Source organism: Lactuca saligna, chromosome 5 (assembly GCF_052625555.1).
Source record: "Lactuca saligna cultivar CGN05327 chromosome 5, ASM5262555v1, whole genome shotgun sequence".
Lineage (NCBI taxonomy): Eukaryota > Viridiplantae > Streptophyta > Magnoliopsida > Asterales > Asteraceae > Lactuca > Lactuca saligna.
In genome coordinates, this window is record NC_136421.1 from 147,855,604 (window position 1) to 147,927,692 (window position 72,089).

General features: G+C 35.4%; 3 protein-coding genes and 1 pseudogene across 4 annotated transcripts; 2 read left to right on the plus strand and 2 right to left on the minus strand.

The window, feature by feature from the left end:
- Positions 1 to 13,699: 13,699 nt before the first annotated feature.
- Positions 13,700 to 19,702, minus strand: APC7 (tetratricopeptide repeat (TPR)-containing protein). The gene is made up of 19 exons (XM_078958192.1): positions 19,470 to 19,702; positions 19,288 to 19,356; positions 18,917 to 18,967; positions 18,617 to 18,751; positions 18,447 to 18,509; positions 17,865 to 17,980; positions 17,591 to 17,675; positions 17,336 to 17,395; positions 17,141 to 17,186; positions 16,773 to 16,846; positions 16,619 to 16,669; positions 16,347 to 16,547; positions 16,225 to 16,269; positions 15,667 to 15,760; positions 15,433 to 15,578; positions 15,119 to 15,348; positions 14,912 to 14,972; positions 14,714 to 14,810; positions 13,700 to 13,971 (listed from the first exon to the last, which is right to left on the minus strand). The coding sequence occupies exons 1-18, from the start codon at positions 19,536 to 19,538 to the stop codon at positions 14,724 to 14,726; spliced, it is 1,683 nt and encodes a 560-aa protein (XP_078814318.1). The 5' UTR covers positions 19,539 to 19,702; the 3' UTR covers positions 13,700 to 13,971; positions 14,714 to 14,723.
- Positions 19,703 to 29,321: 9,619 nt separating this feature from the next.
- LOC144997011 (lysine-specific demethylase JMJ26-like) lies at positions 29,322 to 45,290 on the plus strand. Its single transcript, XM_078956823.1, has 14 exons — positions 29,322 to 30,045; positions 30,138 to 30,259; positions 30,343 to 30,439; positions 30,538 to 30,679; positions 31,105 to 31,168; positions 31,254 to 31,992; positions 32,432 to 32,761; positions 41,131 to 41,305; positions 41,972 to 42,120; positions 42,226 to 42,298; positions 42,367 to 42,452; positions 43,152 to 43,271; positions 43,686 to 43,750; positions 44,099 to 45,290. Exons 1-14 carry the CDS (start codon positions 29,482 to 29,484, stop codon positions 45,129 to 45,131), a joined length of 3,759 nt encoding a protein of 1,252 aa, XP_078812949.1. The 5' UTR covers positions 29,322 to 29,481; the 3' UTR covers positions 45,132 to 45,290.
- Positions 45,291 to 46,343: 1,053 nt separating this feature from the next.
- Positions 46,344 to 49,828, minus strand: LOC145045817 (cationic amino acid transporter 2, vacuolar-like; annotated as a pseudogene). Its single transcript, XR_013681894.1, has 13 exons — positions 49,733 to 49,828; positions 49,557 to 49,645; positions 49,412 to 49,460; positions 49,103 to 49,177; positions 48,930 to 49,002; positions 48,769 to 48,831; positions 48,554 to 48,665; positions 47,907 to 47,995; positions 47,409 to 47,601; positions 47,234 to 47,318; positions 46,824 to 47,146; positions 46,648 to 46,744; positions 46,344 to 46,577 (listed from the first exon to the last, which is right to left on the minus strand). The product of XR_013681894.1 is annotated as a cationic amino acid transporter 2, vacuolar-like (transcript).
- Positions 49,829 to 64,185: 14,357 nt separating this feature from the next.
- LOC145045820 (uncharacterized) lies at positions 64,186 to 65,308 on the plus strand. The gene is made up of 3 exons (XM_078994129.1): positions 64,186 to 64,620; positions 64,715 to 64,771; positions 64,829 to 65,308. Exons 1-3 carry the CDS (start codon positions 64,186 to 64,188, stop codon positions 65,306 to 65,308), a joined length of 972 nt encoding a protein of 323 aa, XP_078850255.1.
- Positions 65,309 to 72,089: the final 6,781 nt, after the last annotated feature.

The following is a 72,089-nucleotide window of genomic DNA, read 5'->3' on the forward strand; positions in this document are numbered from 1 at the left end:
AAAAGTTCTTGACTGCCATAAACCTTCTGATTCATCCCTCCATCAAGATCTTCACACAATCTTTATCTGACATCACCACCGCACTCTATCAGATGGGTTATCAGAAACCGATCCGAGGGATTGGTGAGTTCAAGAATAACCAACTGCCTGCGATTTAGCAGTTCGTATGCCACTTTGTCATCCACTGTCTGTCTGGCAAGACCGGGGGCATCGACAATATGGGTTTAAAGCTGCTAGAATTGGTATGGAGCATCTTCACTGGCCACGATGTCATATACGGCCGGATTCATTGGGATGACTACCTCCAATACATTCCCAAAGAGCACCCCAGAGAGAGCCCAGCCGAGCTCACCTTTGCTCGATTTTGGTCTCTATGTATTTCTGATCTACATGCGGATGCTGGTCTCAACTTGGGCAGTGACATCAACTTTTTTGTCACCAAGGATCTCAAAAGGTATACTCCTTCCTCTGATCAAACTCTATTTGGACCTATCCGCAGGCTTCCCACACACATCCTTACCTTGCTTGGTCTTGAGACTACTGATGTCTCGGGTCATATAGAGGTCACGGAGGGTAGTATCCCATACCCTTCTACCCCACCTCTTCCTTATAAAACCATTCTCCCTGAGGGTACCGCAGTACCCTCTGCCACTACACTTTCTAACATTTCTCAACGAAGAAAATCTGTGTCGTCCAAAAAGAAAGCTACCACACCCAAGAAGAAAGCCCCAAAACAAACTGCACCTTCTAAGAAACAAAAAACCATAACCACCACTGTATCGAGCAGTGATTCTGATGAAGATAGACAACCTATAGTTATCGTCAAGAAAAGAAAGACAACCGAAACCACTAGTCCAATGTGTGATCGAGCTGATACTACAGGCTCCGGTAGTCCTTGGGATGGTCGCACATCCATTCGATACCACAATCGAATACCACTCAACCTCATCATGTGAGATTGTTTCATCTTCTTCTTCATCCGAACGTGGAGACAACCCCCCAGTTTTATCTAAAGTAGATAAATCTAGAAATCTCCCTAAGGTCTCCAGGGCTTCCAGACTGCATATTTTTTCTTCTGAGGAGTTAAACTCCATCCTTTTGCAAGTATCCCAAACACTTCAAACACCACTCCATCCGCAGGGCATCTCTTTCGCCCATGCCAAAACTGGGCCAAGGCCAGACTTGACCATGGGTCAAGGAGACCAAGGAAGCCCAGGAAATCCTACTCTGCTTACATCCTTATCATGTGGTTTAGGCATGGTGAGCACTAATGTGCAAGGATCCATGAACCCAAGGGACACCTTGGTGCGAACACAAGGAATTGACGGCGAAGATTCTAGTGATTCTTGGAGTCGGTATCGGCCAACTGCTGATGCTGAAATCAAGAAATATGTTGCTTTCAAAAGAGAATTCCAAGCCCGCAAGGAGCAACAGGTCAAAAAACAACAACAGAAGGAACAAGAACTCCTGTCTGTGGCCAAGTACTGGGCAAATGCCATCAGCAATGCCCGAACTCCTGCCACAATCCAAAAGGTTCAAACCTGGATGGATCAAATGGCCGAAACTGTACTGAAAGCTCAAAACTCAACCGCAGCCGCAGGTACATCCAATGTTCCTCCCACTTCAACTCCTCTTCCACCTACCGCAGTCAACCCATCTCAAGACGAAGAGCCATCTATTGAACTCAGCTCAGCCCCAACCTTTGGTTTTGATGATGAAGACATCCAAGAGGTCAACAAACCAAATCCTTCAGATGACGACCTAATGATGTTCGAAGAAGAAGAAGAATCCAGCGGTTCTTGGCATTCAACTTCTAAGCCTAAGGAAAAGAAAAAGAAGAAGAAGAAAGATGTTGTCACCAGAAAAGAATTCCTCAATCTCCAAGCAAAAGTTGATCAAATTTTGGCTGCAGTAAAGCCTACCCAACCTCCACCTGAAGATACTCCAGGACCGCAGTCCCTCATTGAAAGCATTAAACGACTTGAGACAAGAGAGCGTATGGCTGGTGAGCGCATCTCTCTCAAAGTCGAAATGGGGAATCGATCTCTTGACAACAACCGCATAGCCGATCATCAAGACTTTATGGCCGCAGCGGAACGCCTTATTACTAAGGTCACCGCATGTAACAGCCACAATCCAGGTATTCTTCTATTTTGGGTTATGTTGTTTTTAGGGTTTCATGTTAGGTGAGTACGCTAGGCGTACAAGGCGTACGCCGTGCGTACTCACGCGCCTCATTTTGGACGCGTTCACCCTCAGGTACGCGGGGCGTACCCAAGGTTACGCCCAGCGTAACTTATACAGATCTAAAACCCTAATTTCCTTTGGAGGGCTATAAAAGGAATGTGTGGCTGGACTTCTCAGCCACCATCCCTCAGAGTGAAACCCTAAAAAGTGTGTGCATTTGTTCTTTAGCCATTGTGTGTGTATTCTAAGCTTGGTGGTGCCATTCCAAGGTTGCAAGGGAGAAGAAGAGCTTATTGGAAAGGCTAGAAGTGGTGCTCAAGTGTAGATCTGAGCTTTGCAAGGGTTAAAGCTTCATTATCAGGTAAAAAGTTCGGATCTTGTCACTTGGTTCATGTTATATGCTTAAGGTATCATTTTCTAGGGTTTAAGTCCCAAAGGTGGAGACTTTTTGTGCAAATGGCCTCCATAATCTTAGATACTTCATATTTCTGATCTATTGGAGTTGTAGACTCATAAAAATGGCATCTTGGACGTGGATATTGCACCATGCATGAGATCTAGGTCCTTGAGTTGGAATAGAATGTTGTTATGTGATGTTGGAGCCTTTACAGCCATGCCAAGGCTTAAAGGTCTCGACTTTATGGGTTTAGACACACTAAAAGAGTCGGATCTAGAAGTTGGAGTAATGGCTTAACCGATTAAGACCATAAATGAAGAGTGTTGGATTCTGATGGTTACGCTGGGCGTAACTTCCAGTACGCGCAGCGTACTGGGTGGAGACCCCGATCCAGGGGATTAGCGATGTACGCCCCACGTACATCTAGCAGTACGCCCCGCGTACTCTCAGGGTTGACTTTTGTTGACTTTTAGGGTTTTGGTCAACATGAGGACTTTAGGTCAAGGAAGGGTAAAATGGTCTTTTACCCTCTGAGGAATGATGATAAGGGGTAAAGTTTTAGTGGTGGAAGTCTTTGTGTATTAAATGATATTTTTATGTTTAGGCGAGGTAGAGTCGTCATTGGGATTCGGTGATAGCAAGGACGCGAGATCTTAGACTTTCCACGAGGTGAGTCTTCTCACTATACTGTACCCGGAAGGGTTTGACTGTGTGACCAGAAGGTCGGATATGATATGAGATATATGTATTATGTGTGATAAGTTAATCGTTATATGTGTCATGTATGATATGCTTGATATGGGCCGGAAGGCGTTGTGATGTGGACCGTAAGGTTGACGTGGGTAGGACCGGAAGGTTTACCTAGTCGGGATGGAAGTCCCCTGAGACACATGGACCGGAAGGTCAGGGCCTGGAAAGGCATATGTGCGTAAGTTGTATTTTGGGGAACTCACTAAGCATTTATGCTTACAGTTGTTGTGTTATGTGTTTCAGGTACTAGCGAGGACCATGGGAAGGCGTCGGCGTGATCGTACACATTGTCGGGAAAAACTATTTTATGATCATTGGGATGTATTTTGTTGTGACAATATTGTTCACGTTTGAATTTGAAATATTAATCGATGTTTTTGATGTTTACAAAAATGAAAATTTGGTTTTAAAATTTACGTCGTTACAAGTTGGTATCAGAGCATTGGTTTGAGGGATTCGGATACACCTTCGGGCGTAACTGAACTCAAACTGGGGATTTTAGAAATTTTTAATTAAAAAAATCAATAAAAATTTGATAAGAGATTTTGAAACAACCAAAGAAGAAGAAGTGTGTACGGTCAGCTAGCGCCCAAACGGTAAAATCCCCAAAATACTCTTACAATATGTGTTATGAGATACGATATGATATGATATGCATGCTAGTAGACTAGGTATTCATATTAGGACTAGAGTGGCCTGATTTGTGATGCCTTAGTCTAGGGAAATCTGCTACTATGAGGTGCTTTGAGAGCGAGTGGGTAGCTAGTGCATGGCAAGAATAGAGTACTCATGATCCGGGGTTTGGGGAGGAGGACTTGGGGTGAATGTTGATGCGGTGTAGTTGGTAGTATTGGGCCCGTACTACTGAAGACACCGGGTTAGTGGGCAACCCAAGTAAGAATCCCTGGGTATCGGAGACTAAGTAGGGTTGTGTTATCGAGTGCGATTATGCTCGATAGAGTCTCTGATATTTCTATGTTGTATTTCAGAGGCATCATGGTTGGACCACGCCACAGACCTGGTACGAGTAGTGTGAGTGACGAGGAGCTTCGTCAGATGATTCACGAGGAGGTGGTTGCAGTGATTCGGGCTGAGATTCCGGAGATGTTTGGGTCTATTAAGACCACACTGATGGAGACTTTTGATGAGCGGTACGCCGTGGTGACTGAGGCCGCAGCCGCTGTAGCTACTGCAGCTGTGGCCGCTGCCAGACCACAGGGAGGTGATTCGTTGTTGTTCCGGGAGTTCAGCAACACGAAGCCACCCGAGTTTGACGGGATGCAGGATCCGATCGCTGCGATGAGATAGATTGCTGATATCGAGGGATGCTTCTACACTTGTTCATGTCCGGAGCATCTGAGGGTACGGTTCGCTTTGAACCAGCTCCGCCTGGGAGCAAAGGATTGGTGGAAGTTCGTGACGGTGAACTTCACTCTGGCGTAGGTTTCAGCCGTGACTTGGGAGAAGTTTACTGCTATGTTCAGAGACGAGTATGTTCCCCCGGTGGAGAGGGAACGGTTGGTTCAGGAGTTCTTGACCCTGCTTGAGGACCCTCAAGCAGGGTAATGATTCTGTCACGGTGATCACTCGGAAGTTTCATGAGAGGGCGATGTTTTGCCCTGAGCAGGTGTCCACGGAGCAGGCTCGAATGAGCCAGTATTTGGGTGTGCTGAGGAGGGATATCCGGGAGTTCGTATCGAACTCGTCATACCAGACTTTTGCTGAGCTCCAGGCGAATGCTAGGAAGCGAAAGATCGAGTTGGAGACCCAGTCCAGGGAGGAGGCCGAGTCAACGGGAGGATCGGCGGCTGGCTCAGTCCCAGCCGGCAGCCAAGCGGACCAAGTCTGCCGATTCGAGGGTCACGAGGGGGCATGTCGATCGGGTGCTTGCTACAAGTGTGGCAAGGAGGGGCACATTGCTAAGGATTGCCCCAAGGGATTCATGGTTTGCTTTCATTGCAACCAGACCGGCCATCGGAAGGCCTAGTGCCCCCAGCTTCGCTAGGGATCTGCGCCTGCTGCCAGGGTTACCGAGACTCGGCCGGTGAAAGCCGAGGCTCCGAAGGCTCGTGGGAGAGCTTTTCAGTTGACTGCGGAGGAGGTCCGCGCGGCGCCTGATGTCGTAGCTGGTATGTATTCTTTCATGTATTTACTTTTATGCTAAGATATTGTGCTTATATTATGATATGCGTAGGTACTTTTCTTGTGAATTCTGTACCTGCTTTGGTATTATTTGACTCGGGTGCGATTCGGTCTTTTGTATCGTTGGCTTTTAGCCAGCACATCGGTATTGATCGGGAGGTGATGAGTCGACCCCTGCGAGTTTCTATAGCGTATGAGAAAGCGGTATACGCCACTGACGTGATTCAAGGATGTGTGCTCGATATTTTTGGGGTCAACTTCCCTATAGACTTGGTTACTATAGCGATGGGGGATGTCTGCGTCATCGTGGGCATGGACTGGTTAAGTAAGTTTGGGGCAGTCATTGACTGCAAGAGACAGCTGGTGACTATTCGAGAACCTAGTGGGGGAGTGCTTACGGTGTATGGCGAGGGGACCCGGTGTGGGTCGGCGTTTTGTTCGGTTGCCAGGGCAAGGCAGAGTTTGCAGCAGGGCTGCAATGGATTCATATCCTATGTGATGGATACTCGACTGGCCGCGGGGAGGCCCAATTCGGTTGACGACGTTCCTGTAGTATGCGAGTTTTCGGATGTGTTCCCCGAAGAGTTACCAAGTGTGCCTCCGGAAAGGCAAGTGGAGTTCCGTATCGATTTGGTTCCGGGGGCGGCGCCCATCGCCAAGGCGCCTTATCGTCTCGCTCCACCGTAAATGCAGGAGTTATCCTCGTAGCTTCAGGAGCTTTTGGAGAAGGGGTTTATTCGACCGAGTAGCTCACCTTGGGGAGCGCCGATTTTGTTTGTCAAGAAAAAGGATGGTTCACACCGGATGTGTATCGATTACCGGGAGTTGAAAAAGTTGACGGTTAAGAACCGGTATCCGTTACCTAGGATCGACGATATGTTCGATCAGTTACAGGGGGCATCTTGGTTCTCCAAGATAGACTTGAGGTCGGGTTATCATCAGATGAGGGTTCGGGATGAAGATATTCAGAATACTGCATTCAGAACTCGTTATGGACATTATGAGTTTGTGGTGATGCCTTTTGGGCTCACCAATGCCCCGGATGCGTTCATGGATCTTATGAACCGGGTGTGCAGGCCGATGCTGGATCGGTCAGTGATCATATTCATTGATGATATTTTGGTTTATTAAAGGTCTAGGGAGCAGCATGAGGAACATTTGAGGGAAATTCTAGGGGTATTGAGATCGGAGAGGCTGTATGCCAAATTCTCCAAGTGTGATTTCTGGTTACGAGAGGTCCAGTTCCTCGGGCACCTTGTTAACCAAAAAGGGATATTGGTCGACCCGGCCAAGATTGAGGCGGTGTTGAGATGGGAGGTGCCGAGATCGCCCACTGAGATCAGGAGTTTTCTGGGATTGGTCGGATATTATCGAAGGTTTATCAAGGATTTCTCCAAGATCGTCGTGCCACTTACTAGGATGACCCGGAAGGGTGTTGCATTTTCGTGTGGACCGGAGCAGCAGTCCTCATTCGAGACCCTTCGTCAGAAATTGTGCGAGGCCCCGGTGCTTGCACTCCCGGAAGGGATGGAGGATTTTTTGGTGTACTGTGATGCATCTATATCAGGTTTAGGGGCGGTGCTTATGCAGAGGGGACATGTGATAGCGTATGCTTTGAGGCAGTTGAAGCCTCATGAGTCGAGATATCCCACCCACGGCCTGGAATTGGGGGCGGTGGTGTTTGCCCTCAAGATCTGGCGGCATTATCTTTATGGGGTTCGGTGTACCATCTACACGGACCACAAGAGTCTGAAGTACTTGATGGATCAGCCAAATCCGAATATGCGACAAAGGAGATGGTTGGACGTGGTGAAGGATTACGATTGTGAGATCCTGTACCACCCAGGCAAGGCTAATGTGGTGGCCGATGCGTTGAGCCGTAGAGCGGAAAGCGCCCCGATCCGAGATATTTGTATGAGGTTGACGGTGATGACCCCGATTTTGGATACCATTCGAGGAGCTCAGGCTGAGGCTGGGAAACCAGAAAACCAGAAGAGGGGGCGAGTTGTAGGTCAGGTATCAGGATTCGTTACGGATGGTCGAGGGCTTATGACTTTTCAGGGTCGGATTTGGGTACCATTTGTGGGCGGTACGCGTACTATTTTGATGGAGGAAGCGCATCGATCGAGATTCTCGATTCATCCCGAGGCTACGAAATGTATTTGGACCTAAGGAAGGAGTATTGGTGGCCCTGTATGAAAAGGGATGTTGCATGGTTTGTTGAGAGATGCCTGACTTGTCGACAGGTTAAGGCCGAGCACCAGCGTCCGCACGGTAAATTGCAGCCGCTAGAGATTCCCGAATGGAAATGGGAACAGATTAACATGGATTTTATCACCAAATTGCCGCGGACTGCGAGGGGAGTCGATGCGATTTGGGTGATCATGGATAGATTGACGAAGAGCGCTCATTTTCTAGCCATCAGCGAGAGCTCTTCTGCGGAGAAGTTGGCGGAATTATACGCGAGGGGGGTGGTATCGCGGCATGGGGTTCCGATGTCGATTGTTTCAGATCGGGATGTGCGTTTTACTTCCAGGTTTTGGAAGAAGTTTCATGAGGAGTTGGGTACGAGACTGCATTTCAGTACCGCATACCACCCGCAGACGGACGGACAGAGCGAGCGGACGATTCAGACGCTTGAGGATATGCTCCGAGCATGTTTTTTGGATTTTGGAGGGAGCTGGGACACCTATCTACCTTTAGCAGAGTTTTCATACAACAACAGCTATCATTCGAGCATTGGTATGCCACCCTTTGAGCTGTTGTATGGGCGGAGGTGTCGCACCCCCATCTGCTGGGGAGAGGTGGGGCAGTGGGTGATGGGTAGCACGGAGATTGTACTCCAGACGACCGAGCAGATTCAGCAGGTCAGGCAGAGATTGTTGACCGTGTAGAATCGCCAGAAGAGTTATACGGACAGGCGGCGGTCCGAGCTCGAGTTTCAGGTTGGTGACCTTGTGCTCCTAAAGGTCTCTCCTTGGAAAGGTGATATGATTCAGGATGAGGGGCAAGTTGGGACCCTGGTATATTGGACCCTTCAGGGTAATTGCTAGGGTAGGCCGGGTAGCCTACCGGTTGGATCTACCTGCTGAGTTGGGGCAGATCCATGATACCTTTCATGTCTCACAATTGAGGAAATGTATTGCCGACGAGTCGGTAGTGGTGCCATTAGATGATATTCAGGTGGATGCAGGCCTGAACTATGTGGAGAGACCAGTAGCGATCAGGGATCGGAAAGTTAAGGTTCTGAGGAACAAGGAAGTACCCCTGGTACAAGTGCAGTGGCAACATCGGAAGGGGTCCGAGCTGACATGGGAGTCTGAGTCTGAGATGCGGGATCAGTATCCAGAGTTGTTTTCAGTATGAGACTTCAGGGGCGAAGTCTGGTTCTAGTGGGGGAGAATTGTAACAGCCTGAATCCACGTATTCTTCTATTTTGGGTTACGTTGTTAATTTAGGGTTTCATGTTAGGTGAGTACGCTGGGCGTACAAGGCGTACGTCGCGCGTACTCACGCGCCTCATTTTGGACGCGTTCACCCTCAGGTATGCGGGGCGTACCCAAGGTTACGCCCGGTGTAACTTATACAGATCTAAAACCCTAATTTCCTTTGGAGGGCTATAAAAGGAATGTGTGGCTGGACTTCTCAGCCACCATCCCTCAGAGTGAAACCCTAAAAAGTGTGTGCATTCGTTCTTTAGCCATTGTGTGTGTATTCTAAGCTTGGTGGTGCCATTCCAAGGTTGCAAAGGAGAAGAAGAGCTTATTGGAAAGGCTAGAAGTTGTGCTCAAGTGTAGATCTAAGCTTTGCAAGGGTTAAAGCTTCATTATCAGGTAAAAAGTTCGGATCTTGTCACTTGGTTCATGTTATATGCTTAAGGTATCATTTTCTAGGGTTTAAGTCCCAAAGGTGGAGACTTTTTGTGCAAATGGCCTCCATAATCTTAGATACTTCATATTTCTGATCTATTGGAGTTGTAGACTCATAAAAATGGCATCTTGGACGTGGATATTGCACCATGCATGAGATCTAGGTCCTTGAGTTGGAATAGAATGTTGTTATGTGATGTTGGAGCCTTTACAGCCATGCCAAGGCTTAAAGGTCTCGACTTTATGGGTTTAGACACACTAAAAGAGTCGGATCTAGAAGTTGGAGTAATGGCTTAACCGATTAAGACCATAAATGAAGAGTGTTGGATTCTGATGGTTACGCTGGGCGTAACTTCCAGTACGCGCAGCGTACTGGGTGGAGACCCCGATCCAGGGGATTAGCGATGTACGCCCCACGTACATCTAGCAGTACGCCCCGCGTACTCTCAGGGTTGACTTTTGTTGACTTTTAGGGTTTTGGTCAACATGAGGACTTTAGGTCAAGGAAGGGTAAAATGGTCTTTTACCCTCTGAGGAATGATGATAAGGGGTAAAGTTTTAGTGGTGGAAGTCTTTGTGTATTAAATGATATTTTTATGTTTAGGCGAGGTAGAGTCGTCATTGGGATTCGGTGATAGCAAGGACGCGAGATCTTAGACTTTCCACGAGGTGAGTCTTCTCACTATACTGTACCCGAAAGGGTTTGACTGTGTGACCAGAAGGTCGGATATGATATGAGATATATGTATTATGTGTGATAAGTTAATCGTTATATGTGTCATGTATGATATGCTTGATATGGGCCGGAAGGCGTTGTGATGTGGACCGTAAGGTTGACGTGGGTAGGACCGGAAGGTTTACCTAGTCGGGACGGAAGTCCCCTGAGACACATGGACCGGAAGGTCAGGGCCTGGAAAGGCATATGTGCGTAAGTTGTATTTTGGGGAACTCACTAAGCATTTATGCTTACAGTTGTTGTGTTATGTGTTTCAGGTACTAGCGAGGACCATGGGAAGGCGTCGGCGTGATCGTACACATTGTCGGGAAAAACTATTTTATGATCATTGGGATGTATTTTGTTGTGACAATATTGTTCACGTTTGAATTTGAAATATTAATCGATGTTTTTGATGTTTACAAAAATGAAAATTTGGTTTTAAAATTTACGTCGTTACACCGCAATCAAACAAGGCTTCAAAACAGCCATTGCGGATCAAGCTGCACAATCTCAAAGGGTGATAGATGAGACTCATACTGCCTATGAGTCCACTATCTCTGTTCTTCATGCAACAATCAATCGGATGCAGAAATCCCTTACCTCCAATTATCATGGCCCTGAGATACTTCAGCTTACCAAAGACATACACAAGCTGCTCTCAACTCTGCCATTCCGAATAACTCACAACTGGCCGAACAGATGAAAATTCACTTTGCAGAGGTCTATGCCAAAGTGGATGGCCTCAAACAATGGCTTGAGGAAGCACCGGGGTTGCGTTCCTCAAGAGGGGGAAGTGATGAAGAAGGCCGTCGCTCAGATACATCCATTCGTCAGAGCCCTCCAATCACCACAAAGAAAATTCCCACACCGCAGCCCTCACCGCAACCATCTCAACATACTCTAACTCCCCCCTTTTCACCTCCTAAAGACACATCCAAAAGACTTGAGACTGCTACTCATTTCAAAAACCTTGTGGAACATATTTCATCAGAAAGCTCCACAGACTCCCCTGCTACAGCTCAAAGAAAACAAGACTGGAAAGCAACCAAGTTAGCTGAACTCATATGGAGAGAGTGCGGATTTGACACTATGATCGATGAATCGCTGATCAACTCATGGATCAATCTGCACCGCAGGCTGCTAGATGAAGACTACATTCCCCATCTCACGTATGCTGAACCACCACCCGATGGTTATTGGGATATTCCAATTTCTCCCAATGCCAAGTATTTTGTTGTCTTCGAATCCTTTGATCGCAGTCTTCCTAATCACAAGAGTCTGCCGATGGAATTTGAAAGACTCACTCGCTTCTATGCGAAGCATGGCTCTTCAGTAGAAAACATATGGTCTAACGATAGACCATCCGTAGTGAAAAACTACAAGATGCGGAAGTTCATGAAAGTAGACTTTGCTCAATTCACTCTTACCAGAAGAGAGCATGACTACATACACACCCAGACGGACTTTCCCTGCATGAATCCTGAAGAAATATTTCTCATTGCCAGAGTTTTTCAAAACAAGACAGAGAAGCATCTGAAGATGCAGGTAGCTCTTGACAAAGCCAAATCCTTTCTAAAGGACATTGTTTGTGACTTTGCCAAAATCGACGCGGACATCCACCCCACCATCTTCAAGAAATTTGACCTTCCACCACTTGAACCTGTGTCAATGCTTATCGAAGGCTATGAAGAAAGATCTTTAGGTGCAACCAACTTCCCGGAACTTGGCATCATATTCAAACGGAAGACAGACAGTGTCAAATACTTCATTCCGTTGAATGCCATGCACCGCCTGCCCAAGAAGCAACTTGACATCTGCAAGACCGCGGTAGAGAGATCAAAGCACACTACTGCTGAAGTCAAGTTTGAGATCACAAGAAGAATCACTTGGCTGAAAAATGTTAGAAAATTTTGGTGGATTTTGATCAAGTTCCTCAAACTTGATAACTGAACCGGAGTTAAAGAGGTCACTTAGGGGGAAATTGTTGAATCATAAAAGTGACCCTCTTGAACTCAACTACCGCAACCTTCTCTTTACTACCGCAACGGTTCAGCTCCCGTAACCAATCTCAGCATCCGGAGTCATCAAGTCTTCAGCATCCGCAGTCTTAGTTATTTCTTTTACTTATTTTATGTAATGTACTCTATTATCCAACATGCCTTGCACGGCTGCTTATAGAGTAGTTTATTTCTGAATCTCTATAAATAGAGACTCATTCTCTTGTATCAAAACTACTTCTTTCTACGACTTCTCACTGTTAACTTATGAATATATCTTTCTAAGTTATCTTCTTCATTTCTCTATCTTATTACTCTTCATACTCAAACTGCTACTGGAATATAACCTCTCTTCGGAGCAAGTCTTTTAGACTTAATCACTAAACTTGATCTCGCTTACTAACTCGGAGTGAATGCATTCCTTGTTATGAATCAGTTTAAGTGTATTCTTTGATATAACAACTGTTGTCATTTATATTTCTTTACTTTCCGCAACTAACTATCTAACTATCTAACTATATTATTGTTGAGCTTTTAGATCCTTTGAGATTAACTCCATTCCACAATATACTTGTTCTAACGTTTGTTCAAGTGTGTCTCCAAGTTTTTCTCTCAACATTATGAATGTTCAAATATTTTAAATAGCATAATTTGGAGCTAAAAAGTATGAATTACTTATAGCTAAGTTTAGAATGATATGTTTGTGTATAACCATTGTTACAAAGAAAACAATGAAAAATATCAACCCAAACAAAGTTCATATGACAAAGTTATGAAACTTCAAAGTTGACTAAAATTTGATATTTTCAAAGGTTGGCCTCAATAAAAATATTTGGGTCATTTTTCTACTTTTTGACTAAATCTTAGAAAATGGTTGTCAGGATTCGTTTGATTTATCTTTTTTTTTCTTAATAAATTTTGTATGTAAATAATAAGTACATATATAATATATTAATAGTCATTGAGACCTTTAAAATAAGTCCAATCTCTATAGTTTTTATCAGGAAGGTTTATACTTAATTAATTTTATTTCATATTAATGAGTAATTAAGATCATAAAATGAGCCAACGTCGAACTCTTTTTGACCAAATCTTCTTTGTTTATTCGAGAGATGAAATAAAAATTAATTAATTATAAAACTTCTTGATAAGAACTATAGATATTGATCTTATTTTAAAGGTTTCGATGAGTGTTCTGTATACTTATTATATACTTATTATTTGCATACAAGCTTAATTAATTATAAAACTTCCTAATAAAAATAGATATTGCACTAATTTTAAAGGCCTGAATGAGTGTTATGTATGTATGTAATTATTTACATAGAAGATTAATTAATTAATCCAGCACCGAAACTATTTTTACCATGCTTCATATATATATTTCATTAAAACTTTGACTTTTTGCCAAATACATTTTGATCACTACTTTTTTTTGTAATAGTTTGAAATTTATTTATGAAAAGATGATGAAATTAGTATTGCTTAACCCATCTTCTTTTATACCAAAAAAATAAAAAAAAAAAAGGTATAAACCCCACCAATCTAAAATAGAATAAACGTTTGATAAAGCTGAATAAATGAATGTTACATGATTAAGAGTTATATATGATTAAGATCACTAAGAAGTAAATAAATCTATAAAAGAATTGAAGTTTTAAAGGAAAAATAACACATGTCTGAATAATAGACGATTGAATCATTTCTTTTGCTCATTAGCTTGTCAAACAACTTGAAGCTATGAGCGCATTACCTTACAAGTTTTTTATACAACATTTTTTTGACCAAATTTAAATTGGTCAAAACATTTTTCAGACGCTTTTAGGTTCTCTTAATCTCCATCTGAAGGTGGACTATATAAGATCTTGATGATATACATGTAGATGAACAAAAAGATGACCAATTTCAAACCTGGAAATATGTCATATATATGTTTATAAAAAGACAACATACAAAAAAAGTCTTTTTTTAACCCTTTAAAAGAAACACTTTTCCGCTTACCCGGTATTACTCTTAATGATTAGTATCAATAATCATTCATTGGCTAAATCGATTAAAAAAAATAGTTGAGTGGCTAAATTGATAAAAATAGTGGACTAATGTTATGTTTTTCTGTAGATTGTACTTTTAAGAACCAGGTAATAGAGAAAATGCTCTTTTGAATGATTGAAAAATAATGGTTAAATCACGATGGATAAATATGTAAGTGGCAAAATCCCCATTGATATATGCAAAGGAACCAAAAAGATAAGAGATGCAACTATTTTTTTAAATGAAAGAACCTATGTATCCATATGTTTAAAAAAAACAAAAATAAAAATAAAAAGAACACTTCTACTTTCATCAATTTATAGAATTAGCCACATAACAATTTTTTGTAGTAATTAAATCATCATAGTTTTCTTGACCATTTAAAAAATTCCTACTTTAACTAGTTGGGTGGTTTTTTTATTAAAAATAATTAAAAGTACAATGCTATAATTGGGTAGTTTTCTCAAAGCAAAACATTTTAATATGAAGAAAAAATGGAAGTAAAGTGCTGCAAATAAAAGTAAGATGTTATAAAATAAAAAAATAAAAAAAAAAAACAAATAAATGAAAGTATGTTGCTATTTCTTGTAATTAACCAAACATAAGATGTACAAAAAATTACCTTTGATCCATCATAAAAGCTCCGCCTCTTCAGCATCACCATCACCATCATCACCATCGTTCTCCTCCTCTTCTTCAGGAGCATCAGGATCAACTCCCTTACCAAACAAAACAATCCATATTTTCTAACTATTTTCTTTTAAAAAAAAAAAATTAAGAGCATAGTTATTATCTTGGACATATAAACAACAAAACACACCTTCATTAGCTTCTCCAATCGTTCCAACCCTTTTTTTGCCGATTCATTTTGAGGATTAATCCTTAACAAAGAAAAAAAAAAACATATTAAGCCTTTTCTCTTCTTTCTTTCTTTTTGCCATGTTTTTTCACACCAGACAAAACAGGTTGTATTGTGTTTGGAATTGAAATTTGATGAAAAAAAAAAAAAAACAACAGATTTTATTACCTCAAAGCAGCGTGATAATGTGAGAGGGAATCCTGCAGCATATTAGTAGCAGCAAGAATCTGAGCAAGCTTAACATGTAGTGAGTCATCAGTCCAATCTTTAAGGTATCTTTCAAGAAGAGTTACAGCTTCATAGTTGCGACCTTCCATCACATGTAAATCCACCAATGCTAATGCAGCTCCAAGGTAACCGGGTTCTAATCTAAGGGCAGACTCGTAAAATTTCTTAGCCTGTTTCAAAATTCAAACCTCACTTTAGTTTGTTTGTTTGACTTTTTAAAGTCAAACTGATTACTTTTTTATTATATTATATACCTTTTCTCTTCCACTAGAACTACTAGCATATACATCACCAACAAGTTTTAGAGCTTTTGCAGATTGAGGCATGGCCTTCATTGCCTCTCTTGCAGCATATAATGCTTCTTTGGTTTTCGAAACTGCCAGATAAGATCGAACTAACCCTGAACAAAAAACATCATACGATTACAATTCTTTTATTTTTTATATATAAATATATTTTGAGTTTTTTTTTTTTAATTGCAAATGCACCTTGATAGGAACGCAGATCAGGTCTTAATTCCTGAGCAGATCTGAAGGCAACCACAGCTGCTTCTGGTTGATTCATTGATAGAAACAAGTTGCCCTAAAAGCTAAAAGATGTCAGTTTATGACATTTTATTGGCATGAATATTAAGCAATAAAAACAATCAAACTTGTTATTCCAGGATAAAATACAGAAAATAAATATAACGATTGTGTTTGGTAATGATGGAATTGGGGAAGGAATGGAATGGTCCGTTCCATTGGAATGAAAAAAGTAGGCTTGTTTTGTTAGATGGAATGGAATATAGATCATTTTTTGGATTCATCAATAATGTATAAGTTGACTAAAAGCTATACATATTATTTACTTATAATGTAAAAAGAAATTACAAAAATCCATTCCATTCCTACCAACCAATGACCAAACACTATCAAGGAATGTAATGACTCATTCCATTACCTTCCTGATTCCATTACTTTTTCCATTCTATCTCATCAAACACACCTTAAATATTTAGATTTTATGCAAACAATTCCACTCTAAAGTGACAATTTAGGCAATACCTTCACTATGTGTCCAGTTATATGTCTCTCATCAATTCGTATGCTCTGGTAACAATAACAAATATAAAAACAATTAGCATTTAAAAAAATTAAACTAACTAACTAATTAACAAAAATATTACTTTCTCAGCATTAGTTAAGGCAGCTCTGTCATCTTTCCCTTCACACAAAACAGATAAAGCCACAAACACTTCAGGCCTAGCTGGATCAATGTTTAGCAAATCATGCACCAATTTGTTCAACTTTAATGGATCTGATTTTAGCTTCAAAAGCATAGCATATTCATCCATATATGTCACCACATAAGGGTCAATTGACCGAATCTATAAAGTCAAACAAAAAATGAGTACAGGTTTCAAGATGTTGAATACGAATTAGAAGGAGTGTTTTTTACCTTCTCAAAATTCATAATGGCTTCATCAGTTTTCCCAATGATAGCTTCCACCTATAAATGAAAATTACTTTCAGATTATATGAAGATATATGAAAATCAACATTTTGGTATAATAATGAAAGATAAATTTAGGAAATGTATTTTGGATTTGGACCTTTGCTATTTCAAGTAATATGTGCACATTGTTGGGAAACCGTTGAAGAAGTTCTGAGAAAAGTTCTAGACCACCTGAGTAAATATGAATTATGTCAATAATAATTAATAATAATAATAAACGTACACATCAATTAAAAAAATTCAAAAAAGCTCTACTTAGTATGTAATAAACAGAATAAGGACTATTTACTTCAATGAAAGGAATCTCTATTTTTCATTGTGATTGACTAACAACTAAATTGTTCATTATGGAGTCATTAATTCTCAAGTCATTTTGCCCCTAAACATGTTTTGATGATAATTTGCTGTACTGAATTACAATTATCCCAAAAAAAAAAAGTCTAATATTGACAAAAGTTGACAAACCTTTATAATCATTTGATGCAATACAACATTGAGCCTCAACATAACGCTGCATAAAAAAGAACATAAACATTATAATATTTCTGGACGACAAAAAGAACATCTTATAGAGCAACATGTATTAATAACTAGAGAATTGAAAGACTTAAATATGACAAAATATAAACAAATATAGAGCAACATGTGTTAGTAACTCACTTGCAACCAACGGTTGGATTCAAACTGATCAAAAGGAGGCCTTCCACTTCTGTTAGGTGTCTTCAACATCAAATTTGAAACACAAAAATGATTACAATTTTCTAAAACAAATAATAAAGACTCAAAATATTAACCAATTAGCTCAAGCCAATAATTATTATGCCACACAAATGGGAAGACCATTAATAGGAAAAAGAACTACACATTATACATTGTTCATGAATAATAAACCAAATGGAGGTGACTTCAACACACCTGTGGAAGCAATGAAAAAATATCTTTTGCTTGAACACCTAACTCAGCCAATGATGTAATAGCCTCAATGATATATGGGCAATGTCTGCAAAATGGAGACCATGTTGTAACATAAGTCATGTTACAAATACCTCAAATAAGGGACCAAAACGTTACAAAAACCTCAAATAAGACCAAAATTGCAACAGAAAACTTTTGGGGGCCAATATTGGAAAAAGCAGCGATACTCACTACTCAAGGACCATTTTTGTAATTTAGTCTACAAGCAACAGACCTTAGGCACTCTTTGTAACAAGCAATGGCAGGACGAATGTGTTTAGAATATTGATAAAGCTTTCCCAACAATAGATTCATTTGCAAGTTCCTTGATTTACTTGGAATAGCCTCCATCTGTAAAATTGTGTAGTTAAACTCAAAGGGTTAAGTCCAATAAATAGCAATGTATTTTCATATATTTGTGTATTAGAGCATCCTACTTTCCTTTCTTTCTATTATTGGAATTCTATCCAATAATTATGGTGTTGTACTTTCATATTTTTCATTTTAAAGCACCAGAAATTGCTTTGTATTTAAATGACATTGCTATTATTGGGTATAGTTTTCAAAGTACAATGTTGCAACTTGTAATAGGAAGAAATGAAAGTAGGATGATATATCAAACAAACCAATGAAAGTACATTGACATTCATGCATAAGCCTCATATCAGTTACTTAAACATTAGATTATGCGCAAAATAGGAATCATCTTGTGTGCATAGACATGAAAACCATTTTACTTCATCAATTGCCTTTGAATTTTCAGGATTTACAAAAGTAACTAACAATAACTTGTAGGATGAGAGTAATAGTCTGAAACCTCAGCAAGAGCTGCTCTATTCTCGTTAATGGCACAATGACAAGACGCGATTTTGAACTTCACCTGATATTCAAAAAGGAAAACAAATTGCAATAGTTTGATTAATTGATCTCAACAAAAGTAAAACAAAGGGTAAACAGACATAAATGAAAAGAGAATATGTCCATTACCTCGTTTTCATTTATTGCTGATACATTAAAAGAATTTGGGGAAGAAGACCTGTTTGATGTGGACAACGAACTTCTAGTTGTTGCATTTATTTTTGGAATGATTTTGTGGTATTGCAATGCTTGTTTGTACACATGCTAGAGATAAGAGAGGGGGAGAGTAATTAGATGAAAATTGGTTTTTGTTGGGAATTGTAACATCTTTTAAAGCATTCAACTCATCAATATTGTTTACTATCTTCAGAAGAAAACAGACAGTGATGCAAGAAGTTATAAAATATATATCCATTTGAAAAACCTTACAATAGCTCTTTTGTACTCCTTATCTCGAAACAAAGCATCACCATGGAGAGCCTGAAACAGAATAAACATTTACAAAGAAAATATAAATGCAGGGACAAAAGATGTCAAATTGGTACAAAAAACAGGTGTTATGTACATTAAGTAGTAACATCGGTTATTGGAAGTTAAATTAGCACTTCTATGATGGAATATGATATGAATGTTGTTGCTAGGTAGACACTAAATTAAACCCTTTATATAAGATGATAGTATGTCGCAATTTATCTTGGAAAATTGTAAATACATACAGAATTTTTGAAGTTAGAAAGTGACTAGTGCAGCTCAGGGAGTACCATTAAAGAAATTGGTTAAATTACACGATAAATACCCACCAGATTTTCAGCCTTGAGATGTGGGCTGGAGTCATTATTCACAGAAGATGAAGAAACAAGGAAACAACCCTATCTCCGGTCAAATCAAAAGAATCGAATTAGGTCTACTGCAATGAAATCATCAGTAAAACTACTTTCGAATCGGACTGGATGGTGGCAATCATAGAGGGAAAGAGATTTACGAGCATTTGAGCAGAGTTATAAAGACCGCAATCGAGAAGAGTAGACATCTGATCTTTGGGGACATCCATTTTCGACTCCGACTGGATGGTGTCAGTGATACACTCGAAAGTTGAAGCCCGCCTTCGATTCAAACACAAAAACCCTTTTGCAGATTCAAACCTTTGCGTTGGGGGTTTCTCACGGGTTTTATAGCATTTTTTTTTGTTGGAAACTTGGAATTGATTCGGACAACAATGACTAGAAAAACTGCATAAAAAATATATATTCGTATTGATAAAAATATATATTCAAAAATTAAACTACAATCAACGAATAATTCGTAATGACAGTTTACCGATTTTAATTTTGACGTGATGATTTAAAAAAAATAATGATTATACTTTTTGAAATGTACATATTTAATCTTTATTTTATTTTTTTCTAAACGAACCCTTAAATACTTTATTAATATGTACACATTAGATCTTTTTCACCGGATTCTACAGGTTTTGCTGATGTGGAAGAGTTTATTTTACAAAAAATAATAATAATAAGGACTAAATGTGTACATTTCAAAAAGTATGTTATCCTATCAAGTCATTTTCCCTTTCTTTTATTTTGTTGAAATGAAATACTCAGGTGGCATCCACATATCAACAACGAGATTTTTCCAACTTTTATTCATCATGAAAATAGGGAGAACCCCGATCTCCAGTGACTCCTTTGTGTGTTCCTACACATCACTGATAGCAAGGAGGAATGATGGCAAAAACAACAAGGTCGAAGGGGGAGGCATGAGGAAGTATAGACGGTAGTTGGCGGCGAGGAGCTGCTCTAGTAGCCCCCTCGTCGATTCTTTCTTCCTTTTCTGACAACATATTTCAAAGATGGAGGCAAAGAGAGACCGATCGGAGAAACGCAACGGGTAAAGGGTGTTTGGTTGTTGTTGTTCGACCGGAATGAAGATAGACGAGAAAGAGAAGGGTCGCCGCTCTTTTCTTGTTGCTGGATGATCACCCACCTCTGGTGACTAAGCTAATTAATTGTTATTTAGTGTCACATGTGCTTCCACATCAGCAAAATCTGTACAATCCGGTGAAAATGACATAATGTGTACATGTTAATAAAGTATAAGAGTTTATTTTACAAAATAATAATAATAATAATAATAATAATAATAATAATAATAATAATAAATAAAAAAAAATATCGACTAAATGTGTACAATTTAAAAAGTATCTTACCCTATCAAGTCATTTTCCCTAAAAAAAATTGTATATGACCGGTATATCAGGTATAGCTAGTCACAGGAATTGCATTGTTACAAAAAATAAAGTATAAGGATTTATTTTACAAAAATAAAAATAAAAATAATAATAATAATAAAAAAATAAGAACTAAATGTGTACATTTCAAAAAGTATCTTACTATATCAAGTCATTTTCCCTTTAAAAAAAATACATACACTACAAAAAATCAATTTCAAAAATATATATTGGTGTGTTGCTTTTTGTTGCCTTTGTACGTTTTCGCCCGCGCTGCTTTTTGTTGCATTTGCAGTTGGTTATATATGGTCTACGGAAACGACTTTGTGGTCATGTTGGGCCCTCAGCTGTTGCTGGCGATGGTGAGTAATCATCAGCTGTTCTGGTTGCTCCTGTTGCTCGTCGTGGTCGACCGCCAGGGCAGATGAGGGTCAGGTTGTTCTTCCTCAATATCTTGACATGGGGGATAGTGATTGTATTTGCGAGTATTGTGGCACATATTTTTGGCTTTCTGAAAGGAGCATGAAGCTATCTACACCTCATCATCATAAATATAGTCGTTGTTGCAAGTCTGGTGATGTTATTATGCCCTATCCTTCTGATGTGCACAAAAGTACCCACTGATTTTAATATTTATAACCTAACAAACTTAGACTATCTATGCACTTATAGGCAGTGTACCTAGTCAGATTACAGTATAGCTTAGGTAAGTCGGTATCGATCACAGGGAATGGTGTTACTAATTAATCTACTTACTATTAAATTAACCTAATTTATTAACAAATTTAATAAGGGGTTTTATCTGATATTGCAAGATCAGATGAACTTAAATCAAATTCAATAAAAACACACTCTTGCTTAGTTGAATCCACTTCTCCCTTACGGCTAGCTAATGATCATGGGTTATTAAGTTGGTTTTTAGTTATATTAGTAATTTAGTTCTATCTTACCAATAAGTAACTAATTCATGTCAAACCATGTATGTTCACACATAATTAAACACATAACTAATTATGAATGTAAATATGTTATGTAAGATTTGTTGTATAAACGCAATTATGGTCACAATTCACGTTCTCTAGCACAGCTAAGATTTATTCAGTCTAATTACTAACTAAGATTGGTCAATCATAGCTCTAACAATTCAATGTTCACTAAATTATTAGGTAAACAAGTTCATGCAGTTTCATGGTCACTAAGCTACACAGAACATGCAATCAAGCAATTAGATAAACAAATAATAACATGCTAGGTTATACAAATCAAACACAAGCAAATTTTACCAACTCAAATTAATCCATAAACATATAACTATTCATAAGTTTAAAGCTTCATCTAGCTAAGCAAGAGTAGCTAGATTCAGCTGCTCATCATAGTAATTAAACTAACACAGCTAAAACTAATGAAAGACATGTTCATAATTAACTAAAATATAAAACTTTACTTCTTTTGGTGTTGAAATCCCTCTTCCAGGACCTTTCTTTTGCTCTGAAACGTCTCCTGGAACTCCTTTTCTTCTGCCCAAAAGTCCCTCCATTCGTCAAGGTCAAGGATCTATATAATTGCTGTTATCCATAGATTCACGTCGTGAATAATCATAAATTCACGTCGTGAGTCATAGATAACCGTGCCCGTCAAGGATTTCTTCACCCGCGTACATATCTTCTAGAACCATCGATTCACGTCGTGAATCCTTTAATTCTCACGTCGTGAATAACCTTTTTCTCCAGATTTACTTCACTTTTACTCTTCTAATTCCCAAAGTTTCTTTCTTTAACATTTTCAGTCCCCTTTTCTTCAAAATGTCTTCTTTTTTTACTGTAAACAACATTTAAGCTCATAAGTACCATTATTCTAAACAAATTACTGACTTTTAATAAAAATGTACTTAAATATTGCCTAAAAATAAGTATAAATATGGCAATATCACCTTCTAAGTTTCCACCTGAATGTATGTCGCTTTTCCGTAATGACATATTTTTTTAGGGACATTAGAGCTTATAATAGTATGTTCTCTATGACTTCTTTTGGAGCTAATGTGGATGATGAAGTAAATGATAGTCGTGGTTCTTATGTTTTCAAGATTTCAGGACAGATTAGTCATAAGATCGGTTCGCTCTGCCCTGATGCTGTAAAGGGGCCTAGATTTCTCCATTTGTATCTTTTTGATACCGATAATGAAGTTCATAACAGGTTAAGATCGTTTCAAAATCCTCAGACAAATGTTATGGACGAGAGATTTGTTATGTTTCTGGTGTCCTTTTTAAGAAACAATAATGCATATGTGCGGATGTTTAAGACTGCGAAACAGTTTGCTGATGAGATGAATGTGCCATCATATTCAGTTCGGTTGTTTAATGATATTGTTAATTGTAGGTATGATTTACTGGATCTTTAGGTTGCATTGTTATTGGTGATGATACTGTCGGTGCGCGTTATGACATTGTGATTCATTCCAATACTGGTCGTCCTTAACGTATTAGTAAACTGCACCCTACTTATATGTCTCTACATTATCCGCTTTTGTTTCCATATGGTGAGCCTGGATGGTCTCCCAAATATGAAGTTGGTAAACCGGATTGGTGTCGGGGCAAAAAAATCTGACTGTAAATATGTACTATGCATACCATGTTCATTGTCGTCGACACATATGGTCCACTATTCTTAATTCTTCTCGGCTGTTTCAACAGTGCTTAGTAGATGTGTTTACATGTATTTGTTGGATTAGTGTATAAGTCCATAACTATTTTGGTATGTACTTGACCTGATGGTGCATGGTCCTTTTGGGTTGCCTTCACCAAAGCAACTTGATAGGATGAAATATGGAGAGAAAGGATTAATTATGATTTATTGATATATTATGAGAATAATATATTAAAGGAGAAATCATATTGTTTAATTAATATTAGTCAGGAATTAATAAGAATTAAGTTTGTGGCTAAAAGATATTAATTAAACTTAATGGACTAGAACTGTCAATTGTGTGATAGTTGAATATTGGGCTAATGGACTCCGTATTAGAGGGGTGGACGAATTCTATGGGGAAACCCATTAGAAATCGTCCTAGGCCTCTAAGGAGGGAGTCTGTGGGTTGCTTAGGGCTTAAGCATCCAAATTAGGGTTTCCTTGTTAGATAACCCTAATAGTCTCACTATTTAAAGGTGTTGGATTAGTGTCTAAGTCCATAACTATTTTGGTATGTACTTCACCCGATGGTGCATGGTCCTTTTGGGTTGCCTTCACCAAAGCAACTTGATAGGATGAATTATGGAGAGAAATGATTAAATATGATTTATTAATATTCTAGGGTTTCACACGGTTTTGGGCAGCCTCCATCCTCTCTCCTCTTCATCCTCTTGCTTATGGTGTTTGTGAACTATTAGAGGAGTGACATTTGTGACTCTAAGCTTTCTAAAGTCAATACAAGGAGGAATTGGATTATTATTGCTACATAACAATCAAGGTAATGTCTTAAACCCATTCTTATGTTAATATGATTACTTGTATGCTAAAATTAGGGTTTATAGTCTTGGATAACTTGCATGTACAATAGAGAAACCTAGATCCAAGCATTAGGGTTTATATGAGCACATAGGATGTTCTTATGACCAAAACCCATCAGTGGTATCAGAGCCTAGATAGATTTCTATTGTATTGATGCCTTGTATGTTGAAAAATTTTGATTTTTGTGGTTCTGCATGATGGACTCGGCGAGTCCCACTGTGGACTCGGCGAGTTGCCCCCTACTCGGCGAGTCCATGGGGGTACTCGGCGAGTTCAAGCGTCAGATGGAGCTATTTTCGGGATTTCTTGCTATTTATCTTTGAGATACTTGCCTTTATCATATTAGATCAATATAAATCCGATTTTATGATATATATATATATATATATATATATATATATATATATATATATATATATGAGTATATTCTTGATCTAATTGAATATATTTATCAATTAATAAAATATTTGTTTCCTCATGTGATAATTGATTAATTATTTTGATTAAATTGGTAAATTGTTTTGCAAGAAATCATTAAATAAATCAAATATGGATAATTATGTGATTAAATGTTAATTTAGATTATTTTTTATTTGATCCTTGTTGTTATGAAAAGTTTCATACTTTCCCCTTTAGGTTTTATAGTTTAAATTTGAACTCAAAAGTTTTGTTGTTTTGAAATTTAAATAGTTGAAACCCTAATGTTTTGAAAATGTTTCAAAACTTGCCCTCAAGTTTTGGAATTTAAATTTTGATTAAAAGTTTAATTTTGATATATATTTAAATTCTAACCCTAATGTTTTGAAATGTTTCAAAAACTTGCCCTCAAGTTTTGGAATTTAAAAGTTGATAAATTTTTTAATTAGGAATGTTAAATTCTAAGACCCTAGTATTGTTTTGAAAAGGTTCAAATCACACCCTTATGGGTTTATTAATTAATTAAGGAGTATGATTATAAGAGGTTTAATAAATCCATAATAGTTTTGGTTTAAAATTTAATAGAATTAAAGGTATAATTATTAAATTTGACCACTTAGTATTTTCAAAGTGTAAAATACACCCTATACTATACATAACATTAAAGGTCTAACATTATATATATGTATGAGTAAAAGTCAGTTTTACTGTTAGTAGGTCTCATTCACGAAGCTGGTCTATACGGGGTGTTTAAGGAAATTGCTCATAAAATGGCGATTGAATGGGTATCCACTCTTACCCAACGCACTCTTGACTAGTGGAGGGTCGTTAGCCGAACGGGTAGGATAGGACGCAACCTTCAATTATAAGTATAATGAAATACAAAAGTAACTAAATGTTTTTACAAATTCCCAATCTTAGTTACTTAGGCAAAGTGAATTGATGCAATTCCATGAAATTACACTTTGTGCCATTGCGAAGACATTAGTGGAGCGTGTGTGGTTAACCGGCACACTACATGGTTATAAGCAAAGGTAGCAAAGAGTGACTCAATGTTTGTCATAGTTCGGTGGGGCGTGTGTGGAAGATTGGAGTGCACTTGGAGCTTGGGGAAGTGTTTGTTGAAGAAATCTTGAAGGAGAAGAGGCTTGGATCAAAGGACTTTGTTTAGATTCGGATTTCCTGCTATTGGGGGCTTCATTTTGAGGTAATATCTCGTTCTTGGGCTGTGTTCTTCTAGATTCATCATTTTGGGGTTGTGTGGGAAGCTTAGATTTGTGGCATCTTGAGTTTGAAGGATAGATATGAGGTTGCTACCTCAGATATGGAGTGGAGAAGGTCTTAGGAGCATTAAAGTCCCTGTTCTTGTGTAGTTGATGGAGCTATCTTGTCCCAAACCCAAACCCTAGAGTGAAAATGCCTAAATCTTCTTGGATTCACGTAAAGATTGCCACTTTACGTGATGGATGGCCTTAGGAAAAGTAGATCTATGGTTTGGATCATCTGCATGGCTTGGAAAGTTTTTGTATGGATTCAGACCCGGTGGTACTCGGCGAGTCACATGGGTGGACTCGACGAGTTGCTTGAAGAAAGTCTGGAACTTGGCGAGTTGGAAGAACAACTCGACGAGTTGGATGAAGATGGCCTGGAACTCGGTGAGTTGGAAGAACGAGTTGTAGGTTGAAGATAGTCGTAGACTCGGCGAGTCTGTTCTTGGACTCGGCGAGTTTGGTCGTAGGGTCCAAATTTCTTTTGGAAGTGTTGTGACTCGGTAAGTCAAGGGATGACTCGGTGAGTTATGTGCGAGTAGGCTCATAGTTGTTGGACTCGGTGAGTCTCGGGGTGACTCGGCGAGTTGGGTCGCGAATTGAAGGAGGTTCTGTGTATGAGGACTCGGCGAGTCATCGGGTTGACTCGGCGAGTAGAGTCAGTCAGGGGTAGACTTTGACTTTGACCAAGGGTTGACCAGTTGATTTCCATGGGTAATTTGGTAATTATTGGTATTTATTGGATTCAGTCTTTTGGGTATTGGCAGTGTTTGAGTTCGGGTCGGAGGCTGCAACAGCGTGATTTTATCCTTTCAGTCATCAGTTGCGAGGTGAGTTATCATCACTATATCAACAGGGTCTAAGGTACCAAGGCCGACCCTTTTATCGGATTGAGATCCGGGTATCTGTTGTTATGTTATTGCTTTGATATGTTTGCATCCTGGTAGTTAGGATGGTATTTGCTAGTGACCGGTTAGGTCGGTATCCTGCTTAGAGTATGTTATGTTATGTGATCTGCTAGATCGGTTTGATTGAATATGAGCTGTTATATGATTGTATGTTTATTTGCTCATGGTTGTTGGGACTGGAGATGGCTTGAGGCGGGTCCTGCTTTGTGCTGTAGGCCAAGATACCCAGTGCGGACCGGTTGTTCCGAAGGCCCATCGAGCGGTCCGGATAGGCTGTAGGCCCCACGAGGGCGGACCAAACGTGCCGAGGCTCGGAGAGTGGACCAGGCCGACTGAAGGCCCGATGCGGGTAGACCAGTCATACTGTAGACTCAGAGAGTGGACCAGGTGGGTTGAAGGCCCGGTGCGGGCGGACCAACCACACTGCAGACTCGAGGGGCATGACTGGACTCGGAGGGTGGACCAGGTGGACTGAAGGCCCGACACGGCGGACCAGTCTCACAGTAGACCCGATATGCATGGTTGTTATGTGATTCGTTATGATATAGCATGTTATGTGTATGGTATATGTTGTTGGTATTTTGGGGGTATCTCACTAAGCTTTCGGGCTTACAATTGTGGTTTAATGTTTTTCAGGTTCTTCAGGAGACTGTGGCAAGGGAAAGGCGTGATCGTACCGCTCCTCGTGTTTATGTTTTATGAAATGGACCTGGGAATACTCTGATAATAAATGTATTGAAAACCTTTTTGTAATAACTTAATGAATTGGGTTGTTTTTGAAAAGTTTAAATTTATTTGAAAATTTGGATCGTTACAATACTTAACCTAAAATGATGAATATGCCCTTAAAATAGTTATTTTTATATTTTTTATTATTATTTTAATTAAAAAAAAAAAACTAAAAGAAATCCCATCCCACCCCACCTAATTTATCACTCCTACCAATCTCTCTATCAAGAAACACAAACATGTCGTCTCCACCAAAAAAATCCCACCTTACGACCACCCTGCCACAAACCGTCCACCACAACCCCATTCAACCACATCCATCTCCACCTAGATTTTAGATGAAATTGTCCCAAATACCATGAGAAATCCAAGCTTCAAGAATAATGTCTAGAAATACAATCAACTGAGTGTTGATTTACAATATTTGAATTCCTGTAACAATTTCCCATCTCGAATCCCAACAATATATTAGGCTAATCCTTCAAGAAACGAAGTTGTTTGATACACAATTGTTGGAGACACCTCGCCTAAGCTGACTTTCACATTCCAATTAACACTGCCACCATTGATCAACATCATCACTCTCCGGTTGTTTGGGACCTATAAATGAACTCCATCACCTAGCTAGGGTTTTTAGATCTAACCTTTCTATTTCTTCAGTGAGTTCAATTACGACCATACTCTCCCCTTCTCTAGCGAGTTCGATACCACCTATACTTCACCCTTTATTCCTTTATTAGGCGCGAGTGTCGCTGATTTATAGTAAACTAAATATTCCCTGGCGAGTTCGATTTCTACCATACATCTGTTTAAGTTCGTCCCTTCAAAGGGGAAAAGGAAACCTGCAACTATGCCTTTCCTTTATCTGTTTTAAAACCTGCAACTCGAAGAAGATGATGGTGAATCGATTTTGCTTCACGATTTTAGATCCACCACCATAACCTCCTCTGTTGATTTTAGATAGTGGTATATGGATTTTAGAGTACAAAATGTTTCTTTGTTTCCTCACACAGAGGGAGTGGTGTGGGAGGTGTACTAGATGTTGGGGATGACAACTCTGCACTCATCGAGGACGTAAGGAATAAATGGTGTTGACAGGTGAAAGGGTAGGGGATGGGAGATGCCAATGGGGAGATTGACGACGATGGAAGGCTTGTGAAGAAGACGTCGATGATGTTGAAGGGATTTTTTATGAAGGTTGCAGACCGAGGAAGGGAAAAAGAATATGGTGGGTGGGTGGGCCTTATCTTATTCTTAATTAATTAAAAACATTTGAAGAAATAAAAATATATATAAAAACATAATAGTATTTTTAAGCTGATAGGGACCAAAAACACTAAAAACATCAAACAATAGACCATTTTTGCACCGAAACTTTTTGAACCAAAACCACATAATTTTGACAAACACATAGACCATTTTTGCAATTTGGTTTTAATAAAATGAACATGTTGTTCGCTAAATTAACAATTTTATTTATTATTATTTAACAAATACTATGTTTAATTAATTTATACAAACAGTTTTAAAAATCATATATTTTTATATTTGATTTGTATATGATTAAAAACAATAAAATTTTTTGGTTGATAATCATTATAAACTATTATATGGTTAATTTAAATTTATTGTAAAAAATAAATAAACTTTTTATTAATGGCTTCCGAAGAAAAATAAAAATAAAATAAAAGAACTTAAGTAAAAAATTATTATCAATTTTAGCCACCTTACAAACTACCAACCTTCTCGCTCGAGGGACTATTGCGTGACTAGTAAACATAGACTACGTGAAACCCGCGAAGTGGAGTTCAAACAGGCGGGAATCCCTCTTTTGAATACACAGCGATCCCCGACTGTTTCCAAACCCTAATTACACCCCCTCTTCTCTTTCTTCCGGATAAAATCCATTTTTTTTCGATTCTCAAGAATCAGTGTTTATTGATGGCGACAACGATTAAGAAGAACGGAAATCTTATTGAGGCTAACGACGATGGTGATGGAGGCGAAGAACAAAATGGGGGTTCTGATTCTGAAACAGAGGTGAAAGAGGGCTTTCAGAAGAAGATAGGCAGGAAAAGAGGTCGGGAAGAGAACAGCGGGAACACCGGTACTGCTGCTAAATCTCAAGAAAAGAAGATCAAACCATTTGTTTGTCAGAAGCAGCAGGCTGTTTCTATAGAAGAAGAAAGGACAATGACGACAATTGTTGTCTTGTCAAGTGATGATGATAACGAGTCAACAGAAGAAGCAGCAGAAGGTATGGTTGATGCTCAAACTGCTTTTGCTACTCCTGATCGAGAGGGAAACGGTATTAACGAAGTAGTAAACAACAAAGAGGACAAAAATGAGGAACGGAAGCCCAGCAGAAGTACTAGGAATGATGGTATTAATTATGCTGAGATTTTCAAATACGATAAGGGAAGAATCGGTACACCTTCCAACTCAAGTAGGAAGGATGGTTCAAAGCTAAAGTATTATGCCAAGAACTTTGTTACCGATGAAAATGTACTATTCTGTGTCCTTGGTTTCTCTTTCTCTTTTTCTTAAAGAAGTCTGCGTGATCAAACATCATCTCTTTATTTTTCATCAATTTGCAGGGAAATCTAGTTAAAGTACCTTCAAACATGTGCCATCAGTGTCAAAGGAACGACAAGGGACAAGTTGTAAGGTGCCAGAGCTGCACTATAAAACGTTACTGTGTGCCTTGCATGAGAAGATGGTATGAGCTGTTATCTATATTGAATTTGCTTTTCTTATACAGCCTTTTCATTTATAATTTATGTTGTTTACTCTGTTTTGTAGGTACCCTAACATGACAGATGAGATGTTTGCTGAGCGTTGCCCTGTTTGCTTAGACATCTGCAACTGTAAATCTTGCTTGCGCGATGTGCACCCTAGAGTTGGTTCCTGCAGCTCATCTTTTGTTATGGAACTTATTCCTGTTCCTACTCTTACCCAAATAGGAAATGTGATACTGAATCTGTTGGTGGTTTTTAGGTCAAAGAGAAGATTGATTTTAAACCTAATGATGATCAAAAAGTTCGATATTCTATTTATATTCTGCATGTGCTTTTTCCATTCTTGAAGCGTCTCAACGAGGAGCAAATAAAGGAGAAAGCAATAGAGTCTAAAGTTCAAGGTATTTTCTTATTGTTGGTATCCCTTTATGTCCAACTCTCAATTTACATTTTAGCTATAATCTAAATCAGTACTGCCATATATGATTATTGACTATTGATGATTATTGTTTCATTCCTATGCAAGGAGGTTTGATTTAAGTGAGTTGTGCTCATCATTGAGGCTTGAGAGTTTAGGAAACTGCAAGGAAAATCATCTTCTTAACCTGAACTCTCAAAGTTTGTGTTGCATAATTTCATTCTAACAAAGAATCATATGTCTCTCTTGTTAAGTCTTTTTCACTTGGTTGTTTCTCTCTGGCTTGATGGTGGTGAGTTGGAATGATGATAGTGATTTTTTTTTTTTCACTAGAAGGATGGTGCGCATGGATAGCTAGCTACCAGCCATAATCTATGTAGGTTTCCCTAATTTTATCTTCTTGGACAGGCTCTTCTTTATCTAACATACAGTTGAAGAGGGCAAAGTGCAGCTGGGATGAGCGTATGTATTGGTATGTCATTTCAATGACTTTACAAGTATATGAGGGTTTTGTTTTATAATGGTTTCTTGCATTGATTATCACCTGATGTATGCAGCGACTGCTGTAAAACATCAATTTTTGATCTGCATAGAAGCTGTCCTTCTTGTCATTATGATCTTTGCCTTCAATGTTGCTTGGAATTGCGAGATGGAAACCTTCAAGGAAACAAGGAAGAAGTTATCATTGAATATCAAGATCCAGGTCCTGAGTACTTACATGGGGGGAAGCCCCTTCAAGCTACGAAGGCTGCTGCAGCCCCCAAGGACCGAAGGAAGGGTCATAATACTCCAAAGGAAAAGCAAAGTCATGAATGGAAGTCTTTGGATGATGGCAGAATCCCTTGTCCTCCAGAAAGTATGGGTGGTTGTGGTTGTGGCATTCTAGAATTGATGCGCATAAAGCCACTGGATACTGTTTCAAAATTGTTGGAGAAAGCACAAGAGCTCTTAAAGATGCACAAACTGGAGGAAGATATGAGGGATATGCCTGAGAAATGGTGCACATGTTTTTCAAATGGTGGTGATCAGCAGTTACGAAAAGCTGCTTCTCGCGAAAATTCAAGTGACAATTACTTGTATTGTCCACGTGCTATTGACATTAAAACTGGAGATTTGAAGCATTTCCAGTGGCATTGGTCAAAAGGGGAGCCTGTGATTGTCAGTAATGCTCTTGAAACTACACTTGGATTGAGCTGGGAACCCATGGTCATGTGGCGTGCTTTTCGCCAGATTACAAATCTCAACCATGATAAGCTCTTGGATGTGGCTGCTATTAATTGTTTGAATTGGTGTGAGGTTGGTGAAGTATGCCATTTTTGGGTTAAAGGCAAGAAGTTGCAATGTACTTTCATTTATTTGTTATACCACTCTACTTTCATCTCTTTCTATCACAACATTGAAAAATCTTCACATGTATAACAAAGGATGATATTGCTACTAATATTACAGGAAGAAATGAAGGTAGGATGTCGTATTAAACAATTTGATGAAAGCATGTTGCTATTTTTTGTATTTAACATATTTCTTTTACATTGATTTTTTATGTTGTTCGTGTCATGTAATAATCATTGGGAGAGTATCATCTGATTTTCTTAATTTTCAACATATTTTTTTCAGCTTAGTTTTTTTGTATTCTGGTTGATTTGATCGTGTTCTTTGGTTAGATTGTCTGCCTCCAAGTTAATACTATTTTGGGGTATATGCATGCCTAATCAAGTTTTGTCATGACATGCAGGTTGATATAAATGTTCGTAACTTTTTTAATTGGTATACGGAAGGTCAATATGATGAAGTTGGGTGGCCTAAGATCCTTAAGTTGAAAGATTGGCCTCCATCAAGTTCATTTGATGAACGGTTGCCACGTCATGGTGTTGAATTCATCACCTCCTTACCCTTTAAGGAATATACACATCCACGTGATGGCTACCTTAATCTTGCAGTCAAGTTGCCTCCAAGATCTTTGAAGCCAGACATGGGTCCTAAAACCTATATAGCTTATGGCTTTTCAGAAGAATTAGGACGTGGAGACTCTGTAACTAAACTTCATTGCGACATGTCTGATGTGGTATGCTTTTTCTATCTGGTTAAGACAAATTCTACTGCTTGAGATTTCCTGTTTTGATTTTCGTCATTGAATTTAGGCAGATGCAAGATCATCAATGTTTGATTTCATCTAGTACCATTGGAATTGAATTTGTGATAGACCCTGATACATTCTTGATCTGATAATCAAACTATGATAATATTAAGATAATAATCCCATTTATTCGAGAGAAATTCATTCTCCAAAGAAGAACAAAGTTCTTGACAAATCAATTCTTAGCTACCTTTTCCTATCTTCTAATGGCATATATATATATATATATATATATATATATATATATATATATATATACTACTACTACTACTACTACTAGGACTAAGGTGAGACAAAGGAGTTCTAGCACGCCAGACCACAAAAGCTGACCCCACTACCATGGTACTACCATTAACATACAAGCCTGTAATAATATCAAAAATACCGAAATGCCCCTTGGACCATTTCTTTTTAGCACAGCCAAGAAAACTTCACCGATTTCCCCTTTTTGCCCCTGCTACGAATTAGTAAAGGCTAAGGCTTATCACTACCGATGGCCTAAACTTTCACCTTGTCCTCAAGGTGCATGACCCATTTAACTTGTTCACGTCTTTGCCATGATATGCATTCTCTATAGCTCCTTGCTCCACTGCATCCAAGATCATCTTAACAACTTCAATAGCCTTCATATTCTCATAAACAAACACAAGTGAGAAAGTAGAAGACAATAATTCACAAAAAGACAATTTAATATGCTTTCTTAATATGATTCACCAAAATTTGTATGACTAGTTTGATTACAATGAATTAACTTATCTTACAATAGAGAAGTAAAACTAGGATTGCTTGGATGTGGTAAAAATTGTTGATTGTTGGGAAAGCGTTGGAGATGATGCCACAAAGCTTGATGGTTAACTTGATTTTGTTGGGTGCCCATGCTATTAGCTTATTATATACGAGAATGGAAAAATTATGGTTGGTGGTAAATTGGCGGATGGATATTAAGTGTTTTCAATGAGGCCATGACGTGAAGGATATCACATATAGTTTTAGATTTAGCCATTTAGGTGATGAGGTATTAAGTATTTTGTGCCCGAGACTGAAATTGAAGATTTGAAGGAGATCATATGGTAAATTGGCGGATGGATATTAAATGTTTCCAGTGACACCATTTTGATAGATTTGAAGTTGTCAGTCGATATATAATTGTTGCCTTGCCATTTATTAGTTAAGCTATCTATATATTGCCAAGTTTGGTCGCCTCTTGAGAGATTACAGAGGAAAAAGAACAAAAAAGGGTTGGGACCTAGGGTTAAATGAAGTTGAAGTTCAAGTTGCTAAATCTCAGGGTTGAATCTTAGTCCTCTTCTGCAGCCCAGACCTGTTTATTATTTTATCGTGTTTTGTCTTGTAGTTTTGTGGTCCTTTTCGTTTGTTATGCTCCTTTCCCTACGATTTTATGTGGGGATCTTTCTGTAGTTTATTCTGTTTGTCTCCAGTTGTTATATATATATATATATATATATATATATATATATATATATATAACTGTAGTTTATTCTGTTTGTCTCCAGTTGTTATATATATATATATATATATATATATATATATAACAACTGGAGTATATATATATATATATATATATATATATATATATATATATAGTCCTGGAGGGTCGTTTGTTATTTCTCATGTTGAAATTAATGAAACAGTTATGAACTTGGGAGAGCACCCACCCACCTCTAGAATTGTGGGAATCTATCCATTTCGATTTGATTTTTAGTTTGTGATTTGCTAGTTGAAGCTATCAATTGGTATCAGAGCAATTAGATCCATTTGGGGGAGCTTCCAAAGAAGCTTCTTCTTTGAAGAAGGTAGAAGAGCAAGTGAGGATAATGTAGGTCCATCTTCAATCTCATGGAACTTATATCTAGGAGATGAAGCTAAGGATGGATAGCCTTGTCCAAGGCCAAGATCGAATGAATCACCGACATGATGAATTGCAGTCGACCTTGGACAAGGTTTTGGAGAAGCTAGATACAATAATAGGAGCGTCGGGAGGAAGAACCCATCAACTGGTGGTTCTTTTAGGTAACAATACTCCTGGTTCCTCAACGAACAAGAATAAGGTGCTGTTTGATTTTCTGAAGCAAAAATTCATGAAGTCTGCGGACCACCTCTGCAACCCTCTGCAGTAGAAGAGGTGGACCAAACGGCTGCAGACTATAATAAGAAGCTTGTTTGTTTTTTTAACATTTGCATACTGCTGCAGATATTAAAAAATTAAAATAAACTAATTTTATAAACCGAAAATAGCTTTTTAATACGTAAAATTTAATAATGTATAACATTTCGGTAAAAATTAATGATATTTCAGTAAAAAAGAATGATATTTAAAAAAAAAAAGATATTTTCAGTAAAAAATAATGATATTTCATCAAGAAATTATCATTATTGAATATAAAAAAAATGAAAAATAAATTTAATAAGAATAAACGAAAAAAAAGGGAAAAAAATGTGAAATAAAATTTTAATAACATATAATCAAAATTTCAGCAATAAAAAAAGAAGAGGTTGGAAGAGGCTACTGTGCCAAACAGAGCACGCGCAGAGGTTTTTGACTCAGAAGACTTCTAAAAAACAAACAACTGCGAGATGAAAAGTGCTGCGCGTGTGCTGCGCCACGCAGCAGTAAGAGGTTTGAAGAGGTTTTTTCCAAAAAACAAACAACACCTAAGGGAGCTGCAAGCTCTGTGGTAAGCGGTTCGTTACCAGGAGGACTTGGAGGAAATGGCGGACCCGACAAAAACGGTATTGTGTTTAGGTCTCTTTACCAAACTAACAACATCGACGGTGGGAGGTATGAATTCCGACATAGAAAGATTGACATGCCAACCTTTGATAGGATGGATCCAGACGGGTGGATTCTTCGGGCGAAGCGCTATTTCGCCACATATCAACTCTTAGACGAAGAGAAGATTATGGCGACTGTCCTTGCCCTCGGTGGGGATGCTTTGGCTTGGTATCGATGGTCCAACCAACGAGCAGAGATGCATACATGGGAAGAAATGAAAGATGTGTTTCTGAATAGGTTTCTCCCCATACACGGTAGCGACCTGTACGAGTAGTAGCGACCCTAACGCTGACAAGGACGGCGGAGGAATACGTCCGAAAATTCATCGAATTGTCGGTTTTGCTGGAAGGTTCAACGGAAAGGGTGATGTTGGGAAATTTCATCGAAGGGCTATTGAATCAAGATAAAGACGGAGCTACGACTTTGGACTCCTAGAGATCTGGGTCCTGCCATTGACTTAGCCTAACAGATTGAAGAAAGGAATTGGGCCTTATTGGTTAGCGTGTTCAGATCCTTGGGAATTGGGGGCAATCAAATTAGGAGTCCTAGTATTGGAGGAAATTTGACCCATACTATCACTTTCTCTTAACCAAAAGGAATGGGAAGTAACTCGTGACCTGTCGGATTTTGACCAGCTTAAATCCAAGATAAGAGAAACCACAACGTATGTTACCGTTGCGATGACAAGTGGTTAAGGGACACATTTGCAAATCACAGGTTAACGTGATTCTTGTAGACGAGGAAAAACAGACCCTGAAGACCCCCCAACAATGTTTACCCAACTACCCTTGTTTCCATGTAGGTCAGCCCCGAAGTAGAAGTATCTCTACACTCGGTAGCAGGGCTGTCTTCTCCCAAGACGATGAAGGTTAGAGGTGTTATTGGAAATCAACCGGTGGTAACCCTACGCACAACTTCATCGCCTTAAACTTGGTCTCCACCTTGGAATTCCGGTCGACGAGGCAGAGCCTTACGGGGTAAGGATGGGAACCGACGATAGCGAGATAGGCACGGGAGTTTGCAAAGATGTCTTACTTCACCTTAAGGAGCTCGATATCATTGAGGATTTCCTCCCTCTAAGGTTAGGCATTTTTGATGTTATACTGGGAATGCAATGGTCGGAGACCCTTGTGGTTATTAAATTGAATTGGAAAGAGCAGACCATGGAATTCGATGTAGGAGGGAGAAAGGCTAAAATCGTGGGGGACAAATCATTGGGGAAATCCCTAATTTCTCTAAAAGCTATAACAAAGACGATTAGGAAGGAGAGCAATGGCCTACTTCTCGAGCTCAGTAATACAGAGGTAACTACAAAAATCTTTGAACCTATTCCTCAATTCTTACAGAATCTTATACAAAAATTTGAGAGTATCTTCCAAGAACCCATCGGCCTACCCCTTCCAAGATCTTTGGAGCACCAAATTGTCAGTAAAGATGGGATAACTCTGATAAGTGTTCGTCCCTATCGGTATCCTCCCTATCAGAAGGATGAGATCGAAGGATGATCAATGAAATGTTGCAGGCTAATGTGATCCAACAATAGCCCCTATTCAAGCACGGTTATTCTAGTCAAAATGGACAGGTCTTGGAGATTTTACGTAAACTACAGGGCCTTAAATCGAGCAACCGTCCCCAAAAAATTACCTATACCCATTATAGATGAGTTGCTAGATGAACTATATGGGTCGGCCATTTTCAGCAAACTTGACTTGAAGTGTGGTTATCACCAAATCAGGGTGCGAGTGGAAGATGTACCGAAGACTGCTTTTCGAAAACATGACGGGCATTACGAGTTCAAATTAATGCCTTTCGGCCTCACTAATGCCCCCAACTACTTTTCAAGCACTTATGAATGGTGTATTCCGTCCTTACCTAAGAAAGTTCATTTTGGTCTTTTTTGACGATATCTTGATTTACAGCCCAAGTGAGGAACTACATCGAGATTATGTGCTAACAACTTTTTAGAAATTGAAGGAATATCAATTGTTTGTAAATTTCAAGAAACGTGAGTTCGGAAGAGAAGACTAACATACTTGGCACACGTGGTGTCAGCAAAGGGAATGTCTGCTGAAGACAATAAAATCCAAGCGATGTAGGATTGGCCTACTTCGGGCAACCTCAAAAGGGCTTAGGGGATTCCTCGGACTCACCGGGTATTATAGGAAATTTGTGAAAGGGTATGCCGAACATAGCCAAACCCCTCATGGAACAGTTAAAAAAAGACAAGTTTGGCTGGAATGATGTAGCCAACAAGGCTTTCTTGCAACTGAAAAAGGCCATGACCATTGTCCCAGTTTTGGTCATGCCTTCAAGAAACTCTTCGTTGTAGAGACGGATGCTTCAGGTCATGGTTTGGGGGCCGTATTGATGCAAGAAAACCCGGCCAATAGCCTACTATAGTTCCATCGTAGGTGCTCAAGCTCGCCTTAAATCTATTTACGAGAAAGAACTCATGGCAATCGTCATGGCTGTCCTCAAATGGCGACCCTATCTATTGGAACAACGAATGGTGGGAAACGATTATCAAAAATGGGTTTTGAAACTCATAGGCTTCAATTTCAATATCCAATACCTACTGGGAGCTAGCAACCGGGTGGCAGATGCTCTATCGCGAAAGGAAAACGAGCTTGACTGTAACACCATCGCTATTGGGATTTAGAAGTTTTGGGATCAACTAAAAGAGGAAATGGCCCGGGACGATTTCATACGAAAAATCAAGGTTGACTTGGAGCGTGATGTCGAATCCCACAAAGGGTATTCCACATACGAAGGTAACCTTCTGTTCAAGGGACGACTAGTAATCCCTTCCTCGATAGCCCTCTTACTCGAGATTCTAGCCATGTACCATGATTCCCCAATTGGGGGGCATGTGGGGTAGACGAAAACATACATACGAGCAGCAACGTAACTGTTTTGGCCTGGAATGTGCACCCCCATCATGGAATATGTGAGGAACTACAAGATTTGTCAAACACACAAAACTCTTACCACCTCTTACCACGTCCCTGGCTGGGATGTTGCAACCCATTCGTCTTTCGGCACAAACCTGGGACGAAGTGACTATGGACTTTATTGAGGGTCTTCCGAAATCAAGTGGCTGGGATACAATATGGGTGGTGGTTGATAGGCTAACAAAATATGCCCATTTTGTCCATCTCAAACATCGTTTCACAGTAGCTAAGGTTGCCAATGAATTTATCAAAGAAATTGTAAGGCTGCATAGTTTTCCCTCATCCATAATCAACGATAGAGATCGGATTTTTGTGAGCCAACTTTGAAGCGAGATGTTCCGTTTGCATAAGGTGCAACTAAGGAGAAGCATAACCTACCGCCCTCAAACAGATAGGCAGTCCGAGGTGGTAAATCGATGTCTGGAGACTTACTTGAGATGTTTTTGTTCAGAAAAGCCCAAGAGCTGGGTAACTTGGCTTTCGTGGGCAGAGTTATGATATAATACATCTCATCACTCATCCAAAAGTTCCACCCCTTTCAAGGCCTTGTATGGTCATGACCCACCTCCCATCATCCGTTATGAGGGACAACAAACTAATATGGATACCATCGATTAACTACTAGAAGATCGTGATGCCATTCATTTGATCAAGGCTCAACAGAAAATGGTTATGCAGGCCAACAAGCATCAATGTGAAGTGGAGTTCAACGAAGGCGACAAAGTTTATGTGAAGCTTCGCCCATATCGACAACAAAGTCTAGCGAAGAGGAAGTATGAAAAATTGACTCCTAGATACTATGGACCCTATCGCATTGCCTAACGGTTTGGTAAAGTAGCCTACAAGTTGGACCTCCCTCCAACAGCTACTATCCATCCTGTATTTCACGTATCCCAATTAAGGGCAGCTCATGATGATCTTACCGTTTGCCATGAGCTGTCTCTACAACTCAACACAGAGTTGGAGTTGATCCTCCAACCGTTATTGCTTCGCGGGGTACAGTTTGAGAAGGGTTGTCTGAAGCTGAAGCCACTTGGGAAGACTTTAACAGATTCCACCTTCAGTTTCCAGAATTTAACCTTGAGGGCAAGGTTCAAGTTTGGGAGGCGGGTATTAATAGGCCCAAGGACGTCCATGTCTACAAAAGGGGAAGGAACAAACCACATCAGCCGACTTCATCTTAGTCCTCTTTTGTAGCCCAGCCAGTTTATTATTTTATCATGTTTTGTCTTGTAGTTCTGTGGTCCTTTTCGTTTGTTATGCTCCTTCCCCCACGATTTTATCTATGGGGATCTTTCTAGTGGGGAGCAGGGTCTGTGGTTTATTCTGTTTGTGTCCAACTGTCATATATATAGTCCTAGAGGGTTTTTGTTATTTCTCATGTCGAAATTAATGAAACAGTTCTTATGAACTTGGGAGAGCACCCACCACTAGAATTGTGGGAATCTATCCATTTCAATTTGATTTTCTGTTTGTGATTTGCTAGTCGAAGCTAGCATAGTCATCACTTGTTTCGCCTCTTCAACAGAGATGTCGGATATTAATTATATGATTTGGTGCTCGTGAGATACATACTGTCTAGTTCATGGTAGATAAGGGTTGATTAATATATACACACACCTTTTATTAATTTTTAGTTTTTAAATCCAAAGGCTTACATGGCAATGACGGAGACTATTGTCTCCATGTCACCCATGCCAAGTAAGCATGGTAACCTACAAACCGGTAAGTGTCACGTGTTAGATTTTGTTTCTTAAGAATAACAATATACTTGGATATTTTCTAGGATCGTGATTGCAATCACTTTCCAAAATCTATGATTTCGACCCTATAGCTCAACCTATCATGAAATCAGATTTAGGATAATCTAAGAATGACAATTTAGAAGTCAAACCACTTTTAAATCTGAAACACATAAAGTACCTTGTTTTGTGTTTGATGAGATAGAGAGATTGTATAATCTGTTTTTGAGTATATATGCTCCAACTTGTTCTTGGAACACTTATCATTCTTATATAGATGCAAGAGAACGGTTGGAAGTTGGTTATTGGTGGTTACATGCATTTTGGCGTCAAAATGATGGTTAGAAATATGATTATTTAGACATAACTGAATCTAACATCATCATGACGTCACAACCACCGCTAGGGGCTGTGCCCCTTGGACCCCACCAGGGGCGCTACCCCCGTATCTTGAGTTCATATTTATCACTCCTAGTGTGCACCCTGCACCTCTAGTCTCGATGAGCAAATAGAACTCAACCTTTCTTAATATTAATAATAACTATATTAAAATATGTTGATAACACTAAAATCACCAATGTTGGGGTTGATCCCCTATTCAACAAGTAAAAGATAACTTTAAGCGCAAAAAAACAATGTTGACAATCCGGGACAAACACCAAACTTGGTTGTGCTACAGTGTTAATTTCATTTTGGGCTTTGATACCATTGATAGATTGTTAAATGGCTCCCACCTTCATTGATTTGATACCATTGATAGATTGTCACAGGTTTTCTTTCGTTCATAATGTTTTTTTTGGTGACATGCAGGTGAATGTGCTGACTCATATTGCAACTGTGACTCCCTGCCCTGAACATCATAAAAAGATAAATGAATTGAAACTGCATCACAAGGCGCAGGATCAGAGGGAACTTGATGTTGATAACAATAAAGATGCTACTTCTGAGCAAGTTATTGGCTTGAAGGAACAAGAAGTGGAACCTGGTAACATTCATGTTGAATCTAAAGTTAAAAGAAACTCGTGTGATAAATGACTCTTTATATGTTTCATGTATTAAAGGGATCATTACGTTTGCTGGATTTCGAGGAATTTAGCTGGAAATGAAATTCTACTCCATTCAAATTCCATGTTTGGTTGCAAATGAGTGTGGAATTGAATTTGGTTGGAATTCACAAAATCCTTTAACTAATGGATCAACATCCCATCTTAAAATCATGACATTCGTTTCCCAACATTTCCTCCTTGTTAAAAAAACTAAATTACCCTTGAGCTCCTTGAATTTTACAAGTAAATGGCTCTTGGCTTCTCCATCTTCTTGCTCATGAAAGCTCAAGAATTCCATTTTATCTACTGCCAACCAAACATGTGGCAGAATTCAATTTTTTCATATTCTAAATTTCTAATTCCTTTGACAGATTCCAATTCCTTACAAAACATTCTGCAAACCAAATGCCCCTAAGAGGAACTTAAGGATTCCCTGAAAAGAGTTTAGGGACAAAATGGAAATGCAGGAAAGAAAGTGAAGTCCAGGAAGTGAGAAATTTTTGGATAACTGCACTGAAATCTGATAGACCACATAGTGAAGAACTTGGCACTACTTTAACTAACAGAAGCTTATGAAGAAGTTGATAACCAGTGTGATATTTCAGGTAATTGTGTGGATGGATCTGATTCTGATCTGGAAGAGGGAGGTGCTTTGTGGGATGTGTTTAGGAGGGAAGATACTCCTAAACTGCAGGAATATCTCAAAAAACACTTCAAAGAGTTCAGACATGCCTTTTGTCTTCCACTGCAGCAGGTATTAACCCTTACTTTTAGTTGAAATTAATGTATCTGTAGCATCACAATCCTTCATAGTAATTTTTTAAATTGTTCAAATGTATTTTTTTTTTTTTGGCTCCAGGTTATCCACCCAATTCATGATCAAACATTTTACTTAACCATGGACCATAAAAAGAAGCTCAAAGAAGAATTTGGTTAGTGTATATCAACTTTCACTAATATTAAATTTTATGATTGTGCTTAATGTTTTGGTTGTCATCAGGAATTGAAGCATGGAGTTTTGTGCAGAAGCTTGGGGATGCTGTATTTATTCCTGCTGGTTGTGCCCATCAAGTTAGAAATTTGAAGGTTAGTAACTTAACTACTAGTTCTTAGATTCTTTTTCACTGCATCAAATTGCTCATTCTAGAATTAATTGAGATCAATATTTGATGTTGTGGGAGCACTTGCAGAGTTGCAGTTCACTAAGCTGTTGACATATGTATAATATTTTGATATCCTTTCTTGAAAAAATGGGCACCTCCTTGTTGAGACTTGAGACTGCATGTGAATTGTGGTTTGGAACTAACTTTAAACCATGGTATGTAAATTTTGGAAGGTTTTAGGGGGGAGCTTCTGATTTGTCTTTGAGGAGGTAAACGTAAACCCAACGTAGACATCAATATGATCTTCAATAAAGGTGCTGAATCCATTAGAGCCCAAGGCTCGTTTCCTTACTGCTATGTCCCAGATGCCACTATGGATTAAGGCAAAATGTCTATATATAGATCAAGGAGACATATGGTTTAAGTGTACATGGAACACAACTGTGTTTTGATAATTGATATATTTCATGCATGGACTTTCATGGGTGTTAGTAAACAAGTTTGCTTCCTTGCTCATATTTGTTAATATGAGGATTATAAGGTGATAGAATTACCTGATCACCTTAAATTTGGGAGACCTGATATTGATTGAAAGATAGTATTGATTTCCATCTTTTTATCGAGCTCGTCTCTGTATTTATGTGTTATAATAAGTGAATAAATATGTTTTCTTTTTGTGCAGTCATGTATAAAAGTTGCATTGGAATTTGTTTCTCCTGAAAATGTTGCTGAATGCATCCGCTTGACAGAAGATTTCCGTCTTCTTCCCCAAAATCATAAGGCAAAAGAAGATAAGTTAGAGGTAAAAATCCGTTCTATATATCTTGCAAATATATCCACTTCTAAAGTTGCACTGTTGTAGAAATGAGGGTTATTGTATCAATGTGACCACTGTTATATATACTTACAACTTTCCCTCTTACCAAGTAGCAGTCCATTTTTCTGTATTGTTTTGTCTTCTGAAAACAGCTCTCTGAAGTTTAAATTAAACCAAACTGAATAAGGTTTCTAAACTACTATTATATATTGGTTTTCACCCATTTCTTGTCAGAATACATGCTTTTCTGACTTTATTTTATGCATGGTTTCATTTAGTCCAAGTTATTTCGTAGTTCTTAAACAACATAAGAGGCTATTATGTAGCAGTTTCATTAATTACAAATCATTTGCTACAGATTATCATGGTGCAATGGCTTATTTTGCTGCTCATTTACAGGTGAAGAAAATGGCACTCTATGCAGTGGAGGCAGCTGTGAAGGACTTGAAATATTTAGTTGCTGAGTAAGTTCAAACCAATTCTTAGACTATTTTTATCTGCAATTTGGTCCAATCCGTCACAAAGAAAACAAAAAGGAAATTAATTGGAAAAAAACGAAAATGAACAAGTCAGTCATGCAACCATGGGTTGTCCATTTTTTCTTTATTTTACTTTCCACGTGGCATTTTCTTATGGTTGGTTTATATTAGTTTTTTTTATAGAACGTATTTAGTTATATAATCTAGACTTTATTTTTTGTTAAAAACATAAGCCTAAAATTCACTTTTTTTTTTCTCTGTAAATAGAGCTTAGTATTTCTATACTTTAGTATACTTTCCCAACATTTGTTTTCTATTATCCAACTTTTTCAGGAACTCTCAACATCTTGAAGACTCCCACGATTATCCAATCCCCCACTACAATGAAAGTTGTCAGTTTATTTCAAATCTTGATAAAGTTCCAATCATTGAAGATCTCCAAACCTCGCAAAACACTGAAAAAGGTGCTACAGGCGAAGTGGGATTACAGATAGATTGTGAAAATCTCCAAACCTCACAAAAAACTGAAAATGTTGCTAGAGGCGAAGTGGGACTGCAAATAGATTCTGAAAATATTCAAACCTCGCAAAATACCGAAAATGTTGCTACACGCAAAGTGGGATTACAAATAAATTGTAAAAATCTCCAGACCTCGCCCAATATTGAAAACGATTTTAGAGGCGATGTGGGAATACAGATAGATTCGGAAAATGTCCAAACCTCACAACATGCTGAAAACTGTGGTAGAGGCAAAGTGGGATTACAGATGGATCCTGAGACAACACCTTCCTGTTCAGAACATGAAGTAGCTGATGAAGAAAGTGGTGGCAACACGGAAAGATCAAGGAATAGTGAAGAAGGAGATCAATCTGTCCACTCCACCCCAGAAGTGCCAAATAGTAGAGACACATCTAAGATAAATGGAGAAGGTAAAGTATCACAACCTTCTTGCAACCCTAATGAGTTTGTTGCAGAACTTCAAGTTCAAGCAATGGGGGTTACTAGATCAAGGACTAGTAAAGAAAGGGACTATTCTCTCCACTCCAACCCAGAAACACCAAATACTGGTGGTTCAACGGTTCACCCTCCTACAAGTGGAGATGCATCTAAAATGAAAGGAGAAGCTAAGGTCTCACAGTCTTCTTCATCTCCTAATGAAATTGTTGCAGAACTTCGTGCAATGAGGGTTACCAGAGACAATGAAGTCGAACTCATGAGAAAAAGACTCGAATTGGAGCAAAAAAGGGAAGAGAGGAAGAATAAGAAGATGTATCACATGCATCTCAATGCATTGTTGATGAAAGACCACTTATCGCCTGAAGATGAAGACATTAAACGCCGTCTCTTGGCGATGTTGTGTGGATAGTGATTGCAGTACTGTATATTGAACTCATCATGCATGAGCATCTTTTGTACCTATAAGGATGTACCCTGGTTTATTTCTTTTTAATTCTCTACTTATTTTACTCAATGATCATGTTTATTGAACTCATCATAAATCTTACTGCACCATTTTTGAACTCCATACAGATTCTAATTAAGAGCATAGCTTTTTGTCGTTTTATTTGCTCATTTATAAAAAAAAAAAAAAAAAAAAAAAAAAAAAACTGAAACCTATTTATAGTTCTCCATTCTGTCTATTTAGCCAGTGACATCTAAAAAGAAAGCGGGTGCTGGAAAAAAATGGGCAAAATGAACCTGTTTTCAAGTATTTGTATACGGGATCTTAAAAATAACCCTCCTAATCTTATAAATATCCCAATCTGTCATCTCGTTCATATCAAGTTATAATCCTTATGTTTTTTTTTTTTTTTTTTTAATCTATTTATCTTTTGTGTAACCCGGTTTCCAATAGGATAAATATATGTTTTTGGTCCAAAGTAAACTACGAGAAACAGAAACAGGGGTTTTAGAGACGGACGAATCCGTCGCTATTCTATCGCTAAATGTTGTTTGCGATGGATCAGCGACAGATTCACTCCATAGGTAATTAAAATGTGGCTAATGACTTAGCGAGGGTTTTAGCAACGGATTAGTTTTTCATTGCGACAAATTTAGCGACAGAGTATCCGTCGCTAAATGTTAGTCAATACATTTACCCAGGATGTTAGCGACAAAATTTGTTAAAGACGTTTTGTCGCTGTTCTGTCGAAAATTTCCATGATCAGGTTTGTTTGTTTGTTTGTTTGTTTTTTTTTTTTTTTTCGTAGCTAATCCCTTGCAAAGTTCATATACTAATTTTTTTTTTCCATCACTGATCTATCGCAACCTTTAGACATGATTTTTCCCCATAGCTAATCCCTCAAAAAATTCTTAAATTTTGTTCTTTTTCCGTCGTTGCTCCGTCACAAACTTTAGACATAATTTTTTTTTTCCGTAGCTAATCCCTCACTAAATTCATGCATTATTATTATTATTATTATTATTATTATTATTATTATTATTTTTTGTCACTATTCCGTTGCGAACTTGTAATATCATTTTTTTATTATGACTCTAAAAGGAAAAAAAAAATACTACAATCATCAAATTATTATACTAATAAACATCAAATAATGATACAGCCAAAAGCAGCAAAGAGAGCAGTAACAAATCCGATTGTTATAACATATATGAAATCGTGATGATCGTTTTAGATGTAAATAAACATGAAATTACAATTACACCCTTCATAAAGAAATGTTGTATGCTTACACTGCTCCATTCATTCCATAACTAGCAAAAGCAGAGGCGATAGGGTATCAGGGTCTAATTGGGAACATGGCACCAAACCAATCACAACAGTAGATACATCTCTCTGAGGATTCTTCACCTGTAATATAAACAATATGAAAATTACAATTATACCCTTCAGAAAGAACAATCACAATCACTAGTGTTACCTCTTCTGCTGTGCTGGTTATTGCATCAAAACCATCATATGAGAAAAAAACGGTTGCAGATCCAGCAAGTACTCTATTAGCTCCATACGGGAAATACCTGAAAATCAGAAACATGTTTCATGTTGCCAAGGGTAAAATGGTAATTTAACACATGTGAAAAAAAATGAACATATTACCCGCCTGGAACTTTATATCCACCCATTGAGTCTTGAAACCTATGTATCCACCAACTACTATGATGAAAAGCAAGGCTACAATTGTTTATTGTTGTGATTATGCCTTGAGCCAATAAACTGTAAAAGTATTCATTTTATTAGTATAATAAAATTTAAGAATAAGTCTTTAACTGAAAGGACTAAAATACATCTTTGATTCCAGTGCAAAGTAGTCTAGTTATAATGAAGACTAAAACAGCAGCACAAGGATCAACTACAATTCCAAGAATGGTGGGTCGAGTTAAGAAAGCAGAAAGCTTATCTGGACCTCCAAAAAACACAGCCTATTTAAAATTGAAATTATAATTCGAAAAAGAAAAAGAAAATTGAAATTATAAATTAGGTTGAAAGAAAAAGGAGATGAAGTGCACCATATTTGTGGATATGCCACGGGCTACTGCTGCTCCACCAAGTGTGTATTCAAGAATCAGGGACCAACCAATCAACCAAGCAACACTGGAAGTTGAAGGGGATAGAATATTGATTTGCAGAAAGAAAATATGAATATATGAATAAGAGAATTGTTAGGAGAAATTACGAGATTACCCTTCTCCAACATAAAAGTAAGAATAGTGATATGCACTCCCTGCAGATGGGCAACGACATGCGAGTTATGCATAACATAATGCTGAAAGTCCAGCTGCTATTCCGGCTATGAGGAATGATATTGTGATTGCAGGCCCTGTTTGCTCTTTAGCAACTGTTCCGTAAACTCCAGCTCCAATTGTTTCTCCAAATCCTGATAAAATTGGTTTGACTTTTAGGTTAATTCATACCAATACATCCCAACATCATACATACATACATACATACATACATACATACATACATACATATATAACAAATTCATTGCATAACAACACTAAGAGAAACAACGTGTATTAATCAACAAAACATATATATATATATATATATATATATATATATATATATATATATATATATATTTATCGATTTTACTTAATGTAAATCCGAGAAGTGATCAGTAACAGATAGCTGATGAAAGGTGAAAAGCGATGATACGTAAGTTGATTGAAAGTTTACCAATGACGATGAGATCAAAAATAGAGAGACATTTGGCCAACTGAAAACCCTCAGCTCTAGCGACACTTGCATCAACCAAGGGAATAAAAAATAATTATATTTGTCTTTCTAAAATCATTAACGGAGGTTATTATCATGTTTCCTACAGAATCATTAGAGCATGTTTATCATAATCGTTCAATGGTTACATTACATTGATCAAAAGATGCATTGGCCAAAAAAGAAGAGGAAATAAGACAAAATTACATACCTGCCTTGGAGAACTACTCAAGGGATGTCGTACTTATATATTGACACATTGATCCGTCAAGAAATGAATAATGATTAAAAAAAATTAATAAAAGGAAACAACTACAAAATATATTTCACATGGAGATATGAAGATATGGAGATATTTTATAACACTAAATATATTTCCATGTAAAGTGTTACTTTTGCTTTAATTTTACTTTTAAATTGTGATCAAGAGAAAACATTTTTCACAGATGTCAACTACTTAATTTCACTCTAGAACACAGACTATAATTTTCAACTTGCTACAAAAATAGAGCTTCATCACTTGCTAAAACCCATTTTATATGCAATCATAATCATGGTTTTATGCTTTTTTGTATGTTATTTGAATTTAGATATAAGATGGTGTTTACGTAAGTCGCACATTGACACCATTGTATATCTCATAAGGCATTTCAACTGAAGAAAATTCAAAAGGAAATGTTTTCCTTTCAGATATTTCACCAGGAACATCCAGTTCACGAACTACATAACAAAGGGTAACATAGTAAATTACGGATGAATAATGATGTTGAATTATCAATTATCAATGAAAAAACAACATAAAACTTGTCATTTCATCAATAACATGTAAAAGTTAGCCTCCAAACAGATGGACTTACCAACAGAGGTAAAGTCATAGAAGTTGCCTCTGTCAAAATAACTTTGTACAAACAGAAATAAAATACTAAAATATTATTAATATTGATTTGCATGACAATTTCTCCTATAAATAAGTAGAAAACTCACCAATTTGACCAAGGAGTTCTATTTTAATGCCATTATGTTCGACCTTCTTCCCTTGCATTGGGTCTACAGATATCTGCAAAAAGGGTAAATAAGTAAATTCAACTTGTTTCGATCACTAGCTAGCAAGTAAAAGGTTTATTATCCAACAAAATTACAAAACCATCAATAAATACCACTCCAGCAATGCTTTCTTGACTTTGGAAAAGAGGCACCATTGATATCTGACCATTTTCCTTCTTCAAAGGAACCTGATGATGAATTAGTAAAGAAAAATTATTATAGCAGGCCAAAGTATTGATATACTAAACAATAATCATCTATCTAGAATGAGAACAATAAGAATAGCTTACTTGTTTGTGAGTTTTCACATCATTAAATGCAACTGAAATATTACAAGAAGGCTTGAAAGCTCCTATATTAGTAAGTGGAGTGAATTAAATTGCTATTTCCTGCAATGTTCTTGTAATATGCATTAACCTTACCAAGTATCCCTTGAAAGTTGCTTGTGCCTTAGTAGCAGCCTGTTCTAGCCTGATTAAATCATCATCATTTGCAACATTTAGTAAGTTGGCACTGGAGCTCTTCTTTAACTGTGATTATTCTTCATTTATGTTGCTGATGTGGCACACTGGTGTTGACATAACAGTAGAATCAACAGCAAGATCATTTGATTGTGTGTTGAGGGTAATGGAGGTCTTTTTGTCTAAACTAGCATCCTTCAAGAATAATAAGATACCATCATGTATATGTGTTTTACTAGTAACAGGTGTAACTGTAAACTGTAAATTAACACTTTTACATACTTTTGAGATATTAGATTTTGATGACTCTTCCCAAAAAGAACAATCTTCATCCACTTTCCAGGAGATTAGATTCCTTGAGTAATTCACGAGATTCATTGAATAATTTTCAACACATTGCTACTTGTTTTCAATTAGGTGCATGCTATTAACTTCATCAATTGTCTAGATTATCAATTCATAGCTAATCCTATCAATCTAACACAACACAATACAATGACCTAAACTTATGCATATCATCCATAAAGTTCAAAATTACCTCAAGGTTAATCAAATTTGTATAAACAAGAGCTTGAATGGGATGACCACCACTGTGATCCAGTTACCGCCAACAGAACCACCACCGCTATCTTATCGGGTGATCGACGTCGTTGTTGCCACTAAGCAGTTGTACGGAGTAGTTGTGAATCAACAGATCGAAAGGCATTAGCATGGAAGTAAGCTGTGAGTCAACGAGGAAGGGAGTCAAACCGAGAAGAAAGCCAACGAGGATGTGATTTCAGATCAGGTTTTCCTTTGAGAGGCTTCAAAGAGGGATGATACAGGTTGACTGTGGTGGAGGCGATTTCCTGGACAGAGTAGAGATTTGACGGTCATATAGGGATTTGGTAGGAAATCGTCACTTTGGGAATAAATCGGTGGGAATGAAAATAAAACGAGGGAACGAGTAAAGGAAGAAAAGCCAGGAATGAAAAAAGGAAGGCGTAGATTTTCTGCAAGGGTTTAGCGAGGGCCAGGAAAAAAAGCCACTAATTTTTTGCAATCCGTCGTTATTCCCTCGTTGAGGTTTTACTTTTCGACGGTTCAACAAGGGACTGTTTTTTTGTCGATAAAATCATACCAATCTGTCGTTGATCCCTTGGTAATACATCTCTAAACTTCTATAATTATTTGGATTGAAATATTTATGCATTCCATCAGTGATTCCTCAGTAAACCATCGCTAATTAGCTACAGATAAAATCTGTCGTTGATTCCATCGCTGTAGGTTAGGTTTCTAGTAGTGAGGCTAATAATAAGATATTCATAAAAAACATTTCTTCCATTGTTTCATAAAACATTGTGATTGAGAGTAAATAGAAGACTTTATATTTTCAAAGTAGTTTTAAATATGTAGCACTGAGTTATTCTTTGATGATCCTGAAAATATTAATAATTGGTAAGCGAAAGTGTACAGTGAGTCTACACAATGCTAACCCATTATATTAATCATATACCTCCAAATAGCGCATAGGATCATATAATCATATAATACAAGGATTATAACACATATGATTGGCACTAATGCTGACACTTTATTTGAAAATTATGATATATTGTTAAAAAAAATATAAAATTTCGTATAATTTATCAAGGAAAATAACAATATAAGGGATTGATGGAGAGTGGTGCATTTAGTAAAACAAATATTAGCAAAATATAAAATATTGATTTGATTTACTAGAGAAAAATAAAATTTTGAGTTGATTGATATAAAAGGATGCACAAATAATTTTTGAATTCCGCAACTACTTAGAATATCCATAATATAAGCTATTTCAAAAGTTTTTCAAACAAAAAAGCATTTTATAATTGAAAAATACTATTTGGAGGAGGTTTTCAAACCTAAACTTTTTTAAAGAACTGTTAATTAATAAGATTTTGCCATTAAAGAATTCACAATATGAGTTTTTTGAAAAAAATTTCAAAAGTTTTTCTACACCAAAAAGTTCTTAAAAAAATATTATATCATTTTTTTTTTCAAAAACCTTCTTAAGTAACAAGCTTTTGAAATAAGTTTTTTCAATGATTTTGGGGGTCACAATTGCAATTAGATAACTTATACAAATACCTATCAAAAATATTTTGTCATATATATATATATATATATATATATATATATATATATATATATATATATATATATATATATATATATATATATATATATATATATATATATATATATATAGGTTCAGGTTCATTTGAGACCATTCTAATTTTGTGAGACCGTGAGACCAAATCTAAAAATAATTTTAAAATGCAAAATAAATGGAAAAATCCAAAAATTCTTTTTTTAAATATTATTTTCGAAAATTGAGTTAACTAAAAAAATAAAAATGAAAATAAAAAATAAAAAAAAATCCCGTTTTTTTTTTTAAAAAATACGTGAAATATTCTAAATAGAATATTACACTGTATATATTCTAAAAATAATTTTAAAATGCAAAATAAATGGAAAAATCAAAAAATTCTTTTTTTAAATATTATTTTCGGAACTTGAATTAACTAAAAAAAATGAAAAATAAATAAAAAAATAAATAATAATAAATAAAAAAATACGTCTCACGGTCTCACAAAATTAGGCCGTCTCACATGAACATAACCCTATATATATATATATATATATATATATATATATATATATATATATATATATATATATATATATATATATATAAGGAAATGATCAAATGAGAACACCTAAAAGGTTGAGAACGCGAGAACAAGTATATGGATTTGTGATTCCATGTATTCATGTGTGGATAAATGATAAATTTTTACTCACAATCAACATGAATATGTTTTTTCTATTCGGTTGAAATTAAAGGTGTGAAAATTTATTATTCCTCCACAAATGAATACATGGAATCATAAATAAATATACTTTGTTCTCGCATTCTCAACCTTTTTGGTGTTCTCGTGAAAATTTTACATTAGTCGTTGATCCGCGCTAAGCGACGGATGTGAATAATTTCTTTCAGAAATTAGTTTCTTTTCCGTCATATAATGATTTGTTTCAATTCAGTAGTTTGTTTTCTTTTCGACAAAAAAATGTATTATTTGTGTTTGTTTGATCCATTGTGTCGTAAATAGATCATTTCTAATTCATGATAACATTTTCTATTATTGATGTAATCATGTCCCCCAATTAATAGTGCCAAACCACAATTAGTTTTCAGACGATGATTAATTTTCTTTTGGCACCACGTAAATATGTTTCATACAATTAATAATTTATTTATAATAAACAGTTTTTTTTTGTCGACGATTAGCTTCATTTCAGTTGTGGAAAACATATTTCTTTCCTAAAATTGTTTTTTTTTTACAATTAGGGTTTATGGTAAGTGCATGATTGGTTAGGTGAATAATGGATACTTAAATTTAACTGTTTTTGTAAGTAGTTTTTTTTTCTTAAATTGCCGTTTGTTAGTATCTCTAAGACTTTTGTATCGAGATATAATTAACAAAAATGACCAAGGATGTTTGAAATTATTTGAAATTATGATTAGAAACCAATGTTATTATTATTATTATTATTTTTAAATTTTCATAGCATAATCCGTCATTTTTAAAAATAAATCCATATTTATTTTAATTATTAATGTTTAACTGGTGGTTAAATAGTGGCAAAGAACGGTTTTAGTTAGCACTTTAGTATCCGTGAATACTTTCTTTTTAGAAATTAATTATCTTTCGATGAGCGTTTGTTAGTTTTTTTGGGCGGGTAATTATCGTACGAAAAATGCTTTCATTTAAAGTATGTCATAGTTTTTGGTTATAAATAAAAGTATGTTGGATTAAAGATAAAGCATATTATTATTTTAGGTTAAAAAGAATTTCATTACATATGTCTATTATATATATATATATATATATATATATATATATATATATATATATATATATATATATATATATATATATAGAGAGAGAGAGAGAGAGAAAGAGAGAGAGATAGAGATAGGTTCAGGTGTTTATTCTATGTATTGTGTTATTGCATGCACAAATATGGACTTATCATTCTTAAAGAGTATTAATGTAATATTACTATATAATATATATTTTCCCAGTTAATTAAGGTGTGATTGATATCAATCAAATTCCTAAATATAAGGCTATTAAATATGGATCTTATCAACAAAAATAACTTATATATATATATATATATATATATATATATATATATATATATATATATATATATATATATTCATATGCATCGTATACGTTTCAGTCGATTACAGATTCATCTTTCATCATCTTCATATCATTAGTCTTATTCTAATATTTTGTTATTGGAGGTATATTGTTCATTCACTTTTTTATCTGATATTGTTGAATAATCGTTTATCATATGTAGATAAATTTTGTTATATTCATTGTTCAGAATAATCTTTCATTAGCTTCATATCATTTTTTTTTTCAGAACCAAGATAATATTGATAACAACAAGAAGGACTTTTCTGATAACAATGATCGGAATATCAATCAATGTCAAGTGCACCAAGATCGGAAGAAAATAAGAAGATGTGAGATTTGTTTTGGTGTTGGTCATGATAGGAGGAACTGTCCTCAAGTAAGGGTCAAGAGAGAGTAGATATTTACTTGGTCAACATATTTTAAGAATTGAATAATGTTTTCAATTTAGTCTTTTCGGAGTTTATGGAGTTTTATTTTAGTATAATAATTATATGGATTCATGAATTATAGGATTTCTCCTTGTAACTTTATGTTTTCATTCAATTAAAATTAATAATTTTCATTTTGAGTTTGATTAAAATTCTAGAATGTAATTGTTGATTACAAAGATATAGAATAAACAAATAGACAATTATTAGTATTTGTTTAGAATAATTGTTCCCAAATTCGTTTTTACTTAATGATTAATCAAAGATTCCGTTAGAATTTTTATTATCAAATTCTTATAGAATGTTAAGTTGTATTACAATATACTAATCAAACACGAGGAAAAAAAATGTATTGTTATTCTTATTTAATACATTCTTACAGAATAAGAATGTGGTATAATGATACCGTATTATAAGCATGTATCTGTTCAGTTGTACGACAATATACAAAACAAATATGTGAGAAATAATTTTTTTGTAAATGTTGTTTCAAATATTTTCACAGAACAATATTCTTGTAATAAATATTCATTTGTTAGTATATGCATTTATGCCATAATAAATCATTAGTCGTTTGTAAATTCATTAATTTTTTTTTTTTTAAGTTTGCTGAATAAATTTATTAAATATCTAATTTAAAACGCAGGATGTGTCGAAGTATTATCTATGGAATTTATTATATTAGGAATGTGATATGTCAAATATTTAAGAATATCATGATTAAGAATACGATTTTCTATTGATTCTTATCTTTACAATGTTTATAAAAATATACAAAAACTAAATAATTGTTAACAATGAATGCACGTATCACGCCTTTTTAGTTACATATCAATTACACGGTTTCTCATTTGTTAATATACTAGATTATGACCCGCGTTAAACGCGAGAAACATAAATTAAATACATATCACATTAATAGGTAGCATTGTCTTAGGTGAAATTTTAATAAAAAAATGTTAGTTAAATTCATTTTTAAAGTTTTTGAACCAAACTTATTAAATAAAAATATTTAATATTTATATTAGAACAATTTGGTTTTTTAATACAATATTTTTTAACATAAATGATCCACATGATCTTTGTTTTATCACAACATGATGCAACTCTTTGATTAAAACATGTTGCTTAGTAGTTTTATCAATTGACTTTTTTTGGTGTATCAACTCCCATGAAGGCTCATATGGCTATTCTCATATTAGCCCTGTAAAACCCAAAAGCAACAATAAGTTGTTATATGTACCAACAACGTTAAATTCCACAAAGAAATTCGATAAACATTACAATTAAAGTGCATTGTCATAACTATAAACATCAAATTCAGACATTGTAATTTGGTCAATTTCTAAAGTATTTTTTCTTTATAAGAATTAAAATATGATTTTTTTAGGCTACATCCAATCACATATACATATCTTTCGATCGTAGAAATTATTACAAAAAAACATGTTAAGAACAAAAATATAAATCATAATTTGTCAAAGGTTAACACTAATAAATAATAATGAACTTTCACAAATCTTGCATTTTGGTCACTGAATCCAACTAACAAATGAAAATCAGTTTAGATGATTGATTCAAGAAGTGTATCCATGACTTTTTGTAGTTGATTTTAGGGACATGCTAAGACCTACTAAGATATGAGGGAACGGTCTGTGAGGTTAGGGTTGGTTTCTTGTAAAGCCCGGGTTTCGGGGCTAAGCATTTTTAGACAATGTAATAGTCTAGGTCAACTATTGTGAATCTTTTTGAAGTAATAAAGATGAAATATTTGAATTCTATGTGAATTATGTGTATTTGTGTGCTTGTTACTTAATTATAAATATATAGTTAATAAAGAATAATAATAAGTATCAAAAGTTAAAGTATGAGATAAGTCCGATATCTTTACATAAAGTTGTAGTGGTCGAAACAAGGATTCCGGGGATATAAAGAACGCCGAAATCTAAGTTATAACGAAGAAGTTATGGCTCGTCGAAGTTTTACGGCAAAACCGGCACGACACCGGGAGACGTAAATAGTGAATTTACGATGGAGGACTTTTTAGCCTTAGTGATCTAAACCAAAGTTTTATTATATGTTAAACCAAGAACATCCATAAAAGGACGCCCAAATCTAACTTCGTATGAGGAAGTTATGATTTTTCTAAGATTCGGCTTAGCAGTGCACAACCCGAAACTCGAATTTTAGTTCGATCGGTTTTTGGATTACACGAACTAAATGAGAGTTTAAGATCTCATTAATAGGAACTCAACGGTAAAAAGACAGAAGAAAACAAAGTCCGTATGTAGAAGTTATGAATTTTACGCGGACATTTAACAGTATAATCTCCTCGTACTGTTAAATTTAAGATCGGTCGAGAATTAGCCAACGAAGTCAAAATGAAAGTTGTAGATCTTATTTTTACCTACGCATGGATATAAAGAACGTCAGAAACGGAGCTCGTATGTGAAAGTTACGGATTTTAGAAGTCGGAAGTGTACTGTGCGAAAATAGTTGACGTGGCACAATCTTGGTCATTGCTTTCTCCCCAAGGCTTGCCACCAGATGGTGACATGTGGCACCAAGTTCAGCCACATTTCACCCTATAAATACCACCTCTCTCACCCTCATTTTCTTCATACCTTTCCCATTCTTTCTTTTCTTTACTCTCTCTTTAGAACCTCTCTCTAGCCCCGAAATCCCCCGAAAAGCCTAGGGAACCTCCCTAGCACGAGGCGGAAGCCCCGGAGTGATCAGAGGCTCCGATAAGAAGAGATTTTTGGCTCGGGAACGCTGCTCCAAGCGAATCCTGGTTTTCTATAAAACCCGCTGTAAGTGAGCTACGCCTACTCTATTTTTAATATAGCTTTTATTTAATTATAGTAACGTTATTAGGAACTTATAATAAATACTTCGGCTATTATTATGGGTTATATAAGTATTTTTTTTAACTCTTATATAATAGTAATAATAGCTACACTATTAATTAGTCTCGGCAAATAATAGACTAAACTCTAGTGGTAATAATATTAGGTTTCGTCGAAGGAAATTATTTTGAAGAAGTGAAGCCCTATCTGAGTTCGGAATCACCACCTTTTCAAGTGAGTGCATGGTCCCTTTCATCTTACACATAGATATGAAATATTTTATATAAACTACGTGCTATGTGTGTATATTATTTTTATACTTGCTATCTATGCTAGATGAACGATTTTATACAAGTTTTATATGATTTAAATTGTATATGTATTTTATATCTACAAAAACGTTGGGGTAAAACATGGGCAGATGTAATAGGTGATGTGTGATAAAATGATGAGAGGCCTCGATGTTGTTGTTGTTGATCTAGTCATCTAGCGGAGTATAGATGACGACCACGGACTCTTCTAGGCAGTCCAGTGGAACGTTGGCAGGCTCGCAACCTGTAGGTGTTGTGAACGATGTGTTCACTGGTGTACTCCATCCCCCTCATGGTTTCCTTTAGGAAATTTATTGCTGAGGAACCCCCTTAGCAGTAGTGTCCATCCCGATGATGATCCTTAGGATATGTCCCTTATGATAGGTGTTTAGGGACGTAATGTGAAGATAACGGGAACGGGTAATCGGGTTATTGTTGGTCGATGAAATTAATAAACTTATTTATTGTGGGTTGAAAACCCTATGTGCTCACCATGCTCCCAAGCCTGACCCACTCAGTTTTATGTATTACAGGTAGTGGCGCTCGAGCATAGTTGTGATGTGTTGGGATGAGGGATTATGGATATAGGCATGTAGATATAAAATAATGTCGTAAGGCTTATATTGTATTGTTTATACTTATGTACTGTATCGAACATGACATCCCGAGTCTTTTAATGAAATACATTTCTAAGGAAATGCTTTTGATAACTCTTTATCATATCATTGTTTTGGGACAAATTCCGCAACTCTTTTATTAAAATGTTACTTTGATTTTGAAATAAAGTATAAACAAAACCGTTCTTTTCTGGCCGTGATTTTGGGGATGTCACATTTCTGGAGGGCAATACAAATTCAAAATCATTAGCACATCTTTCCTCCTTGCTTCAATTTCTAAATTTAGATAAAACTTATCAAAATGAAATTACCAAATATATATATATATATATATATATATATATATATATATATATATATATATATATATATATATATATATATATATATAGATGTGTAACTTAGCAATCAAACACCATATTTTGCACATAAATAAATATCACAGATATACAATTTATACTTTATATAATATTCTTTAAGTGTATCTTACCTTTTCATATTTAATGGTCACTAACACCGCTTTATGTCTTATTTTGGTGACACGCATCTATATCGAAAATAGGATAAAGAATTATAAAGAACGAATGCTGACAGAGTGATCTTTCATTGAAAACACAACAAAAATTTTCATAGACCCGCTAGGAATCTTTTATAGACCGCTACAAGGTCTCTATAGTGACAATTGTGTGGCATCTATGAGAATGCACAATTTAAAGTAACGGTTTTGATTAATGTAAGTGAAAAATCATTTAGAATGCTTACCGATTGTCATTGTTTCCACTTGGATGTAAACATTAACATTCTTGAAGATAAGTGGAACTTTAAATGAGCCCTACATAGCAAAATCAACAAACATGACAACACAAAAAGAAGCCAAATTGACATATAACTAAATTCCCAACAAATTTCAAAATTTTAAGGTTTCACTGAACAATTTTTTTTTCAATTTATCAAAATTTTATTTTATTACAACCCTATATGAGTAATCAAGAATCTTAAAAAGTGAAAGAAGTAATTGTTCATTTAAAGCCAGTAAAAAAATACAATATTGTGAAATTGCTTATAATTTACATGTTTGTTTGTACCACTTGGACATGTATTATTATTTGATTAATTAGTGCATAAATTATATTATAGAATATGAAATTCAACAATTATTTGAATTTATTTACACTTGATTTAACAATAGAAAATGGACAAATTTATAATCACAAAAGTATGCTTAATTCAACAAATTTGTTATCAAAATTAATGGAAATCTGAATCTTGAAGAAACAAATCAAATACACAAAAACGATATAAATTAAAAACAAAGAATGGAGCAAAAAAACATTTGAAGATCATGTCAGAAATGTGTGACCAATAACATCATTTTTGCACTTTTCAATATAGTCATGATTAATCTTTTTTTTTTTTTTTTTTTTTTTTTTTTTTTTTTTTTTTATCTTTAAGATGATAAGTACAATTGTGTAGAGAAAACAAATTCATAATCATAAAAATATGCTTAATTCAACAAATTTGTTATCAAAGTTAATGGAAAATAATTTTTGTTCATTTTTGCACTTTTCAATATAGTCATGATTAATCTTTTTTTTTTTTATCTTTAAGATGATAAGTATAAGTGTGTAGAGAAAACAAATTCATAATCATAAAAATATGCTTAATTCAACAAATTTGTTATCAAAGTTAATGGAAAATAATTTTTGTCAAAATAATCAATTATTAAGTATGTAGGATATTACCACTAAGGGATTTAGAGTTTTGCATCATCATCAAGCTTCAATATAAACATCAACTAATGCTCATCACTTTCAAGTAAAATTTTCTACAATTTAAACTTAATTATAGTAAATCTAATCAATAACATTATAAAAAGGGTAACGTTAAGAATAAATATATACAATTATTGAGTTAGATAGTTGGAATCGAGCGATTGTAATTTAACATTTATAAGACCAATTATTACTTATAAAACTGGAAGTATTTACTATATTAATAAGATTTGAATGCAAGGTGATTGTTTTTCCCTTGATGAGTTTAAGCACCATTGATGTACACTGAGAAAGAAATTTTGAATTTTATTTTAGGGATAGAGGAAATTGGTGAAGGTTTGAGCAGAAACATTGATGGACATCGTGTTTGACCGAGAATTGGTTAAGATGGCATAACCAATTTGATATAAGGGTGGAAAATGTATAAGTGAAACACAATCAAATGTATTTATTACTTTAGATGATGAAATTAAGTTTCTATTATAAACATAGAATTCAATCTTCTATTTTGTAAATGTAAACGTCATAGTCTTCGCCTCTCTCTAGCGTCATTGTAATGGTAAATTGAGACGGATTAGTCTTACTCTCATAATAATTTGACTTTTTGAAACATTAAGTTGGTCTATGAAAGTATTGTTACTTTGAGCCATGTTTTTGTTTGTGAAAAAACTAATGATTTTTTAACACATGTGATTCAACCAAGTAATATAGACCGGGTAAATTAGACAAAACATGAAAATTTTAAAATCATAGGGTCAGAGTGAAAATATAGTTTTAGGGACGAAATTCGTAACTTTGACATAACTCAAGGACGTTGAATGTAATTTAGTCTAAAACACATAATGTAGAAAGTATTTTGTATGTAATCAAAATCAAATTAATTGACTTGCTTATTTAATGAGTTTTAAAATTAAAATCATTATCTCAAACTGATTCAATTACGTGGGATATACTGGGAGATAAATTATAAATAATATTGACTTTAATTTTGACTCTAAAATATTTTGCTGATTTAATGGGATTAGGTTAGATTTTATAGGTAAATAACCGAATTATTAATATGCTTATTTAATGGGTTTTTTCAGGAAAAAAAGCAATAAACGGGTTAGAATTTTGAAGCAAAAAACTATAAATAAGGGAGTTAAATTAGGAACAATATTGATTAGAAAAACTGATATCTCATATATAAATAGAATGATGTGCTTCAATTGATAACATAATTGTTGAATTTAAAGATTCTAAAATTAAATGTAATTGTGTTTGAATTCTATTTGGTGAAGATGATATTCATAATTTGATCTAAGGGTGGAAAACATAGGATTGAAGTACAATCAAGGACCCAAATTGCTTTATTGGTGAATTAAAGGTTCTTGTTTAATAATATTTAGAGAGATAGATAAATGAAACTAATATGCTTAAAGTAGTTTGATTAATTTTTTTCATGACCTCTCAAATAGGAATATAGTAATAACAGGTAATAAAAATAGAGTAAATGCAAAAAATTGGAGAAGTAGAAGGAGAAGGAGAACATTGTAAGTTGTAGAACTTGGAAAAAAGAATTGGAGAGAAGACCACTGAAGAAGGAAAATTGTAAATTGTAGGACTCAATCCATAATCTTAATAATAACAACTTCAATGTAATCATATATATAGAGTGTTTTTAAATAATTAAATCATTATCTTCCAAAAAAATTGGGATCCTAAGATGTCATCTTGGGGATTTTCGACTATTCATCTGGAAAAAAAAGATATCAGTTATATTGATTTAAAATTTCAAATTAATTGACTTACTTATTTAATTAGTTTTAAAATTCAAACTATTAGCTCAAATTGATTCATTTTACGTGGGATATATTAAGAGATTAATTATGAATAATATTTACTTTAATTTTGACTCTCAAATATTTTGCTCATTTAATGGGCATGGATTAGATGTTATAGGTTAATAACTGAATTATTGGTATACTCATTTAATGAGATTTAAAATAAAAAAAAAAACTAAACGAGTTTGTATTTTAAAGCAAGAAGCTATAAATAAGAGAGTTAAATTATGAATAATATTAATTAGAGAAACTGATATATTTTATATAAATAGAAGGATATGTTTCAATTGATAACATAATTGCTGAATTTAAAGATTCTATACTTAAATGTAATTATGTTTGAATTATATTTAGGGAAGATGATGTCAACACTTTGATCTAACGGTAAGAAACATATGATTGAAATACAATCAAGGGCCCTGATTGCTTCATTGGTGAATTAAGGGTTTTCTTTTAATAATATTTAGAGATACTCAAATAGCTCGAAGTTTGTAATATTGAATTTATTTTGGTCTTTCCAATCAACTCGTCTTCAATCGTGTTGTAACTTATATTATGGATGATACATTATCAGCTGGTGATGATCATATTCATGATCAACATGAATATCCTAAGGATTATGCACATGATTATGAAGATTTCGGGTTAGGTGATCATGATTCTCTATATAATATGGATTTTCAAATATCCGATACTAGCAATCTAAATTTAGGGTGAATTTACTTTATAAGTTTTTATACTTCCGTATTTTATAATAATAATGTTGATATTTATATTTTTTTTTTGCAATATGGCCTAACTTGCACTTGCAAAGATGAGCATCCATTAGAACATATTCAAGATCAGATGTATAACAATTCCAAATATCATTCGGTGATTGTAGTAGCCATAAAGAGGCAGAAAACGAACTCGAGTTCAATGATAATGAGGCAGATTATAATATAGACGATGATAACATTGATTTTCAGAAAGGTTAGTATATGAATAAGTAAAAATTTTAATAAAATAGATTAATTATTCGACAGTTTTTAATTATTTTTTCGCCTGGTGGATCATCTTATAGACGATGCAGAACAATCTCATGTTACACATGATTATGTTTCGCCTGGTGGATCATCTTATTGAATTCATGTTATTTCAGACCACATCAAACCTAAAATCAATTCAATTTTTGATTCATACAGAGCAAGATTATCAATGTACTATAATTACGCATCATTAGCAGGCTTTGATGTCAGACTTGGACTTATTAGAACCACCGAATCCGACATTATAACACAACAACAGTTGCTATGCAATCGGGAAGGTAAACCAAGAACAGCTAAAGTGGATACTTTAGACCCTCAAAATAATAAGATTCAGAGAAGGAAAGACTCATTTAGGTGCGAATGCAAAGCCAATTTTTTTTATTCTAGTAGATGATACTAATAAATATATTGTTGCTGAATTTGTCGAACAACACAATCATAAGTTGTTTGGTAAGGACAATATGTTTGTATCGTACAAAGAGGAAACTTGATTATTCACAGGAGATCTTTATTCATAATTTGTCAAAGCAAAATATTGGTGCCTCAAGAGCACATAGATTGTATACTGGACTTTAGGGTGGTTCTGACATTCGCGGTGGATTGGTTTCTGATTTCAAGAACAATACTAGAAATCTCAATTCTTACATAGGTTCCAGGGATGCAAAATTCCTTGTAGGGAAGATGCTGGAAAGGAAAAAAAGTATACCAAGTTTTTCTTTTGATTTTAAATTTGTTGAGAAAAAATTGAATGCTATTTTTTGGGTTGACGAAACCTCAAAGTACAACTACAATGCTTTTGGAGACGTTGTTTCTCTCGATGCCATATTCAGCATGAATAAGTATTCATACATTCTGCAATGTTTTCACATATGTTTTCTTGCTTCCAATAATGCATAACAATTTTTTTCTTTTAAAACATATATGATATGGTTTTCGTACCTTTCACTGGGATAGATAATCATAAGAAATGTGTGACTTTTGGTGCTGGACTTTTGAGTAGAGAAGATGGTATTTCTTAGTCTTGGCTGCTTACAACATTTTTGAAAGCATTCAAAAAACAGCCTACGCTTGTTCTTACAGATCAAGATCTAGCTTTAATCAAGGTTGTTAATCAAGTATTTCCAATGTCTGCACACAGGTTTTGTATGTGGCATATTACAAAAAAACTTCCAAACAAGGTGAATATTTTTTTTTTATATTCAAAACAATGTCAATATGTTTACCTTGTTATTGCATATCGTTCAATCAGAATTTAATTTTTCTCAAAACAAATGATATGACTGAACTGCATTTAAAAGGTGTATACTGATAGAATAAAAACTAAATTCTGCAAGAATTCATCTATACACCATTCATACCCTTCATTCGTTGTTTAACACACACACACACACACATATATATATATATATATATATATATATATATATATATATATATATATATATATATATATATATATATTATGATAACATCTGAATTAGCCACAAACTCAGCTTTTCGAAAGCGTTTTCACTCCATAATTTGGAATTCTAAGCTGGAACCACATGTTTTTGAAAAGGAATGGAAATCTTGTTTACATGAGTTTAACATTTCAAATAACAAGTGGATGCAAGAGATCTATGGGTTGCGTAGACGTTAGGTACCTGCATTCTTCAAGGACATACCGATGTCTGGTCTTATGAGAACTACATCATTGTCGGAAGGCCAAAATTGGTCGTTTCAGAACAACACCCTTACCGGTTCTTATCTTTTAATGTTTATGATGACATTTGAGGGTGTTATGGAACTTCAAAGGCGTAATAAAGTTATAAACGACTTTAACACTACTACAATAGTTCCTAGATTCATCACATCTAGTCCAATTGAACCACATGCTTCAAAAGTCTACACTTGTAAAATTTTCTATCAGGTGCAGAAAGAGATTTTTGATTCCAACAAAACTTGCTTCCAGATGAGTGTTACTTCTAATAATGGTGTTGACACTATTATTATTTTGGAGAAGCAAAAGAACATAACAACAAGGCAACCATCAAGTCCTGTTGTTGATGACAAAGTTGAGGAATACTATTACGATTCTCTTACAGAGGATATCCAATACATGGTACGTTATTTCATTACCACCGCATACTTATTTTGTTTTAATCAAACAACAAGTCTTTATAACTAAAACTCTTATTTTATCATACATATTTCAGGTTACACACTCAAAAATAGATGGCTCATACAAATGTACCTGCATGCATTTTGAACGTGTAGGTCTTTTGTGTAGGCACACATTCTGTGTATTTAAGTACTACAATATTGATTAGATTCTCGAAGAATACATTATGAGACGGTGGCGTCGGGATGCTGTTCCAACAGAATTGCATAAAAGGCGTTTTTCTAATTCTTTGTTAGACTGTAACTCTGACATGATGGTTATTGAATTTTTCTCAAAAGTAGATCGTTGTGTTTCATTTTTAAGCCATGATGCATCGAAGTTAAAGTCATGTCTTGAAGAGTTGAACAAGTTGAAGAAAAAATTTGTAGATGATTGTACAGCCCCTAAGATGCCATCAAGAGAATCATTCTATAACCAGATTATCGGCATACAATTAACTAATGATGCTTTATATATTGACAACCCATCGGATATTAGTAATAAGGGAACTGGCAGTCGTGATAAGAGATTAAAATCAAAGAAAGAAATGTTGGAAAAAGCATGTTCGAAGCCTAAGCGAAAGTGTGCTTTATCTAAACAGCTGGTTAACCATGATAAACGTAACTATCCTCTTAAAAAACGTGACTAAGTAGCATGTTTTACATGTAGTTTTTGTTTTAATTTTATGTTACACTAAAACTTTTTCATTCCCCAATAACTTCATTTATTGATTAAAAATTTCATAGTCTTTAATATAATTGCCATGTATTGTTATATGCATTCCACTTTACATATATTCTTTCATAAATTCACAACCATTTCGATTTTTACATACATTGTTATATGCATTCTACCATAATATATTGTTATATGCATTCCACTTTACATATATTCTACCAGAATACGTTGTTATATGCATTCTACTTTACATGTATTGTTACATGCATTCCACTTTACATATATTCTACCATAATATATTGTACCAATAATTATAACATTTTTTACCCACGATTAAAGTGTACACCAACTAGTATCAAACTTCCACAACAAATGCATATAATAATTACATTATCGGAAAACAAAACTTAACTGTATTTGATTCTTAGATTATAACATTTGATTCCACAACAAATGCATATAATAATTCTACCATAATATATTCTACAAATAATTATAACATTTTTTACCCACGATTAATGTGTACACTAACTAGTATCAAACTTCCACAACAAATGCATATAATACTTACATTCTTGGAAAACAAAACTTACATGTATTTGATTCTTAGATTATAACATTTGATTCCACAACAAATGCATATAATAATTCTACCAGAATATATGGTACAAATAGTTATAACATTTTTTACCCACGATTAATTTGTACACTAACTAGTATCGAACTTCCACAACAAATGCATATAATAATTACATTCTTGGAAAACAAATACTATCTTTTACCAAAAAAACATAAAACTAGTAGAACAAATATCATTCACATTCAACTGTCTCCCGAGAACACATTAACATACTTCACCAAGCCTAATATCTATAACAAAATAAACCATTATACCAAAATTCATTCAACATAAACCATCCTACCATTAATAAACAGTTTCCCCAAAACGAACAATACTAAAACAAAATAAAGGAACATAACATACTTCAATTCCTAAAAATAAGACTTAAACCAAACATAATAACAATAGTCTTTCAACACAAACCATCCTAACATCATAAAATGCCCATCTTAAAATCGACGCCTTCCACGTCTCTGCTTCTCCCTGATTTCTTTCACTTCATTCATCACAGCCAACTTTTGCAATGGATCGAGCCTCTCATACTCTTCTGCATCTTTCTCCAACATACTTTTATGCTTGTTGTACTCCGATTTCATAAGCCTTGCCATGTATTTGATTCTTAGATTATTTAAAGCAACTACATCCCTCTGTTTTTTCCTGTAAAACCGCAATCCCAACGCCCTTCATTCCCCCCCCCCCCCTACTATATGACTCCATATGCCTCATAAGATATACTCCACAGTCTGATCCTTCTTTCTCTACTTTACATGGCATTTTCATTACACGAGCTTTAATCTTGTTGAAAGTTGTTGACTTTTGGTAATTCTCTGTTTTTAAATAGTTCCCAAGCCATTTTTTCTGCGATACAATACAATCAATTAACAATACACTAATAAACTCTTGTTTTTTAAATATTATAAAAAAATAAAACTAAATCATACCACACGAATGTGTTTTATTCCATAGATGTCCTCAACAGCACCATTTCGGTTCACATGGTCTATAATGTAGTAAGTTGGAACCCTTAGATCAAAGCATATCATATAATATGTACTCTTATCAACTATTGGGAAGAGAACCTGGCATAAAACTGATTTTACAACAATAAGCTAATTTTGTTTGTTAGGGTTGTAATCGATAAAAAACAATAGTTAATTAAATTACCAGTCCAATATCTTTAAGCTTTTCCGGTTTTGGTAGACTTTTAAGGTGTAGTATCATCAAACAATTTTTGAGTTCCATCAGATGACACTGATCCACCCAATATCTCTTCTGCCTGTACAGATTAAGAAATCAATCAAAACAACACATATTATTGGACTTGAACTAAATTTATATTCAATACTAACCAAAAAATTTGTGTCGAAGAAAATACTAGAAACCGATCCTACATCCCTTAGTTCTTCCATTCTGTTGAGTAATGATAACCAACAGTCAATGATTATCGCATGAATAAACGTGTTGCTTTTAAAATGATATGCGAATCCTTGATGCAACACATGACCGCTCCCAATGTTCCATGTCTCTTCCCTGATCAACAATTATAAAATGATCAATCATATAACACCACATTTTAAAACCACAAAATTATATTATTTAACTTACCCATAATCTCTTTTTGATGAAAAAACTGAATTGTATAACGTAATTTCATCCTTCTTCATCTTGTCCCCGATTTTCACAATCCTTTCAACAAAAGGTGATTTTCCATATACATGTATCTTTTGCTCTATCTTCCCCATTTTTCCATTGCCATCATCTTCCTCACATACTTCAATTGTTTCCAAGATTTCTTTTCCTCTTTTTTTTTTTTTATCTTTTTTATAACTTTCCAACACCATGTCGCCAACACTTCAGGCTGCTCCAAGAATTGTGAACATGTTAGGTTGTCTGTATTAACTGTCTTTTCCACATTAGGTGTATTGAAACCTCCACCATCATCATGAAGATCCCCATCAACTACCAATCCTCTAATTGGATAGAATTGTTCTTCCTTACCACCATCTGACTCTCCTTCTTTTCTATGACCATCAAAACCAGCTTCATTACTATTCATTCCTCCATTACCTGCCTTATTCACTTCCTTGAACAATTCTTGATTTTTTTCATACCACTCCTTCAACATCAAGTTGTCTTGGAATTTCTCTATTCCATTTTTTAGAGCTTTTTCAATATTCTTCTTCTCGGACAATATTATTCCATAGCTATGCTCTATAACAGCTACGTATGCCTGTAAGTTTTATTTTAGCAAATCAATAAAAACATTCTAACAGAATTAATCTTTAACATACATATTACCTCACTAACATTGTGACACAGAATACAACTTAAATCAGTTAAATGTGTATAAATATTCTGTAAAATCATATTTATGAAATTATAAAACACAATGTAGATTCTGGAAAATCAGTTTATGAAATTCTAATTAACATGAAATTCTAATAGAATAAAAGCCTTACCTCCTCATCCCCATACAATCTCATTAGCCCATCCGACATTCATCTTCATCAACCATTTCTTCATCACCATCAATATTTTCAAAGTATTCTTGTAGTTGTCTACCAAACCCCCCAACACTAATTTCCAACTTCTCTATTTTTTCAAGAATAGCACCCGTAACATTCCTAACAAATGGTAACCTCTTAAATATCTTCAATCTTGTAAACTTCATACTATATATATATATATATATATATATATATATATATATATATATATATATATTATATATATATATATATATATATATATATATACACACACCAGCTACATAAAAAAAACTTCATCAATTAGTTCATTAAAAATATACTATCATACATTAAAGTAAATATCTAATTGAGATACCAAAATTACCGTAAAAATGAGTATAGGTCCACTGTAATAGCATGTCTTATCATCTATTCTCTACAGCTGCTTTCTGCTGACCAAACAATTTATAATATACTTGCACCAATCTATTTTAGAGAAGACTTTTACCATGACCAACTTATTCACAACATTTATTTGATTGGTACCACTCAAAGTTGATTCCACAAATGTGTTAATGAAAAGGGTCAGAAAATTTAGCCTAAACATAAGATTGTCTTGCTTTGTGTTTTTAATCCTTTTCAGGTATTCTTCCCCATTAAACCCTTTTTTATCATATTGACTTTTCCATTCTTGCAGAACTTGATTATCTTTCTCACAACTAGTCATGCTCAAGAAGTCTTCCCCTTCATTTGGTAAACCCAACATGTCATGCACTGTGTCTTTCGTAATTGTTATGATCATATTCTCTAGAACTAGACGACAACTATCTGGATCGTAGTGATCTAACATATAGTAGTTAAGTAACGTTGGAGTAGTGTCCATGTCAATGTTCAGAAGTGAACCAAAACCAATACACATAATCCCAGTTTTTGTGCAGGGGACATTACTTTGACAGCTGCACTAATCCTATCAGGAGTCATCCTAGTTGCAAGTCTTCTATACCCTTCTGGATGGTCCTTGCTTACCTTTCTGACCTTCTCCTCTTTTGTTTTGATATTAACATTTTCATGCCCTATTTTTCCCTTCTTTCTCTTTGGAGATTTCTTTGAATGTGCATCATTCACTACCTTTTTTCTGTTTACAACATTTTCTTTATCTTCCATTTGCACACCAAAATTTTCCTCTTCATTGTTTTTCTTTTACCCACTCATACTCCCCAAAAGTAACACATTTAGACTTCTTGGTTTTTTTCCTTTCACCACTTGCTTCCGAGGATTTATTACTATCCTTAGCATGTGCACTTCTCGCAAAACCTTTCCTTTTCATCCTTCTAACAAATGTGTTATCACTTGGTATTGTCTCTTCTTTATTTTTGTTAACATCTGTTCAATCACACAAACATAATTACTCACTATATACTAGAACATGAATACAATAATTAATGTTATACCATCATTCTCATAATTAAATTCTATAAATAAAATAATTTCACGCAATAATGATGCTACCTGATTTTCCAGATTCTACATTGTTCTTTGCATGTTCTGATCTTGAAGTTTTTTTCTTCTGTTTCTTTGTTTTTCTTGATCCAACAATATTTCTATCAATTTGCTCACTTCTAACACCTTCTGCTTCATATTCTGGAAGAATGCATTTCATAAAGAAAATATATTAAATACATACATATTCTGAAAGAATGCATTTCAGAACACCATTACAAAAACAGAAAGCATTCTAACAGATTATTTATACACACTTAACATGTTCCCATTCTTAATGAATATAAACACAAAACCTTACTCTTATTCTATGAGAATATGATTCAAACACTTACAACACTACCAACACTTAACATGTACATTATAAAAACAAGAAGCATTCGAACAGATTATTTATACACACTTAACATGTTCCCATTTGTTAATGAATATAAACACAAGACCTTGCTATTATTCTATGACAATATGATTCATAGAATCTATACAAATGAAGTAAACCATCAAAATTAGGGGATTAAATATAAAAAATAACTGAGAATTCTTAATAAAATCAAACACATCCAACACTACCAACAGTAGAAGAAAGTATTTTAAATATGTTCAAAATCTTGAAGAACGCATTTCATATGACCATTACAATAACAAAAATCATTCTAACGGAATATTTCTACACACTGAACATATTCTCATTCTCAATTAATATAAACATAAAACATTACTCTTATTCTATGAGAATATGTTCTAACACATACAACACTACCAACACTTAACATGCACATTATAAAAACAGAAAGCATTCTAACAGATTATTTATACACATTTAACATGTTCCCATTTGTTAATGAATATAAACACAAAACCTTGCTATTATTCTATAAGAATATGATTCATAGAATCCACACAAATGAAGTAAACCATCAAAAACAGGGGATTAAATAAAAAATAACTGAGAATTCTTAAACAAAATCAAACACATCCAACACTACCAACAGTAGAAGAAATTATTTTAAATATGCTCAAAATCTTGAAGAATGCATTTCATATCACCATTACAATAACAAAAATCATTCTAACAGAATATTTCTACACACTGACCAAGTTCCCATTCTCAATTAATATAAACACAAAACCTTATTATTATTCTATGAGAATATGTTCAAACACAAACAACACTACCATTCTCAATTAACATAAACACAAAACCTTAATATTACTCTATGAGAATATGGTTCATACTTTCTATACATATAAAGTAAAGCTTCAAAAGCAGGGGATTAGAACTATAACTAAAAAAATATTTATTTTTCCAAAAAAAACGAAAACCATGAAAAAAACTTACAAGCAATACCTTCAAAAAAATTTCAAGAACATCAAACACATCATAGTTTTATGAAATTTTTAAAAAACTAAACTGACAACTCTTAAAAACAAAATCAAACACAACCAACACTACTAATTCTAACAGAAAAAATGTTAAATATGTTGAAATTCTGGTTTCGCATATCAGTTACATTTAACAAAAAATTATCGAGTTTTAAATCCCCAATTTCATAAAACTCTAATCTAAAAATAAACCCTTTTTAAACTATTTCGTTCTTTTTTACTTAAACTAACTAATCATCCACATGCAAGTGCTTAATTTGTAGAAAATTCCAAAAGAATGGTGTGTACTCAAATGATTTCCTAAAAAAACATATTTATAAAAATAAATTACCTATAGGTAGAGCGACGAAATCATCATCGTCTTCATCTAGATTCAACACTGTTTCTTGTGTGTTCTTAAATTTCAATTTGAAAGAACTCGTCCTTGTATTCCTCATTACACAGCGATTTCTTCTACTTCAAACGATCACAACGCAATTTTTGTGATCAATCTTCAAGAATCGATCACTTTATATAACATACACAACAGAATCCGCAGATTTTTGGGTTGAGTAGATAATATAGTTTGATTTTGTGTTCCGATACAGAGGGTAGTGGAATCCAGGTGCATGCGATGTTATAGGGATTATGCGGGTAGTTTTCTTCAATTTATTCAGTTTTCTATTTTAATGGAGAGGACAATGTACACTTATACCCTTATTCAATCGTTATCTTTAATTGAGCACCCATTTTCATTTATTGTTTATCATTTAAATATTAATCATTTTCTTTTAGAAATT

What these genes read in the sequence shown, in the direction of transcription:
- APC7 (XM_078958192.1), bottom strand. Translation starts at nt 19,538, where the DNA reads ATGGATGTCCCCAAAGATCAGATGTCTACTCTTCTCGATTGCGGTCTT. An exon ending in TGTTACAAAGAGTGCCTAAG is followed by an intron (nt 17,676 to 17,864) that starts GTCTGTTGCTTG and finishes TCCATTTTGCAG; the next exon opens with ACATTGCCCATATATCATTG. An exon ending in TGATCTGCGTTCCTATCAAG is followed by an intron (nt 15,579 to 15,666) that starts GTGCATTTGCAA and finishes TTTTTTGTTCAG; the next exon opens with GGTTAGTTCGATCTTATCTG.
- LOC144997011 (XM_078956823.1), top strand. Translation starts at nt 29,482, where the DNA reads ATGGCGACAACGATTAAGAAGAACGGAAATCTTATTGAGGCTAACGAC. An exon ending in ACTTTGTTACCGATGAAAAT is followed by an intron (nt 30,046 to 30,137) that starts GTACTATTCTGT and finishes ATCAATTTGCAG; the next exon opens with GGAAATCTAGTTAAAGTACC. An exon ending in TGGGATGAGCGTATGTATTG is followed by an intron (nt 31,169 to 31,253) that starts GTATGTCATTTC and finishes TGATGTATGCAG; the next exon opens with CGACTGCTGTAAAACATCAA.
- LOC145045820 (XM_078994129.1), top strand. Translation starts at nt 64,186, where the DNA reads ATGTCTGGTCTTATGAGAACTACATCATTGTCGGAAGGCCAAAATTGG. An exon ending in CAGAGGATATCCAATACATG is followed by an intron (nt 64,621 to 64,714) that starts GTACGTTATTTC and finishes TACATATTTCAG; the next exon opens with GTTACACACTCAAAAATAGA. An exon ending in CCTGCATGCATTTTGAACGT is followed by an intron (nt 64,772 to 64,828) that starts GTAGGTCTTTTG and finishes AATATTGATTAG; the next exon opens with ATTCTCGAAGAATACATTAT.